The sequence below is a fragment of the Myodes glareolus genome, chromosome X (assembly GCF_982192425.1).
Source record: "Myodes glareolus chromosome X, mMyoGla1.1, whole genome shotgun sequence".
Lineage (NCBI taxonomy): Eukaryota > Metazoa > Chordata > Mammalia > Rodentia > Cricetidae > Myodes > Myodes glareolus.
Window position 1 is genome coordinate 76,506,891 of NC_142053.1, and position 65,656 is coordinate 76,572,546.

Consider the following 65,656-nt stretch of genomic DNA (forward strand, 5'->3'; position numbering starts at 1 on the left):
CAATGTAACACATATGCAGTAAAAACAATGACTTAAATTTTGAATTTAGGCTACCGATATGTAGTATGATAACATCTTGTGATGTTCAGCAGTAACAGTGAGCTCAATAATAGCCCTGCAACAATTGCAATAATAAGCAATCTATACTCTACAGTGCTCTGTGCTGTAAAGTTATTAAATTAGTGGGCATTAAATGCATATTTGGCCTATGATATTTTTACATTGCCATGAGTTTAATAGGCTGTAATCTCATCATAAGTGAAGGAGTGCTAAATGCTGCTGAAGAGTACATTTTAGCATGATTACTTCTATATTATAAAATGTTTTACATCAGTTTGAAAAATAATTTGTCCTTGAAACATGTAAACCAAATGAATTAATTAGGACCCTCTTTTAGTCAGGATTCTCTAGAGGAAGAGAACAAATAATGAATGTACACTAAAAAGCGGGAGGGGGGTGTTTACTAGGTTGGCTTACAAAATGTAAGCTAGGCATTCTAACAGTGGCTATTAGCATTATAGGCAGACTGAGACCCGAGTAATTGCTATAATAGTGTACAAAGCTGGATGTCTCAGTGGTCACACATGTACAAAAGATTCCTGGAAAGTCCTTGGACTTTGATGTGTATTATAAGGCTGGAGAAACTGTGTTCTAATGGTTGTGAAGATGGCAGCAGTAAAAGAGTAGATAAAGTGAACTAACCAACAAGGAACAAAGTTGTGTGTGTGTGTGTGTGTGTGTGTGTGTGTGTGTGTGTGTGTAAAAACAGCACTTCTTTCCTCTAAGGTTTCTTTATATGTGGACTGCCACGAGAGTGTTCTATCTGTTCCAAAAGTAGTTTCTTCCTTTAGTTAATCTTTCTAGAAAACATCTTTATAGAGCTCCTAGAGCTTTGTGCCTTAGTTGTCCCCAGATCCAATCAAAATGACAATCAATATTAACTATCACAGGCCTCCAAATTAAATTCTTATAGATGTTTATCACATGACTCTAAATGTTGTGGTAAAGTTAAGTACCACAACAACTGACAGAAGTAAGGAAATAGTGGATGCTTACATGACATGCATACGTGATTGTAAAGCAGACTTACAACTAATCACTTACCGTGTTCACACCATTACTTTCTTAACACTTTAGGGAAAACATTGTAGTGAGGGAAGTTAAAAACAAAATAAAACTTAAAAATGTGTTTGTTGCTATTGCTGAATTCACAATTCAATTCAAATAATATAGATATGAAATTTCAATACTAATGAACAAATGGGCCAATCTGAAAAATATAAACAGAGCTTCTGTATTTGCTTTGCATGAAAGATGGCCAGAGAATATAATTCCATAGTTGCTTAACAACAAAATCAGTAATAATATGTTCACAAAAGAAGAAATTCATTATGAAGAAATGGCTCATATATTTAAGTTGACTAAGAAGATTCATAGTCTGCCATCTGCAATCTGGAGACACAGAACAGCCAGTGACACAAAAGTGTAGATGGAAATTTCTGTCCTTCCCAGTCCCCAGCCATTCAGTCCCAAATAAACACACAGAGGATTATATTAATTATAAACTGTTTGGCCTATTGCCAGGCTTATAACTAACTAGCCCTTACAAATTAAATTAACCCATAATTTTTTTCTATGTTTAACCATGTGTCTTGCTACCTTTTCTGAGTAAGGCCTTCTAATCTTGCTTCCGCTGCACCTGGGTGATAACTGCATTTCTGCCTTCCTCTTTCCAGAATTTTCCTCATTTGGTCACCCAACACATACTTCCTGTCTAGTTACTGTTCAATCAACATTTTATTAAACAAATTTGAGTGACAAAACTTTACAGAGTACAAGAGCATTATGAGCATTATCCCACAGCAATAAGTCCAAGGAATAGAGTTGATAGACTGAATTTCCAATGTCAATAGAAAGCTGCTGTGATACCTCAAGCAGAGATGAAGGAAGTAAAGGAACTGATTCCCTGCTGTTTGAGGAGGAGCCACTTGTTCATCCCAGCTGCCCAGAACCAAAAAAAAAAAAAACCACTCAGGAACTATATTAATTAAACCACTTCTTCCTTCTCCCAGCATTCAGTCCAATTTTACCCACCTATCTATGTTCTGCCCTATCAACAGGCCAAAGCAGTTTCTTTATTCATTAACCAACAAAAGCAGCACGTAGACTGAAGGACCTCCCACACCACTCTGCTTCTTCTATCTTTACTCGGTTGAGGTCTTCAGTTGACTACAGGTTGACCGAATACATTGGAAAGAGTAAATTTTCTTACTTAGTCAGATTTTCCATGTACTAGTCACATCTTGAAATACCCTTATAGATATGTTCAGGCCTTGTCAAGCTGTTATGGAACATAGAATTAATGATCTCTGGAAGTGACAGAAATGCTGTAATCAGAATTCTGCAATGAACCAATTTGCCAAGTATACTGACATTAAGAATACAACATTTCAACTTACTATTTTTCTGTTGATGGCAGAAGATTTTCCATACAAAGTCCTTTTTCACAGGAAGGATAACACAGCAGTGAAAGTCTCACCAGACTTATGACATTGCTTTTTCATCTTTTTAAATCAAAAGTAATATATATCAAGGAAGAAAATTATTCATCCAGTTATTCATCCAATGGTCATTGAGCTTTCCATACATTCTATGCATAGTGCTAGACACTAGAAATGGAGGAGTGAATAAGAGAGACAAGTGAAGACGGAAACAAAAGAATCTTACAAATTAGCAGAAGATAGAAGAAAGAATAAATTTGTATTCAATTAAAATTGTAATTTTTTAAATATATAGGAAAATTAAGAGATTTTTGAGATATTAATGTAAGCTAGAAGATAGATGAATACCTCTATGAAACTAAGAACAAAAATATACTGGATAGTTTTAATTGTTAAGGTAACACAATTTAGAAACACCTGGAAAGAGAATCTTAATGAGGGAGGAGGCCTCTTGTTCATTTCCCAGTCGCCCAGACCCAAAATAATCACATAGAAACTGTATTATTGCGGCGCGCTTCCTGACCAGCAGGAATGAACGCCACGAAAACGAGATTCCTTCCCTATCACGTCTTTATTCGGAGCACTCGATTGAGGAAAATTGGGGGAAGGGAAGAGAGAGGGACGAGAGAAAGATTAGCCAGAGAGCTTAGAGAGAGAAAGATGAGAGAGCACAGGGACAAGAGAAAGATTAGCCAGAGAGGAAGCAGAGCCCAAAGGCAGCTGCTTTTCTAGGGTGAAAGGCTCGAATGCTGATTGGTTGATGCCATTCTGCTAGGGCCCAAGGCCACAGGACAGGTCAGGGAACCACATCTCTGAAATGCAAAACAAGGCTCCAAGCACACTGGCCTGGACGGCAGCATCAAAGGATTTGTATACCTCCAGACTGTAGGACTGCTGGCACTATCTCGCCAAGGCGACATCCTGGCGGCTCCCTACATATTATCACAACACTGCTTGGCCTATTAGCTCATGCTTCTAATTGAATAGAACTTATATCTTCAATTAACCCATTTCTAGTCATCTGTGTGTTGCCATGCAGTTGTGGCCTACTGGTAAGTTTCCATCCAGTATTGGTGTCTGTCTCCTGCAGAGCTTCTCTCTGACTCTGCCTACTCTGTCTCTACATCTCTGTTTGGGTTTTCCTCCTTGCCCTATTCTGCACTGGCATAGGCCCAAAGCAGTTTCTTTATTAACCAATGGTAATAAAACTATTTATAGCATACAGAGGGGGAATCCCATATCAATGAGTGATTATTTACATTGGGCTGGCATATGGGCATGTTTGTGTGGAACTGACATAATTAAATTATTTGTTGTGATGACACAATCTCCTCTGGGTGTAAAATTCACTTGGTTTGAATCTTTAACAATGTATGAGTAGAAGTGAGCAGATTATTAAGCTTGTATTCATTTGTTTCTCTCTGTTCTCGAGTATAGCTATGAAGTGGCTAGTTGTTTTAAATTCTTGTTGTCTTGCCTTGACTCTACTCCTACAATGGGATGTAACAGAATTGTGAGCTAAAACAAACTCTTTCTTCCTCAAATTACTTTTTGATGGGGTAATTTATTACCATGACAGTAATGAAACTAATGGGAGCTCACCAACACCAGCCATACTGGGAAGGAACAAGAATAGGACTGAACCAGTCCCTCTGAATGTGGTTGACAGTTGCATGACTGGGGCAGACTGCGGGGCCACTGGCAGTGGCACCAGAATTTATCCCTAATGCTTGTACTGGCTTTTTTGAAACCTATTCTATTTGGGTAGATACCTTGCTCAGCCTAGATATAGTAGGGAGGGGCTTGAACCTTCCACAAAGCAATGTGCCTTACAATCTCTGAGGAGTGGATGAGGGTAAGGTGGGAGGGGATGTGAAGGGAATGGGAGAAGAGGAGGGAGTGGGAACTTGGATTGGTATGCATAGTGGAAAAAGATAGTTTGTTTTCTTTTTTAAAAAAAATGAAACTAGGGCAAAAAGTGATAACAAATTATGGTAAGCATGTGAAAGTTTTCAATACAGAGCAAAATGAAGATAAAGAATAAGGTCTTAAAAGTAGGAATGAACCTTGGGGAATCAGTGGAGAACTTAAAGTTGATCAAAACAGATGTTCTTAGGGCTGGAGAGATGGCTCAGAGGGTAAGAGCATTGCCTGCTCTTCCAGAGGTCCCGAGTTCAATTCCCAGCAACCACATGGTGGCTTACAACCATCTGTAATGAGGTTTGATGCTCTCTTCTGGCCTTCAGGCATACACTCAGACAGAATATTGTATACATAATAAATAAATAAATATTTTTTAAAAAAAGATGTTCTTAGACACAGTCCGATAGCCAATCATGAATCTCTAACTATAATAATATAAGTTTTTTGAATAACTCAAACTCAACAAATAATACAAGAATTTCAACTCTATGTGGAATCTAAAAATATTAAACTCATAGAGGTTGGGAATAGAATAGTGATTCAAAGAGACTAAGTGGAACAGAAGGGAGAAAGGTTGGGAAGAATCATGGGATAAGCCCTTTGGCAACAGGCATAACGATACAGAATTTGGAGTTTGCCCTGCTTGGGTTTTGTTCTTGCTTTGGTCCAATATTTCCACAATGAGTCTAGTCTTCCCTCCTTTTTGGAATAGTAACTTATATTCTGTGCCATTGTTTATTGTGTTGGGGATATCCAATGACACCGTGTACCCTGAGTTTGCAGTTGAATTGATTAAATATAATTAACCTTGGATCAGGAGGCTAGGTTAGCAACCAACTGACAGAAAGTAATCATAGAGCATCAGAGGGGAGCCAGGAGAGACAGCGAGACAAGAAAAGTAGTAGGGTGGGGTTTGGAGTGCTGGAGCCTTTTCTGGTTTGGCGAAGTAGAAGCATGGGTCTTGAACAGATGCCAACAAGAAGGGAAGGGTAGCTATTTGTGATTCAGTCTCTTTGAGCAAGCAGGATTTTGCCCCAGCATTTGAATTTTGAATCTTATTGATAAATAGAACAACAGAAATTTAGTTAAACCTACTTTTAGTAACAGCAACAGAGCTAGTGCCCTCGGGAACAGGATTCCCACAAATCTGCAACCTGAACAGTCAGGTCACTGCTAGAGATGTAGGCCGGTAACCGTGGAGTTGCAATTGCTGGCTGAGACAGCAGTAGATTAAGGCACAGCCTCTGTGCCGAAGTTAAAGCAACAATATTGGAGTTGTGTAATTTACTTTCATATTTTACAGGGGTTGTAGTTAAGTGATTTCTTTGAATCTTAGAAGAGACTTTGGACTTTGAAGTTTGAAACATTGTTGAAACTGTGAAAGATTATGGGGATTTTTTAAGTTATCAATGCAATTTGCATTATGATATGGCCACAAGTCTATGGGGGCCAGGGAGTGAAATGTGGTGAATGGCCTCCATCAGTTCATAATCCCAGTTCTTGGAACTGTTTAGGAAGGATTAGGAGGTATCATTTTGTTGGGGGTTGTTGTGACCTTTTTGGAAGAGATGTATCACTGGGGGGGTGGACTTTAGGGTTTCAAAAGTCAATACCCCAGGCCCCTTCTCCCTCCCCCTGCTTCTCTACCCGTCTCTCTTTGCCTCTCTGCCTCTCTGCCTCTCTACCTCTCTGCCTGTGGATTAAAATGGAAGTTCTTAGATACTAGTCTAGCACCATTCTTGTTTTCCTGATGCCATACTCTCTGCCTTTGAAGCTATAAGCAAGCCCCCAGTTAAATTCTTCCTTTTATAAGCTGCCTTGGTTAAGGTGTCTCTTCATAGCAATAGAATAGTAACTAAGACAACAGACAACCAACATACTTGGTAAAGGATAATTAGCCTCTCCCAAAGATAAACCCTCTTTTGATTGTCCAATAAAAAGTGGTCAGCCTTAAGACCATATGTAAACCAAGAATTATTTTTTCCTCTTTTTTTTATTGAGACAGTGCCTCCCTATACAGCTCAGGCCAGTCTTAAACTTTGGATTCTCTTGTCTCAGCCTCACTAGTGCTGAGAATAATGGTGTGTGCCACCATGCTTGGCTAAAAGTTGTATTTTTAAAAACTTGGAAAATTAAATAACACAAACAATTATTTTTGTTATGTGGAAATGAATATTTTAACTCTGGTACATTTTCTTGTCATTATTTAAATAAACAAAAATGAAATTGTAAAGTATATATTCATTTCAATCTATATCTTTCACTAATGATTTGGAGAGATTTGTAATAGAAACTTCTCATAAAAAAAGCAGGCATTTATGGGCATTTTCTATTCTCAAGTTTAATTGGAGTTGAATCTGTTCCCACTTTGCTCCTGTCTGGTCAAAGTACTGTTCCTTGTTGTCTACAATAGTCCACACAAACAGCAAAGATAAGGTGGCCTGCCTGGGGAGTTATCAGACATAAGACCTCCCAAATCAGCATAGAAAACCTAGTCTTTCGTAGCTTTCTTTCTTCTACCTCCAGAGGCTTTGGACTTTATGAAATGTTCTCCCCTCCCCCAAGTCTCACTTGCATCATTATGCCTGGTGTGTGTTGAGAAAACGCAATATTCATTTCAGAACAACTGACTGGCAGAAATAAAACAGGAAACCAGTCACCATAAATTTAAACACCTCGTTTGGCAAAGAGGAAATTGAGGCCCAGAAAGACTTAGTGTTTTCTATCAGGTCTTTGCAAATGAGCAGGAAAACATGCACTTGATTTTGAGAAGCCAGGTCAGTGTTCTTTTTTTTTTCCTATAGCAACAATGCTTCCTCTCCTAATTATCAGCCAAATTTTAGTTACCCATTTTATGCCCATTAGCATTTAGAAATACTGAGGAGAAAGACACAGGTCAGAGGTCAGTCTTGGAGAATTGGAAACAATTTGAGTTCTCATCAGAGTAGCTATTGTTAGATCAAGATTTGTTGTTGGTCCTACACAAGACTGGGCTTTGATTTCCAGTATCTTCATTGCGGTTCACAACCATGCTTTATTCCAGTTCCAGAGTATCTGCTGCTTTCTTCTAATGTCCACGAGCACTAGGCATGCAAGCAGTACATATACATTCAGTCGAAATACTCATTCATTCATAAATTAGTCCGAAAGAAAATTTAAAATGTAATTGTTTCACTTTTAGGAGAAAAGATATCAAGGAGAAAAATTATTTGCACATTTTCAGACTGCAAACTTACAGACTACAAGCTTATTCACAGATGCAACAGATTCAATATTAAAAACATATAGAGGATATAATGACAAAATATCATCTGCAGTAATCCAAACTTCATATAACATAGATTGCCATTACTAAGATATATTTCACATCTAATAAGTAGCACGTGTGGTGGAAAGAGTTTTTAATATATATTTTCTCTCCATTCCCATGCCAGAGCTATAAGGTAAGAAATTATAGTTTCAATTACCACTTAGGAAATAAAATCTTTGAGAAACCAAATAACTCACCGAAAGCCAAATAATTAATGACTAAGTTGACATTTAACCCCACAGTTGCCAAGACTTGAAATTCCACAACCTCCTTCAGAATTGCATTGCTAAGAATAGGGTAAAAATAAACTGTTCCTCAGAGTCAGAACACAAATCAAATGTGACACAGATAATGTGAAAATGGTTTCTTTGACAGAGCAAAGTTTGATTCACCATTTTCATATAAAGAAAACTTTGAGATCTGCATCTTATGATATTAATTATTATGTCACGATTTGCCCGCATGAAATGCTCCTGCATTAATGTGTTTTTAAGAAAACAATATAAATCTAAGAAGTCATTGCTAATTGGAATGTCGGAATAAAAAAGCTAAAAGTATGTGTTACACATACATGGAAAAAATTCCATGGGACCCCACCTTTAGATATAAAGCTAGGAGCAATTAATGGCTGCTAAGAAAATCAGAATAGTCCTTCCCAGGGTTGAGCCTCCTAATTGGATATCCAATAACAGGGGTCAGCAATGGAATACAAATGGACTCAGCAAGTTTTATTTATATATTTATTTGAATATGTCTTTCTTATACACACAGAAAAAGAGGCCATTATAAAGAAAGTGGTGGAAGGGAGAGGAGGGAGGAGAAAAAACTGCATAATACTATACCAAAAAGTCAGCCCTAAAAGCCTACACACAGATAACATAGTGCATATGGTGTAGGTTGTACTTGTATATTTGTGAATATACATGTACATATGCATACATATGTATGTAAAACAGCTAATAAAAAGAGTAAGACTATGTGGGAGAGTTTTGGAAGAAGAAAAGAAAGAGAAAATTATATAATCTCAACAAATACAATAAAAAGTAAAAACAAAACTTGTAAAAAGAAGAAAGTAAGGCCCAGAGAGAAATCGTGACACATTGAAGCTCGCAAAGGGCATATTTGTCACCCTCTACTTGAAAATGTTGGCATATGAATGTTGGTTATCACTGTATTTTGATATATAGATCATTATTCTTATTTAAATTGTTAAATTATTAAGAGATGAATAATTATAAATCAATTATGTAAGATAATTAAGGTCATATGAAATCTACCAATTATCAAATTGACAGAATGTTATGTGATATAAAAGTAGAAAAAGACAAGATCTCCTGAGTAAATTGGGAGCATGGAAACCTTGGGGGAGGGTTGAAGGGGAGGGGAGAGACAGGGAGGGGAGCAGAAAAAAATGTAGAGCTCAGTTAAAAAAAAGAAAAAGAAAAAAGTTCTGCTAAGCTATATTATAAAATTAGAGCTAACAATCCCTGTTTCTAGGGATTAGAAATCCCTAGATTTCTAATTTTAGATTGTAATCTAAACGTTTGATAATAAAAATAAAAGTAATACACATGTGAGGATAAACAGTTCAAGCTCATACTAACCAGGAAGATTTCTCCCTGCTGGCTGGCTATAATATTACTATATGCTGCTTATTTAGACTGCTGGGGACAATATAATCCACAGTCTTAGCCACCTGTGAACCCTGTGACCTACAGTGATGAACTGTGTGACAAGATATGCCCACCAGCGCAATAGTGGTATGAACATTATGGGGTTCTGAGGAGTCATCACACTGATTTTCACAGTAGTTGCATAAGTGTGCATTACCATCAACAGCGCATGAGGGTTTCCCATCTCCCACATCCTCCCCAATGTTTGCTGTCATCGGTTATCTTGATCTTAGCCAAGTTAACACACTGGGGTAAGATGAAATCTCAAAGTACTTTTAATTTTTATATCCTATGGTTAAGAGAGTGAACACTTTTTTCCATTTTTTAATTTTTTAGCTTAAAATTGGCTTTTATGCTTGCTTTAACTTAAAAATAAGGGACATGATAAGCTATACTTCTGAGACGTCGTTTGTCTTAATTATTGTTTTATCATAGTGAAAAGAGACCATGTTCAAGACAACTTACAAAAAGAAAAGCATTTAGTGGGAGCTTGCTTACAATTTTAGTGGGTAAGTTCATGGTCATCATGGTGGGAAGCATTGTGGCAGGGAGGTAGGCTTGGAGAGTTAACTGAGGACTTACATATTATTGCCAAGACAGAGGGAGAGAGAGAGAGAGAGAGAGAGAGAGAGAGAGAGAGACTGGGTGGGCTGGGTGGGCTTGGACTTGGTGTGGACTTTTGAAAGCTCAAAGCCAAAGTGACACACCTCCTCCAACAAGGCCACACTTCCTAATCATTCCTAAACAGTTGGAAACCAAATATTCAAATATATGAGCTTATAGGAACCATTCTTTTTATAATTTATTTTTTATTTCCTTTTACATTCTAACTACAGTTTCTCCCCCAGCTCTCTTTCCCCCACCTTGCCTCCCACCAGCCCACCCTCCATCCACTCCTTTCAGTGGGTAAGGGCTATCATGGGGATTCAATGAAGTCTGGCACATTAAATTGGAGCAGTACCAAGTCTTCCCCCGAATAAAGGCAGAGCATAGAATCAGGGGCCTCTCAGATAGTCCAAACTTCATCATTGTCTCCTACATATGAGGGCCTACTTCAATCCCATGGAGGTTCCACAGCATTGTGTCTGGAGCTCATGAGTTTCCAGGAGCTAGGTTCAGCTGTCTCTATAGATTTTTCCATCGTGAGCTTGACCTCCTTTGCTCATATATTGCCTCCTCCCTCTCTTTGGATTCCTGGAGCCCAGCCTGGTGCTTGGTTGTGGATCTCTGCATCTGGTTCCATCAGTTACTAGAAAAGGGCTCTTTGATGATATTTGGGGTATTCACCAATTTGATTACAGGGGAAGGACAGTTTGAGTATCTTCTCCATTATTGCTAGGAGTCTTAACTGGGGTCATCCTTATGTATTCTTGGAAATTTTCCTAGCACCAGGTTTCTCTCTAACTCCATAGTGACTCTCTCTATTAAGATCCCTCTTTCATTACTCTCCCTCTCCATCACATCCCCCCCTCGACCACCCCATTCCCTCATGTTCTCTTCTCCCATCCCCTACACTTTATGACCCCCCCACACACAGTTTACCCAGAAGATGTCATCTAATTCCCCTTCCCAGGGTGATCTATGTGTCCCTCTTAGGGTCTTCGTTGTTACCTAGATTCTTTGATTCTACAATTCTGTAGATTGTAACCTAGTTATCCTTTGTTTTACGTCTAATATCCACTTATGAGTGAGAATATACCATGTTTGTCTTTCTGAGTCTGGGTTACCTCACTCAGAATGTTTTTTCCTAGGTCTATTCATTTTCCTGAAAATTTCATGATGCTGTTGTTTTTCACAGCTAAGTAACCCTCCATTGTGTAAATGTACCACATTTTCTTCATTCATTCTTCAGTTGAGAGACATCTAGATTGTTTCCAGGTTCTGGTTATTATGAATAATGCATCTATGAATATTATTGAGCAAGTGTCCTTGTGTTATGATTGAGCATCCTTTGGATATATGTCTAAGAGTGGTATTGTTGGAACTTGAGATAGATTGATATCAAATTTTCTGAAAAGTCATCATACTGATTTCCAAAGTGACTGTACAAGTTTGCACTCCTACCAGCAGTGGAGGAGTGCTGTGGTGACCATTCTTAATCTACCATGTCTGAAATATATGAGTAACTCAAAAAATTTAACATCAAGAAAATCCAAACTGCTGTTCAATATATTGGTCAATGAATTAAACAGACATTTCTCAAAAGAAGATATACAAATGGTCAGTTAGTGTTTTTGCTTGAAATTTAATCACAGGGCCTACACTTGTCTGCACCAGATCCTCTGTGTATATATTATAGTGTTCAGTTTAGTATTTTTTTTAATGAACTGCTGAGTTTGTGAATGACTGGGTCTCTGCTTTTTGTGCTTTCTCTCGGAGATATTTGCTTTATCTTATTGTAGTTTTTTATATTTTTGAAAGTCCATAGATGCAGAAGTCCCCCTGCTCTTCCAGAGGCCACACAGGCACCCAAAACCCCTAGGTAGGACCTCACCTTCAGACTGCTAACACTTCCTCAGAGCCCATGCAGTTTTGCCCAACAGCCCTGTTCCCCTTGTCACCCACACGTGTCCCGCCATGCTTGCAGTGGCCTCCTGTTATACCAGCGGTAGCAAGGTACCCAGAACCCCAAGTAAGAGCCTAGACCAAAGACTGCCAACACTCCTTAGAGCCCAAGCAGCTTTCTCCTACAGCTTCCTCACCATCATCAACATATCCCGGCCCACAACTCTGCCAGAAGGCCCCTGCTCTACCAGAGGCCACAGTAGTTTCCAGAACCCCAGAATCCCAGATTCAATGCTAGCACCCAGAAGGAGGTCAAACAGGCTATTAAAACCCCTGCTGAGACACCCTACTGGAGCAGAAGAGTCTCTGGTCATGAGAACCATAAGCCACTCTGGCCAGAAGACCAGAAAGGGAACAGAAACCAAAGGAAAAAGCACCCATCCATTAAAGACAAACTCTAAAATCAGCACCTAAACCTATAATTATCTCAAGCCCAGATGCATAGAGGCCAGTATAAAAACAAAATCAACAACAGCCACAGCATTATGTTCCCTAGAGACACCTGTCCTACTATAGGAAGCCCTGAATATTCCAATGTAGCTGAAGCACAAGAAAATAACCTTAAAACCAACTTTATGAAGATGGTAGAGTTCCATAAGGAAGAAATGAAGAAATCCCTTAAAGAAATTCAGGAAAACACAAACAATTGGAGGAAATGAATAAATCCTTTAAAGAAAGCCAAGGAGGAAAAAGCTAAAGGAAAAAGAATAAAACTGCTCTTGACCTGAAAATGGAAAGAAAAGCAAAAAAGAAAACACAAACCGAGGGAATCCTAGAATTGGAAAATCTTTAGATGCAAGCATTATCAACAGAATAGAAGAGATGGAAGAGAGAATTTCAGACATAGAAGATACTATAGAAGAAATTTATACATTTAACATCAAAGAAAATGTTAAGTTTCAAAATTCCTGACACAAAACACCCAGGAAATCTGTGACGCTGTGAAAAGTAGAAACACATAACTAATAGGAATACAAGAAGGAGAAGAATCCCAGCACAAAGGCCCAGAAAAAAATTATTCCTTTTTTGTAACACTTTTGTTGATTATTTGAGAATTTCACATCATGAAACCCAATCACACTCACTTCCCAGTCCTCCCAGGTCTAACCCCTACTCCTGTGACTTTCCATCCCCCCCCCCACAAAAAAAGAAGAAGTAGTAGAAGAAGAGAAAGCTGAAGCAGAAGATGAAAAGAATAAGAGGAAGAGGAAGAAGAAGAAGAGGAGGAAGAGGAAGAGGGGGAGGAGGAGAAAATAAGAAGCACAATTTGTGTTGCCCATATACTTGCCAGAACATGGTCAAACTCCCAGTTGCAAGTTCAAAAAAAAAACCCTGAAAATCCAACAGAAGTCATCAATTGTAGGGAGCTAAACTTCATCATCTTTATCACAATTTCCAGAAAATATTTTTTAAAAAATCATAGAATAAAAATTTCCTTACTGTGGTAGTTTTAGCGTAATTGCCCCTATATGCTTATTGGGATGAGTACTTTTAGGAGGTGTGATGTCATTGGAGTAGGTATGGCCTTGATGGAGAATGTGTGTCACTTAAAGCTGCAGAGGACAGCTTTAAGGTCTCATATATGCTCAAGTTACTCACAGTATCTCAGATCACTTTCTGTTGCCTGTAGGTCAAGATGTAGGACTCTCAGCTCCTTATCTACAACCATGTCTGCCTTCATGCCACCATGTCACACCATGATGGTAATGGACTAAGCCTCTGAAAATGTAAGCTACCCCAGTGAAATGTTTCTCCTCTATAAGAGTTCTTGTGATGATGGTTTATCTTCACAGCAATAAAAACCCTGACTAAGACATTAATGTCAAGGACATGCTTATAAAAGTACAAGAATATTACAGAACACCAATAGATTGAACCAGAAAAGGAAGTTCCCTTGCCACAAAATGATCAAAGCACTAAAAATGCAGAAGAAAGAAAGAATATTAAAAGCCTCAAAGAAAAGAAGCCGAGTAACCTATAAAGGCAGACTTATTAAAATTATACCTGACTTCTCAATGGAGACTCTGAAAGCCAGAAGGGCCTGGACAAGTGTCTTGCAGACTCTGAGAGATCATGGATGTCAACCCATAAAAATTTTCAATCACCATAGATGGAGAAAACTAAATATTCCATGAATAAGTCGAAGATAAATCACATCTACCCACAAATCCATCCCTGCAGAAGGTACTAGAGAAAAAACTCGAACCCAAGGAGGCTAGCTACACCCATGAAAACACAGGAAATGAATAATCTCATACCAACAAAACAAACAGAAGGGAAACACACACACACACACACATCACATATTACTACTACCACCAACAACAAAATAACAGGAGTTAACAATAATTGGTTATTAATATCTCTCAATATTAATAGACTCAAAAAGAAAGTTATAAGCTAACAGAATGGATGCAAAACCAGGGTCCATTCTTCTACTGCATACAAGAAACACACTTCAACATCAAAGACATACATTATTTCAAAATAAAGGGTTGAAAAAAAGCTTTCCAAGCAAATGGATCCAAGAAGCAAGCTGGTATAGCTATTCTAATATCTAACAAAATAGACTTTTAATCAAAATTAATCAAAAGAGATGGGAAGGGACACTTCATACTCACCAAATGAAAAATGCACCAAGAAGACCTCTCCATTCTTAAAATCTATGCTCCAAATGCAAGAACAGTCACATTTGTAAAAGAAACATTACTAAAGCTTAAGTTGCACATCAAACCTCAAATGTTAATAGTGGAAATCTTCAATACCCCACTCTTACCAAAACTAAAACAGACAAAAACTAGACAGACAAAAACTAAAAAGAGAAATAATGGAGATAACAGATGTTATAAAACAAATAAATGAATATCACAGATATCTACAGAATATTTTACCCAAACACAAAAGAAAGTACCTTCTCAGAATCTCACAAAACTTTTTTTTTCAAAACTGACCACATACTCAGTCACAAAGCAAGACTCAGGAGATACAAGAAAACTGAAGTAACTCCCTGCACCCTATCAGACCATCAAGGATTAAAGCTGAATTTCAACAACAGCATAAAGCCTAGGAACTCATGGAAAACTGAACAATTCTCTACTGAATGACTACTGGGTCAAGGCAGAAATGAAATTAAAGACTTCCTAGAATTCAATAAAAATGAGTGCACAACATACCCAAACGTATGAGACTCAGTGAAAGTAGTGCTAAGAGAAAGTTTATAGCACTAAAAGTATCTTCATAAAGAAATTGCAGAGATGTCATACAAGCAACTTAACAGCACACATGAAAACTCCAGAACAAAAAAAAACAAACAAACACTCAAGAGGAATAGATGTCAGAAAATAATCAAATTGCAGGCTGAAATCAGCAGAATAGAAACAAAGGATCAATGATACAAAGAGATGGTTCTTTGAGAAAATCAACTAGATAGATAAACCCTTACCCAAACTAACCAAAAGTCAAAGAAAGAATATTCAAATTAACAAAATCAGAAACAAAGTGGGATGAAACTACAGAACCAAGGAAATCCAAAGAATCATTAGGTCATACTACTAAATCTTGTATTCTAAAAAAAATGGATAATCTAAAAGAAATGAACATTTCTCTTGATAGGTGCCACATAGTAAAATTAAATCAAGATCGAATAAACAATTTAAATAGGTTTATAACCCTTAAGGAAATAGAAGCAGTCATTAGAAGTCTCCCAACCCCCAAAAGCCCAGAACCAGACGGTTCTTTTGCAGAATTCTACGAGATTTTCAGAGATGAGTTAATACCAATACTCCTCAAATTATTCCACAAAATAGAAGCATAAGGAACATTACCCAATTAATTTTATGAGGCCACAGACATTGTGATACCCAAACCACACAAATATTCAACAAAAAGAGAATTACAGAACAATTATGCCCATGAATATTGATGCAAAAATACTCAATAAAATAGTTGCAAACAAAACCCGAGAAGACATCAATATGTCATCTACAATGATCAAGTAGAGTTCATCCCAGAAATGCAGGGATGGTTCAACATTTGAATCTCTGTCATTGCAATATACCATATAAACAATCTGAATGAAAAAAAAACCCACATAAACATCTCATTAGATGTTGAAAAGGCCTTTGACAAAATTCAATACCCCTTCATGATAAAGGTCTTAAAAAGATCAGGGATACAAGGAACATATCTAAATATAATAAAGGCAATTTATGGCAAGACTATACCCAAGGTCAAATTAGATGGGAAGAAACTCAAAGCTATTCTACTAAAATCGGGAACGAGACAAGGCTGTCCACTTTCTCCATATATATTCAATATAGCACTCGAAGTTCTAACTAGAGCGGTAAGACAACTGAAGGAAATGAAAGGAAGAAGTTAAAGTAATAGTATTTGCAGATGATGTTAGTTTACATAAATGACCTAAAATTTTCTATCAGGGAACTCCTCCTGCTGAGAAACACCTTCAGTGAAATGCCTGGACACAAAATTAACTAAATAAAATATTAGCCCTCATATATACAAAACACAAATAGCCTGAGAATGGAGTCAGTGTAACAACACCATTCACAATTGTCAAAAATAATATTAAATGTTTTTGGGTAACTGTAACAAAGCAAGTGAAAGACCTGTATATGACAATAGCTTCAAGCCTATAAAGGAAGAAATTGGAGAAGATATTAGAATATGGAAAGACCTTTCATGTTGATGGATTAGCATAGTAAAAATGGCCATCTCACCAAATCAACCCCCTAATTCAATGAAATCCCCATCAAAATTCCAACATAATTTTTCACAAAACTTAAAAGAACAATACTAAACTTCGTATGGAAAAACAAAAATAATCCTGTACAATAAAAGAACTTCTGAAGGTATCACCTTTCCTAACTTCAAACTTTACTATGGAGCTATAGTAATAAAAAGGAGCTTGGTATTGGCATAAAACAGACACATGTATCAATGGAATAGAATCGAAGACATAAATCCACAAACCTGATTTTTGATAAAGAAACCATAAATATGTAATGGAACAAAGAAAGCATCTTCAACACATGGTGCTGGCATAATTGGAGATTGGCATGTACAAGAATTCAAATAGATCTATATCTATCACTATGCAAAAAAAAATCCAAGTGTGTCAAGGACCTCAGCACAAATCCTGATACACTGGTCACGATAGAAGAAAAAGTGGGGAATAGCCTTGAATGCATTGGCACAGAAGACAACTTCCTGAACACCAATGACAAAGATAAAAAAATAATAAATGTGAAGAGAGCTTCACCAACACCATATCTGACAGAGGGCTAATTTCTCTGAGAATAGGAAATAGAATAGGTTTCGAGGGTGGACTCGGGCAGATGTGATGAAAACAGGATAGATTAGGTGAGGAAGGACTGGAGAGAGTATTGGGAAAGATGATTGGATTTGGAGTGTATTAAATTTCATTCCATTGTTTACACTCCTTTGTAAGGATTTATTTTTGTGTGTGTGTGTGTGTATCTGTGTGTGTGTGTGTGTGTGTGTGTGTGTGTGTACACGTGTGCATGGAAAAGCACCCCAGCTACATGAATGTGAAACAACTTTCAGGAATTGGTTATCTCCTGTTTTGGGAGGCTGCTTGTGTGTTTCCCAGATGCCCAGATTCCTGAAATAATCACATGGAAATCTGTATTAATTGCAATATTGTTTGGCCAATAGCTTAAGCACATTTCTGCCTATCTCTTATATCTTTGATTAGCCCATTTCTATTATTTTATATTTTATCATGAGGTTCATTGCCTACCAGCAAGGTTCCAGCTGGCAGCTAGAGTCTTTCCCCTCTGGTGGCTCCATGGTGGCTCACTGACTCTGCCTTCTCTCTCTCTCTCTCTCTCTCTCTCTCTCTCTCTCTCTCTCTCTCTCTCTCTCTCTCGAATATATATATATATATATATATATATATTCCAGTCTGACTACATTTTGTTAAGCCATAGGCCAAAACCAGCTTCTTTATTAACCAATAAAAGCAACACATATACAGAAGGACTTCCCACAGGGCAAGGAACTGCCTGGGCCTCGACTACTGACAAAGTACACGGTTTCTGAACTTGATAAGCAGGACACAAGGGAAAAAAAACTGTCAAACCTTCCCAAGACAGGGTAAGACCATTCTGAAATATTTCCTGCCTCTGAAAATGGTCTGTCAGTTACTCTAGTCCTTAGCCAACAACATTGCAAATGAGACTTTGGGTGACTGTTTAGGTAGCCAGTTGTCTCTGTCATATATTGTACATTTTGGAAGCTGCTTGACTGCATTTCCTGCCTTCTCAAGTACTATTATCTCCATGACTCCACCTTCTTTTTCCTCTATCTCTGCTTGGAATTCCTGCCTTACTCTACTCTGCTAAGCCACTGACCGAAACAGCTTTGTTCACTAACCAATAAAAGCAACACATACAGACAGACTTCCCGTTTAAACTATCCTTCCATTGTGGTGTGGGTTCCAGAGATACAACTCAGATTGTCAGGCCTGGAAACAATCATTACTCTCTGTTGAGCCATCTTATCGAGCTTTTGAATTTGTTAATACTATGCCTTCCCTGTGTTCTTATGTTTTAACATCCATTATAATACAAAAAGCTTTCTTATCTACATTTCTTACTGAAGTTTCATGAGTTTCATGAAGTTCAAATGTTATCATCACATCACAGCAGAGAAAAGAACCTCAGGGCGATAAAAACATCTTGTTCTAGATTATACAGTTAAGAAGGGGCAGAAATGGTGACGGGCTCCAGTTCTAAGTACTATCAATTAGCTACATCATAGTTCCAATCAATAGAAAAAATTTCTCTCACTTGTATTTTGGAACAAGAAATTAAAAGACAGAATTGATTAGTTGTAAGGCCCTAGAATACTGGATACCAATACCTAGGTACTGGATCAAGGTATCTGTGCATAACATTTCCTCTAATCTAAGAGTGATAGTAGATTTATGGAGAGTTCTTATTACTTCAAAAATGTTCAAAAGTTAGACTGTTTTATTTTTTCTCTCTGTTCCTGTTTCTCCCCTCTCCCCACTGTGTGTGTGTATGTGTGTGTGTGTGTGTGTGTGTGTGCACTTGCACACTTCTCCAAATTTGGTGAATAATGTTCATTATTCATGCTAGTAACAGGCAAGTTTCCAAAACTGGATTAATGTCTCTTAAATAAAACCTGAAGTGCATATGGGAATTTCTACAAAGTGTTCCTAAAGAGGAAGGAAGCAGTTCCCACGTGAGTGATGTTTTCTTAAGAACATTATGGCACAGAGAAAACAACCTCACTAAGAGAAATGGAGTAGTTCCAAATATACTAGCTCTTGATGAAGCAAGTAATGACTTTGGAAAAGTCAATTATAGACATATATAGCGATAGTTATATTCAAAGACATTCTAGGTGTCAAAAACAACTAATCATGCCTTAAGTATTCAGACCTCATATGTCTGACAATTTTACCTATCTAAACACAGTTGATAGAGTCAGTCAGGAAACAAAATAATCTTGAATTCCAAAATTAGACTACATAAAGTCCATAAATTGAAACTCATCTACTTTGTTCGATAGGAGAGTTTCTCATTTTAGCAGACAAACTAGACAAATAAAATAAAAATAAACAGTGTTTTTCTTCTTTTTTTAAAAAATTGCTCTGGATACATTGACTGTGCTTTCTAAGCCAGGGATAAAATTAGGCTTATTAGCAGGAGAAAACTTTGAGAGATTATATTTTGAAAAGTTAGAGATAAAAGCACTATAAATATAATAAAACTAAAGAACTGCATTTCATAAGTACATTTTTCAGAAACAAAGAGGTTCAATAGACATGAGAGAAGCAATGAATCACAATGCAATAGCTGATGTTTATAATAATAATGACCTTGCGTGATCCTGAAAACAGATTTCTTGATTCTTCTCTAATGCATAATATTCCAAGCACAGTTTCCCCTTCCTCCACTCTTCCCAGTGCCCCCCACCACTTCTCTCCCCAAGATCCACCTATCTTCTGTTTATCTTCAAAAAAGAGCAGGACTCCCAAAGATACCAAGGATATCAATCAAACACAGCACAACAAGATGCACTATGACTTGGCATATACCGTCATATCAAGGCTGGACAAGGCAACCCAGTAGGAGAAAAAGCATCCCAAAGCAGAGAAAAAAGTTAGAGCTAGCCTCCTCTTCCATGGTTTGTAGTCCTACAAGAACACCAAGCTACACAACGATAATGGATATGAAGAGGACCTAGCAGGCCCTGTGATTTCTGCTTCAGTCTTTGTGAGCCCCTGTGAACACTGCTTAGTTATTTGTTTCTGCGGGCAGTGTTCCCATGGTGTCCTTGACCTCTCTGGATCTTACACTCCTATCCTTTTAAATAACTTTTTAAATGCATTTCATTTCGTGTATGTGTGGAGGGGAGTGAGAGTGTACCCTGAAATAGCATGTATATTGAGGCTAGAGCAATGAGTCAAGTCTTTCTTTCTACCATGTGAGTCAAAGGAATGAAACTCAGGTTCTTAGGTTTGAAGTAACTGTTTTTCCCAACCAGGTAATGTTACCAGTCCCATTGTTAGCAGTCCATAAGTAATAAAATAATGGTAGTAGCAACAAAAACTTGTAAAGTGTTTAATGTTTAAAACGTTCTTTTAAAAAATATGTTGCACATTGATTTCATCTAATGCAGCCTACTTTCATAGCGATGACAAAACTAAAACCCAAGGACAGAAAATTAATCGCAGTCTGTGTCAGCACTTCTTTCTTATTATACATGCTACATTGATTAGTATAGATTGGATAAGTGGTAAGAACATATGTGTATGTGTGTGCTGTTTTCTCTTAATATGAGGCTTTAAATGTTCATGTATTTACACTTCTGGGCATATACCCAAAAGATGCACAGTCATACCACAAAGATATTTGTTCAACTATGATTATAGCAGCACTACTTGTAATAATGAGGACCTGGAAACAACCTAGATGCTCCTCAACCAAAGATTGGATAAAGAAAATGTCATGCCTTTCAGCCATTCTAGATTCCTCTGTTGAGAGTTCTCTGTTTAGGTCTGTACTCCATTTTTCATTGGATTATTTGTTCTTTTGATGGCCAATTTCTTGAGTTCTTTGTATATTTTGGAGATCAGACCTCTGTCTGAAGTAGGGTTTGCGAAGATCTTTTCCTGTTCTGTAGACACTTAAGGAAATGTTCAACATCCTTAGTCATCAGAGAAACGCAAATCAAAACAACTCTGAGATTCCATCTTACACCTGTCAGAATGGCCAAGATCAAAAACACTGGTGACAACTTATGCTGGAGAGGTTGTGGGGAAAAGGGAACACTTCTGCATTGCTGGTGGGAATACAAGCTGGTACAGCCCCTTTTGGATGTCAGTGTAGTGATTTCTCAGAAAATTAGGAAACAACCTTCTTCAAGACCCAGTAATACCACTCTTGGGTATATATCCAAAGGATGCTCAATCATGCCACACAGACATGTGCTCGACTGAGTTCATAGCAGCATTGTTTGTCATAGCCAGAACCCGGAAACAACCTAAATGACTCTCGACCAAAGAATGGATAAGGAAAATGTGGGTACATTTACACAATGGAGTACTATGCAATAGAAAAAAAATAACGGCATCTTGAATTTTGCAAGAAAATGGATGGATCTAGAAAACAACATTTTGAATGAGGTAATCCAGGCACAGGAAGACAACTACCTCGTGTACTCACTTATAAGTGGTTTTTAAATATAAAGCAAAGAAAATGAGCCTACAAATCACAATCCCAGAGAACTTAGAAAACAATGAGGACACTAAGAGAGACATACGTAGATCTAATCTACATGGGAAGTAGAAAAAGACAAGATCTCCTGAGTAAATTGGGAGCATGGGGACCTTGGGGGAAGGTTGAAAGGAAGGGGATAGGCAGGGAAAGGAGGGGGACAGAGAAAAATGTAGAGCTCAATAAAAATCAATTTAAAAAGCCATTGAAAAAGAAAATGTCATGCACTTACACAATGAAGTACTACTCCACAGGCAGAAAAACAATGGCATCTTGAAAATTGCAGGCAAATGGATAAAACTAGGAAAAAAACCATCCTGAGTGAGGTAACCCAGACCAAGAAAAAGATACCCAGTATGTTTTCACTCATAAGTGGATTTTAGATGTAAAACACTGGTAAGCAGGCTATAATTCACAAGTCCAGAGAAGCTAGAGAAAAAAGGACCCTGAGAAAGACTCACATGGAGGGCCCCAGGAAAGGGAAGTAGTAAAAATCTCCTGGGTCAACTAGGAAGGGTAGTAGAAGAGAGGGGATAGGGGAAGGAAACATGAGGGCTTGATATGGCTGTGTTGGGGGAATGGCAGATAGGGAGAGCAATGAAAGAGATATCTTAATGAAGGGAGCTATTGTGGGGTCAGGGAAAAACCAGGTGCTAAGAAAATTTCAAAAAATTCACAAGGATGACCCCAGCTAAGACTCCTAGTAATAGTGGAGAAGGTGCCTGAACTAACCTTTCCCTATAATGAGATTAGTGATAACCCAAATTGTCATCCTAGAAATTTCATCCAGTTACTGATTGAAGCAAATGCAGTGGTTCACAATTAAACACTGTTCTGAGCTCCTTGAGATTAGTTGAAGAGAGAAAGAATCATATGAGCAATGGGGATGAAGATCATGATTGGGAAAACCACAGAGACAGTTGACATGAGTTAGTGAAAGCTCAGGGACTCTGGACTGACAGCTGAGGATCCTGCATAGGACTGAACTGAACTAAGCCCTCTGAAAGTGGGCTTAGAGCACATATGTCACTTCATCTGTTGTGGGGGCCTGGCAGTGGGACCATGACTTATCCTGGATGCATGAGCAGGCTCTTTGGAGCCCATTTCCTGTGGAGGGATATCTTTCTCAGCCTTGATACAGGGGGGAGGGGTTTGGTCAAGACTCAATTTGGTATACCAAATTCTGTTGACTCCCCAAAGGGGTCCTTACCTCACCTGAGGAGTGGATGGGGGTTGGACAGTGGGGGGAGGTGACAGGGCTGGAGAGGAGAAGGGAGGGGGAGATGGGGCTAGTATGTAAAATTAAAAATATTTTAAGTAAAAAAGAAGAAAACTTTTAGGCATTTAAAAAGCCACACTTGCATTTCTACAGAATACAGCTCTAAAATATAGATCCCTGGAATGTTTTAGAAAAATCTAGAATTCGCCTTATTTTCTTCCCCCCATAGAAAATGTTTTTTTTAATTATCAGAAATTACTAAAGAAATTCAAACAAAATTTTGTTGCCTGTAAAGGCCAAGAAAATACTTCCTCATGATATGATGGACTGGAACCTTCTTCAAGATTGATCAGTGAAGGACAGCAACACACAGACTATTTCAAATAGAGTCTATGAAATCCATCAAAGGAGTAAGCAGACAGCCGGGAATGCAGAGCACAGAGGAAGATTCAGCTGCATGGATGACCCGGGGTAGTGGAGTCCTTATCAGAAATTTTGATCTTAGGTTTATTCTTCTTATTACATTATCTAATTTTGATTACATGTTTTCTCATTATTGTAATGTCTTTTTCATTTTTGCTTATTATCTTTGTCTTTTTTCCCTAATCCTATGGCCCCTTTCTCTTCATCTTCATCATAATCCTCTTTGGTGCTTTTTCTTTGTTTTCAATTATTAAATAATGCTTCTTTTGCCATTTCTTTCATCTCCTGCCCTCCTTCTTTCATCTTATCCACGGACTGATTCCACAATTACTCTAAGTACGTTTTAATTTCAAAGCACACTCTGTATTACTTTTTGTATTTACTGCCTTGTGGTAACTGGTGATGTATTAGTGCGTTTGAATTAATTTTGAGCATACATTTCTACATCTGGTAGAGTTAAGCTTGGTGCTGCTACAGCAGTTGGTTTAATCCTTATTGAGTACTACTGCAGACTTCAAGATCAGGCTGTTGACCGGGATGGGGGGAAGGGAGGAAGGATGAATATGGGATCAGGGAAGAATATATTTCAACTAAGGGAGTCATTTTAGGGTTTATAGGAAACTTGATTATATATGGGATCCCAGGTCCAAGGAGAGATTCCCAGATTGTTCTCTGGACAGAGGAGAGGGTGCCTGAACCGGCCTTGGCCCATAACCATACTGATGAATATTTTGCTTTTATCACCATAGATCCTTCATCTGGCGATGGATGGAGATGGAGGCGGAGAACCACATTGGAGCACCGGACTGAGCCCCCCAAGGTCCAAAGGAGAAGCAGAAGGACGAAGAAAATGACGAAGGACTGCGAGGGATGCTATCACCCACTGATACAAGGGGTCGGATCTAATGAGAGTTTACCAAGGCCAGTTGGACTGCGACTGAACGAGCACGTGATCCAACCAGATTCTCTGAATGTCGCCGGTTTTTCTGAATGTGGCTGGCCCGGAGTCTTTCTGAGAAGCCATTGACAATGTCACTGGGACTGGTTTCCTCTGCATATACTGGATTTTTGGGATCCAGTCTGTTTGGATACTCACCTTCCTGGACCTGGAGGGAGGGGGGACGATCTTGAACTTCCCACAGGGCTTGAAACCCTGACTGACCTTAGGGACAAGGAGGGAGGAGGAGAGGGAGGGGGGAGTGGGAGGGTGTTGGGAAGAGGGGCGTAAATGGAAACTTTGATAATTTAATAAAATTACTTAAAAAAAATAAAAATGCCATAATGAAATCCAAAAAAAAGCCATAATGAAATCAAAAAAAAAAAGATTTCCAAATAAAACAACAAAAATATTAAAATCAAAGCATATACAAACTTCAACACAGAAACAAACAAAAAACAATGCAACATGACTTTTCCAAATGATCATAGCTCCTCAGTAACAAAATAAAAATACTTATATTGGTAAAATTATATTAGATGTCAAAAAGTTATTAACAAAAATTAGCAACAACCCGAAAGAAAGTATAAACAAGTATATGAGTGAGACATGAAAACTAACCCAGGACCTAGACAAGGAAGCTAGTAACATACAGAGGAAAGTCAACAACATGTATGGAACTCAAAGACAGGATGGAAAAGACATAAGCATGGAAGAGAAGTTCATCAGGAAAATTCAGAATTTCAAAACAAATAGGACTATTAGAAATAAAGATTTCAGTAACTCTTAAACTGCAATAGAAACTATCACAAAAAAACAAACAAATAAATAAACAAACAAAAGATAGACTATCAGATAGAGGTCAAGGTCAAGGGATTACATTAAAACACTAGTAATGGAAAAAAATAAATGAGCATCCTAAAACTCTGGATTACTATCAAGATATCAAACACAAATCTCATGGGATAGATGAAGCTGCAGTAAAATCAAAAGGCACAAGATTCTAGTCAACAAATTTGCAGCAGAAAATTTATCAAATCTGTATAGACATCCAAACAAAAGAAGCCTTTAGAACCCTAAAGAATCGTCACTGGAGAGGAACAGCATCAAAGGATATTATAAGCAAATGGTAAAATATAATGCTGAAGGCTGACAGGGGAAAACACAACCCAAAATGTAAGCATGTCTGAATAATATCAGATCCCTCACTAGCAGTCTTAAAGACATGAAACCACAGAATGATACATTTTATCGCCCCAAAGTAAACGAGTGTCAACAAATATTTCTATATCCAGCCAAACTATCAATTTGCAGCCACCAAACAAGCACTGCAGAAAATGCTTAAAATAATGCCACAGACTGATGGAGATGGGAAGATTCATTATGTGCCAAGTTGCACAAGCATGAGTCCCCAAGTTTCTTTCCCCAGCACCAATGTAAAAGCCAGGCACAACAGCAAACATCTGCAACTCCAATGCTGGTGGAGGCAGAGACAGGCAGATTCTTCTTATTGGGTACCAGTCTAACCAAGTGATTAACTCAGGGGCAGTACTAGATATTCTGTCTCTAAAAGTAAGATGAAGAGAGATCAAGAAAGACATACAAAGTCAAAACTCTGGCTTCTATCTGTACACACTGTGCACACACTCAGAGACATGCATAACACACACACACACACACACACACACACACACACAGAGAGAGAGAGAGAGAGAGAGAGAGAGAGAGAGAGAGAGAGAGAGAGAGTCCTATATGCAGAAAAGAAAAACAAGTCTTTTCATGGGAGTACAACAAATAATATATATTTTATGAGAAAAATAAATGACCAAGGAGAATGAGGAAAGAAACTATCATGCCCAAAACAGAAAACCTCTAATTCTCTTAGAGAAAACAAAAGAACCAAAAATAAAATTCAAGCAGCACAAAACACATCCAATTGAATTAAATGAATTAGGAGGCCTCTGTTAATAACAAGGTTAAACATAAATGACTTTAACACATCAATAAGAAGAGATTAGCTGGTGTTCCTGGCGGGCGGCGTCTTGTCTCCTTGTTGCCGCTTTGGTTCTTATTCCCGGGACCTCTGGGCCCAGCATCATGACGTCTGCCTTGGAGAACTACATCAACCCAACTGTTGCTGTTATCACTTCTGATGGGAGAATGATTGTGGGAACATTAAAAGGTTTTGACCAGACCATTAATTTGATTTTGGACGAAAGCCACGAGAGGGTGTTCAGTTCTTCGCAAGGAGTCGAACAAGTCGTATTAGGATTATACATTGTGAGAGGTGACAACGTAGCGGTCATTGGAGAAATTGATGAGGAGACGGACTGTGCGCTTGACTTGGGGAACATCCGAGCAGAACCTCTGAACTCCGTCGCACACTGAAGACTCAGAGTGCTTAGATGTCTGTAAATCCTGTATAGAAACTGCTTGTCCTGAAGATGATGTTGAGATTTTTTTATGAATGTGTAATTGCGGATTTTGACCTTGTGTTGGTTCACTGTAATATGTAAATTTAAATATTCCTAAATTTTTATTGGGAAACATTGCCTAAATTAATAAATGTGGTTGCCTGGTTTATTTTTCTACTAAATGATATAAAACTCTAAGGATCATTTTGAAAACTTAGCAAATACCGTTGCTTTTGGTAATTTAATATTTATGGAAAATTGGCTGTAAAGAGTACTTGGGCTATTATTATAACTTATACATGCAAATAATAGTAATAAAAGAGTCACATTTCCTACCTTTTTTTAAGAAAATAACTAGACAGTAAATTGTCTTCTACAAGTACCTGAGTCATACCTGAGATGTTTATCCCACTGCTCTATAGATCTACGGTGGTTGAAAAACTCGATCCTAAGGTCTAAGCGACGTGAATATACAGTTTGGTTGAGTAATGAAAAACTTGTAAGCTTAAGTTGCAACGAAAATGAATAGGAGTGACCAGGAGGATGTCGATAAATCTTTAGATGCCCAGTAAGGTCCCAGAATTCAGTATCTGAAAACAGATCCTGCGAATCTTAAATACTGTTGTGCTGCTAAATCTTTTTAAAAAAAAGCATGGGGAATATCTGCCATTAAAGGAGTTTTGTTCAGTGTGGGTATTGACTTCAGTCCAGGGCAGCACTCTGCTGTCTCTCCATTCACTCGTTCCATTGAGCTCCTTTCATAAAGTTGTCTGAAGGAATTCATGGAAGCAGTGGTGCTGGTCATGATTTCATGCTGTACGTATTTACAGTTTTATGTGTGGGCTGAAATGGGTATCTTTGGATAGAATAGAAAATGTGTATTTTCTTGTAATTCAAATAAAATCAGTCTTTTTTTAAAAAAAAGAAGAGATTAGCTTACTCAATTTAAAAACAAGATCCAATGATCTACTGTATTTTGAGGTTGTGAGAAATCATGTTAGAAAGATATTTTAACATGTGTGTTTATTGCTGAACTATTTACAATAGCAAAGACATAGATCCTGTCTATATCTTTGATATCCATCAATAAATGAATGGACCAACAAAATGTACTATTATAAACAATGGAATTTTATTAAACTATAAAGAAATAACCGGACAAATAACAAAATTTTGATCACATTATATATATGTATATACATATATAATATCTATGTGAAACATGAAAGTAGAGAGGGAAATGAAAGATATAAAGGGACACATGCAACATACAATAAGGGAGTAATCAAATACAAGAGATAACAGAACATTTGGATCAAGAATGCAGAAAGGAGAATGCAGGAGAAAGAAAGGTCACCAACAAGAATTGGAGGGCAATCAAGAGAAGGCTGGGGGAGTAAATAAGAAAGTACGGTGATGTATACATATGAAAATATCACAAGAAATCCACTCCCTTATATGCTAACTCAAAAATGTAATAAAAAGGTTAAAGGCTATTCAAAACATAGAGACAAGACAAAAATAGAAATTTTCTGAGACTAACCATTGCTTTATAAAATTTCACTTTAATGATACCCAATATTTGAAAATGGTTGGCTTCAAAATTTCCAGTGGGAAAGATTTATATTAGTAACAATGCAACAACAGGGATTTTTAAAAATGGCAATGCTTGTTCTGCATTAATGATATGAATCAATTCAGCTCATTGGAGTATTTTGCTTATAAAAACTTAGGCACAACTTAACCTTAGCAGAATGAAACTGTATGTATTTTGTGATTCTTCTTTAATCTGTTGATTTAAATGTATCAAATGAAGTTGTGTCTGAAGTTACACGTGAAGCAATCAATCTAACTGGAGAATGACACAGCTGATTTTAATAAACAAATAAATGAGAATATTTCCCAATTAGTGCCAGTAAACAAAAACTATGCAAAACATTACAAACCCACAGACATTTAGGCAAAAAGGTTTCATTTTAAGTTTTTAATCTCCAGTTTGTTAAATATGCAGAGCACAATTCTATTTAAGGTGTTTGCATTTTGGTTTCCATGGTAATTTTGAGAGACTCATCTGAAATAATTTTTTAAGGTGAGAAAAAAATCTTACAGACATTTTAAGTTATAATGTTGTTAATTTCCATAATTCATATCAATATAAAAAGTCATCCAATTAGCACAAGTAGTGTATGCTTTCTAAAGTTAGGGTCATATTCTGATGTAGACTTGCTAATGTTTAGATAACTTGTACATGCCCAGTACTTTTTAATATATTTTTATTAAGATGAAGATGAGAAGATTGGTCCCATTACTGAGGAATAGGTGTGAGACTCTTTCTGTTGAGCAGCACGTTGTGGGAAGAGAAAGATTTTTTTCTCAGAAGGGCCACGGATGATATTGGCATAGAGAACTCCTGTAGACAGATTATTTGAGTGAAGTGGATGTTTCTTCCCAACACTCAGTATCACTGTGAATGGCATGACTAACCTGACAGAGTAGAAAGGGTATTCTAGATAATTATTTCATCACATTGTGTTGGAACATCCAAACATTCAAGAGAGATGGTCTGAAGATTCTCCTTCCTCTGATGAATTTCCAAAGTACTGTCCTTACATCTCACACATGACTGGATGAACAAACTACCATGCTCTGAAAATTGATCACGAAATTCTGAAGTCATAAAATAATACACAACTGGATCAAGACAACAATTCAGATTTGCAAGACACAGGGAAATTATGTGGAAACACAGAGTACTTTTAATAAAAGAACAGTTGGAGAAGACGTGTTGCTTCACCATCATAAAAAACGGGAAGTTGAGATGGTACGGCGTGAAGCACACTATGAATACCACTGCACACATTAGGACCATCCTCAAAGCCTTTTTTCTCTCTTTAATATTCTGGGGTGGATCATGGAATTCCTGTAGAGATTTTCTTGTTTTCCATGTGCAATATGTAATAATTACAACAGGCAATACAAACCCTCCAAGTTCAGCAGCCGTTACCATGCCTATGGAGGAAGCCATACTAATGTCATGAAGCCCTAAATCAGCAAAGCAGGATTCGCTGTTGTTGGCTAGACCCGCACTTCTCAGGATGGGGAGTGGCAAACAGGCAGTCCCCACGACGACCCAGATGGCAACACTGATGCCCACGTCATACCTACGCTTCCAGTTTCTGGCTCTGAATGGCTTGAGGAGAAAGAGGCATCTCTGAAGGCTGATGCATGTCAAGAAAAAAATGCTGGCATACATGTTGAGATATTTCAGATAGAAGCAGAGCAGGCAAAGAGCCCTCTGGAATGGCCAGTGACGGTTGATATAATAGTAAATCCGGAGAGGTAAGGACAGGACATGAGCAAGATCTGCCACTGAGAGGTTGATCATGAAAATGATGGCCTTATTCTTCTTGCTGATGAAGCGGCACAGAACCCACAGGGCTGCACTGTTAGCCAGGAGACCAGGGATGAATATGAAGATATAGGTGGTTGCATACAGAGAGTACTGAAATGTCAGATGTGTGACATTGCAATTACTCTCAGCAGTGCTGGTACTATTGCTGCCCATCTTGAACATCTCAGTATGTTCATCAAGTTGACCTATAGAGTTATGGCTCCTGTCCAAATATATAGGTGGTTGCCAAGAGGGTGTGCTGAAACGGCATTTGCAGATCAGTGCACTTAACTGTCATACTGTTTGTGCAGTTACTTCCCAACTTGTGCCATTATGTTCCTTCCTTAGGAAAAGCCTTTGCATGGTGGTTTCTGTGGAAAATAGAATAAAGATAGGGTCAGAGGCAGGTCAGCACATGTGAATATGCATATTAGTTGTATTCCTACCAGAGGTGGTTAAATGTCATCTTTCATAAATTTGAAAGCTCTCATCTATGTCGAATTAAAATAGTGGAGCAATTTACTAAGAGATAAATAGTAGCTAGGGAGATATTTTCAACAATGTAAAAGATAGTTATTTTGACAGTAACTTTAATTTAGTTTTTACTCTGACTGATAATCATCAAAATTTCACAGGTACCCAACAGCCAAGATCTTATGACCCATCAGCCCCCAGACAAATATCCCATCACCCTTGTGAAATTCCATATTTCATTTGTATACCTGTTTCTGTCCAAAAAGTTTGAGATTTAACAAAGTTATTGTCATCAACCCAAGCATAATGAAATTTTAATCCGTTTTCAGTAGCTACCTTATAAATCATTAGATGGTTGCTAAGGTGAGCTATAAACTCTTATTAATGGCACGTGTATTAGGGGTCTAAGCAGGGGCTGGCAGAGCACCAGGCTTTAGGAAGAATAAGGTCTCAAGAAAAACAGGGCTCCTTTCTTCAAAATTTGACTGAAGGCAAGGTTTGTTCTACTAACATCTTGTTAACACCTTTTATAAGTTCATGCCACAAAAGTTCTGTGTTCATTAACAATACCATGGCAGCATCAGACACTCATGTATATTGAAACTATCCTTTCAGTATGTCAGTCAACTTCCAAAATGCATGAAGCCCTAGAGGGTATCCTTTCATAAATGAAGCAAAAGGGGGCTGTTTCCCTTTAGCTCTGAAATCCAGTGAAAATTATTCATGTAAATTGTTGTATTTCCAGTGGTCATAAATTTTGAAAATGTCTTTCATTCACTTAGTGACTTCAAATCTGTTTCTGTGTTGTCTCAGCTTAGCTATTCCTGCCAAAGACAAAATAGTCTACGCCTTGCTAGACAGAAAAGCTCTTCAAATATCTGAAAATAACAATCATGCCTTCCCGAAAATCTTCCTTATCCAGGTTAAACATTCATTTCCTAATATGACATTGTCCTTGTTCTTGGTTTTGTTTTATGTTATAACTTTACTGCTTTTGGCCAAAAGCCACCGTGGTACAACTTATTTCATCCTTAGAATGAACATTTAACTAATAATCATTTGATGGTTTTTAGGAAATATGTTTTATATATCTGATTTCAAACACAAAAGAATAAACAACATTTTAATGCTTCGTTGTACTTTTGAGTACTTGAAAATGCAGTTAGTTTGCTACACATTTATAAAGTTAAAGAAAACATGAGACAACATTGATGGCAATAAGAATTCAAGTGGAAAAGCGAAATACATATGTTGCAATGCCTCTTGAATTAGGCTGCAAAGTAATATAGGGTCCTAGAACCATGGGTACAAACCTAGCCACAGTCAATCAAAAGCTGTAAAGATGTAATCAATTCAGACAAAGCCCATACTGTTTCAGAGCCTACCTGATGTCTCTGCAGTGAGTACATGTAACTCTTGGATAAACTGTATTTACTTAGCTGAAAGATCAGTGCAGTCAAACAACCAGGTCATTCAGGCAAACAGCTACTCTAATTTTTTTTTTGAGTTGACTATGCTGTTGAATCAGGCAATTGGCCCAGTAAAGTGTAAATAGAGAAACACTATCACCTTTTTATGATTTTCTTGCACTATCTGAAATAATTGATATTGTGTATTTTTATATTCAAGCTAAATTTTAAAAATACTTGCAAACACAAACCAGGTGGAGTGTTCAAATACAATCACTTAATGCTTATGATAATCTTTGGTTTAATTATAAAATGAATAACAATTACTAAATACCTATTTTGTACACATTCTATAATAAATACTCTGCGTATACTCTATCAATCTCTGACACCAGTGTTATGAAACAATAAGCTACAATGGCTGATTTGCCAGATGAACAACCTGAGACTTCTAAAAGGCAAGGCTCACTTCCACAAATCACAAAAGTAATTTTTCTGGCTTCCCACTATCCATAATTCTGATTATTCTCTTTAGTGAGCATCATATAATATTTTCGGCATGTTGAGGTCACTCTCCTTTCCAGGTGGTTTTCCTGCGGTAGATAGGAATCTCCTACATGCCTAATACTCATCCTCTTGTTGCATATTATCCTTTCAAATAAAAGTCTAGTAAATGGTTTTGACTGTTGGAAAGGTTTGCTGACTGTTTGTTGGGTGAATGATTTTTTGAAGGACAAGTGAATCTGAGAGACAGAAAGTCTCTGTTGAGAGGAAGTGAGTGAGTGGGAATGACGGAGTGTCTGGGGATTAGGATTTAGCTGTGATGTTTGACTTGACCACCAGGTGTCAGAAGTACACCAATGTTCAAATACGTTAACACATGAAAGGAATTTGAAACTCCATTAATAGAAAAATTAAAGGTGATCAATTGGCATCCTGTGAATTTCAAAAACAGAATCCTTTCAACAGTATTTTAGAATGCTTGGTTTACTATTGTTATCAGCTTTCACACTTCATAATCATTTTCTAAAGGTTGCTTGGCTTCTAGATGTATTATAGATTCCTAAATTATAGAGCTATTAGGAGTCATCTAGATAAGAATCAGTTACTTTTCAGAAGAGAAAAAAAAACAACTTTAGAAAAAGAAACCTAAAAGTTACAAACTCACACAGAAAGTTAGTGGTAATGGCTGAACTGGGGTCTCTGGCCTCTCACCACAGAATAATAGCGACTTTTCCAGGAACTCAGAAGATGGAAAGCACATTTTTGTAATTACATGATAACACAAATGTTCAGACATGAACCAATGCCAGGATTTAGACCACTAACCTTGACAGTTAACTGTTCTAAAAAGAGGAATTGCTTCCTTCCAAAATTTCCAGAGCAAATATACTATCTTTAAAGGAATAACTCTAGTCCCTGAAGGATTAGATTGTGTAAGAAGCCTACTTAAAAATACTTAATTATGTTGTTGTCAATCTTTCATTATTTCTACACATAAAGAAATGAGTTCCATTAGAAAACAGAGATAAGCAAAGACAAAACAAATTTTTATTAATATAAAATGCTCAGTCTTAGAGTCTCAATACAGTCTGGTTTTATACATATACAGAGACATTTATATAAACAAAAGTTTCCAGACATAACACTTTCATTCATAAACTTTGCAGGCTGTTTTTCTATGTATACTGATTTATAAATGAATTCATAAGTAGCTGTTTTAATTAAATTTTACTTGTATACACACACACATCTATATCTATATCTATCTATCTCTCTCTATATATATATCTGTAAACATAGTTTTAACCACTTAACCACAGTTAGGATAAAATTCCATGTCAATAACAACTAAAAGATAATTTTTATGGATATTTACATTTTAATTAAAATTATCTAGTATAATTTATTTAATTAATGGACATTGTAATCAATTACCATTTTTCTTACTATTAGAAACAATGGGAAAGCCCGGAATGGTGATACCTGTTTACAGTCCCAACGTTGGGAGGTTCAGGCAGGAGAATCAGGAGTTAAAGTTCATCATCCTTTACATAGCTATGACAAGGTTAGCCTGGGCCATGTGAGATCTTTTCTGAAAAAAATTACAAGTTATGATAAACATTATTACACAGTCATCTTTATATAGTTGAACAACTTGTTTCTTAAATTTTAAGTTGAATTGCTAGGAATTAAGTAGGAAATTCAAATTATCCAAGAAGGCTTCCCATATGAAATTCCAAAGTTCATGTTCTTTTCTGTAACATCACAGTGTCAAGCATGTTAGTGTTCCAAATAGATGAAATCCTGTCTATCTGGTGGAATATGTAGCTAATAAAGACTCAATCGAATAACATGTGACAAATTGTGCAAATGTAAGTTAAACATAGCTGTATACATTGTCAGATAGTAAATCAAGCTGAATAATATATCCTTCACCCCGTATAGCTATGATTTTCAACAGAGCATTTAAATTTTCCTGCTGGTAGTTCTCCAGTATTCTAAGTATCATTTATTATTTTGTGATGGTCCATGGCAGATCTCCAGAATGGATGGTGACTCATTTCTTAACACCCAGCTAAAGGATCAGCTGTAGTTAGACAACTATAACAGTTATCTTACTATCAAGATGGAAAAGACTCTTGAAAGTTCCAATTTAATAGGCTTATAACCACAAATCCAAATACTGTAGCACATGACTCTCAAAGTTAAACATGCTTCAGAATGATTTAGAGTAAAGTCCTATCCAGAATTTTTCATTCACTATATCTGAAATGGGGACCAATAATAAACACTTCTAATAATTATCCCACGTGATCACTGTTTGAAATTACTGCCCACACACACTGCTAATACAAGCAAAAGTACTTTTTCCTCACTAATACTGAGAATCGTTTTACTCACCATTTTTTCTTTTCCACATTGGATATAAGGATTTTTTTTGACAAGTTCATGGTCTAATTTCCATCAATTTGTAGTATAATCTGGCATGTTTATCTATACTTAATTATCTTTCTCTTCTCAACACTCTGGAAAAAATACTACTGAAAAACATTTAAGGGAGATTTTTTTTCAGTGTTTAAGAGCACTTGTTGTTCATAGGACCTTAGTTCCATTCCCAGCACACATTTGGAGGGCTCACTGTATCCTTGTGCATCAGGCACAAATGTGGTGCACAGACATACATTCAGGCAAAATACTCATACACATAAAATGATAAAAGAAAATATAAAAAAATTCGAGACCAAAATACTACACCATGTTTCTGTTTTTAAAAAATACAGTCGGGCTCTCTGTTTAAAAAACGAATCTTCCATAATTGGAAAACAATGTCAGTTATCTGAATTAGTTATTCATTACCTTATGCATCTTTGAGAAAAGCTTAATGAACTTATTTCTAAAGTGTCTTGTACAATCAGTTCCATACAAAAGCTATTTTTAATGTTCAGAGTTACCACCATGCTGCGGCTTAAGCACTTGTATAAACAATGTTTCCCAAAATTCTTACCGAGCTAAGACAAAACATGCATTATAGGAAAACAAATTACGTTGTCTTAAACTTCCTAGTCCTCCTCCAGTGTCAGGAACTTCAAAACAGGAGGTTCAATAAAAGTCAAAGGATACAGTGATCTTAAAAAGACTTTCTTTGGCTTCAGAATGTAACTGAGAAAAACACTTTGCTCATTTGTGGCTGATTTTTGTTTTAACAGTAAAATCTATTTCTGATTTTACCACCGCCCCCTCCCCCAGAATTTGGAAAAACTCATAAATTTTGTCCCCAAACCACCTATTTCAAATTCTTTTTTATCTGGTGCCAGTGTAACTTAAATTCAGTTTTCTGGTTCTGTTTATTTTTCTTCCTGACAGTCAATATACTATAGTAGTACAACCGGAGACTATTTTCAGACAGACCTGAGTTTGAAAGCAAGTATCTGTGCTTATGAGTTGTTTTTCTTGATTTATCTTATCTACAGTCTCGTAAATTATACAATGTGCACTAGTGTTTATATGTTCAAAGAAGGAAGGTAATTTTCACAATGTTTGCATCTGGTAAATAGTAATGTCACAATGCATGCTGCTTTTATTCCCATTTATTTTGTGAAATTCTTCTGAGTCATGAAAGAAGACAAAACATAAATACATTTCAAAGCCTAGCTTAAGTTTCTTGTAGCTCAGGAAAATACTCCTGACTTCTTAAGCCCTTGTTGACCTCAATTTTCTTTGGATTTTTGATGTATCTGCCAACTTACAACTTCATGGATACCATATTCCACAAAAAATTTACTAAGAATTTCTAATGTACCTTATGCACCTGATAACTTTTAATTCTCAAGATAGCTCAATATTTGATCACTGGAAGGTACATAATTTTATATTGTTTGGGTAATTGATTTTGAGTTCTAACCTCCTTACCAAGCATATTATCTTACTATTTTTGAAACATAGTTCCTAGTCTCTTAAAAGTGTGAATTTACATGATGTTATATGATCGTTCTGACATATACTCAATTGATACAACACATGATATCTTGAACATGTTTACCAACTAGCTTTGCCTCATGCATAACCACCAAATTACAATATTTCTGGTTTTTTGATTTTAAAATATATAGGTGGCTATAATCTGCATCTCTTACTTAACTTCTAAGTAGTCTCTTTACTTCCAATGAAACTCTTGGAAAATAAGCTGGCATTGATCTGCAGTGGAGTTCTTCAAAGTAAAATATCACTTGCAATCCAAGTGTAAACAACTAAACAAACCACTCAAAGGTGAAAGCAAAAGAAAAAAATAAATGAATTCATAAAGAAATGTTTATTAACACAAGTGAAAAGAAAATGGATATTAAATTAAAATTTCACACCATAAAACATTGAGAAAAAGAATATTTGAAATGCCTCTTAACACCTAACCTTATTTTAAATTAAATATAGGCAAATCAGACATATAGGTGGATAAGTATCTATTACTAAAATGGAATAAGATAAATAACTATATTCAAATATATGTTACCTACAAAGAACAACTAAAAAGTATCTTCAGTATATTGATTCAATCTCAGGGCCAAAATGTTGAAACAAATCCACTAATTTGGTAGGTGTGGCATATGCCTTAATTGATGGGTAAACTAAGACAAAATGGTTTCTTGAACTCAATAATTCAAAGACAGGCTGGGAAAAAATAGTAATAAGGGAGATTAATTAATAGATAGAAATTTTGGAATTTAACAAATAGAAACAAATTTACAAATTCTAAAGTAACAGATGCATCAAAATATCACAAGAAAAATACAAAAATGTTTTAATTTACCCATAGAGAGAAAACTTTTTATTAAAGGATATATTAAAACTGATAGTATTTTGAAATCTCTGATCTAATCTTCGACATTATAGAAGCATCAATGGAAAAAAATCACTTAACCAAAATCTGGCAATATAAAATGAATAAAATAAAGCATGAAAAAGCAAAAAAGATTAAAAATAATAGAAAAAAACAACAGAACCAAAATTGGTTCTTTGAAGATATAAACAAAATTTGCAAGCCTTTAACTTGTCCAGGAAAAAATTTATGAAAGAAAAACCACAACTTAATAATAACAAGTTGAAAGAGAATACATTATTACAGACAGAATAGAATTAAGGTATATAATAAAACAATATTTACAAAAGTATGCCAAAGTTTATATGATTTACATATTTACACAAACCAATCAAAATATATATTTATTGTTACATTTTAAGAAATGAATGGACTTAAGAAGAAAGTAAACAAAATTAATAATCAATAACCATATCACAATGAAAAGTGTAAGCTCCAATGGCTTATATATGACTCTTAAAGCTTTTTAGAAGAAATAACACTGAAGACTTAACATTGCTTAAACAACAATGGAGCCAAAGTGTTGTGTAAATTAATTGTAATACCTGTCCAAATCATAGCTTCCTTAATTACAGATATTGGCAAAATTATTTTAAAAATCCGAAAATACAAAGAGCTTTTGCCCAACAAGAGGAAAAAAACTAGAAAATGCATACTTTCATATTTCAAAACTCATTTTAAAATGACAACACTCAAAACAAAGTGCCTGGAATATAAGGATATATATATATATATATATATATATATATATATATATATATATATATATGGATTAATAGAATATATTTTAAAGTTTAGAAATAGAGCTTTTAAGTATGTGGTCAAGAGATTTTTCTAGAAGAGTGCCAACAAGGAATGGTAGTGTCAGTGATCGTGGAGCAACTGGATTGCTAGACAGAAAAACATGAACTTGATAGACATGATCATCTTGATCTTTTCGTATTTCAACTCAGTGAAGCTATGATCCATTGGATGAAGCCACTTGTTATTCCCAGCAACAGCTAGCATATACTTGAAATAATCACACAGAAACTGTATTATTTAAATCACTGCTTAGCCCATTAGTTCTAGCTTCTTACTGGCTAACTCTTACATTTAATTTAATCCATTTCTAGTAATCTGTGTATAGCCAAGTGGCATTGGCTTCCCAACAAAGTTTTGGCATGTCTGACTCTGGCCGCATCCCCTGATTCTTTCTCCCAGCATTTAGTCCAGTCCTCTCTGCCTGTCTAAGTTCTGCACTATTAGCTGGCCAAGGCAGTTTTTTTATTTATTAATGATAATCACAGCACACAGAAGGGACTCCCATATCACCTCCCCTTTTCTGTTTAAATGAAAAGGAAGGCTTTAACTTTAAAATAGTAAAATTACATATAACAAAACAGGTATCAAACAAGAATTACAGCTATAATATTTATATGTACTTTATCTTTTATCATAACCAAGGAAAACTATAACTATAAATACTTCAACTTCATCAAAGACTCCAGAAGGACATATTACCTATGGAAACAGTAAGTGCATTATAAACAACTTCCAAGACTCTAGAATTGACAGAGACATCTCCCTGCCTGGACAGTCACCCAAAGTACTTTTGTACCACTGGTGCATCCATCTTCAGCCTATAGGCCCATAATATCCAGCAGACTTTTCCATGAAACAGGACATTTTAATGACAGTTCTGTCCATATTGGCAGTTTGCCAGTCACTTTTTTCTGTATCCTGTCTTGCAGACTCTTTCATGAAGCAGGAACCCTGAAGGATTGTCTCACCTTTAGGCAAGCTCATCAGTCATTTCTCTGCAGGTCCTGCATGTCCAGTTAAGTAGTCCAGGAAATAGCAGTTTCTTTCCCAAATGGCTAACAAACTCCATTAGGAGCCTCTTTGATGTCCATCTTCCTCTTGAAATAATTGGTGCTGCCAAGAGCAGAAGTGCCTCATTGTCATGAAAAGTCCTAATTTTTTAAAACATTTAAATGCCATATTCTGAAGGTCTTTGAAAGATTTGAAGAATACCTACCAAATTGAAATATATGCCTATACATCTAGAAAATATAACTAACATGACTACAAACTTGACTATTGTAGATGAGCATTTATTAACTTATATTTCTTAATTATACACTATATTTTAAAATGAGCTACACAAACACAATACCTTAATCAAGATCAGAAATATATATGTGTGTGTGTGTGTGTGTGTGTGTGTGTATAACAGAATTGACCTTAGATTTGTATCCATAAACCAATTTCATACCAATGCAAATTATTCATCTCTATATCTTATCCCCCTTTAAATGTAAACAAACAATATTTGGGAATAGGGTCCAGGGTTCAAGTCCTTGTTTGGGTGTAAGATGATGAATGGAAGTTACAAAATAATGCCACACCAGTTCAAAATTATGAATAATAAAAGGGTTAAATTATTTAAGGGGAAAACTTACAGATCATTTTCCTAGATATCAGTCCTCTATGAGAACAAGACCAGAGTCTAGCAGCTGGAACTGGGAGGCGGAAGCAAGAGAGAGTAGCCACACATTTACAGATACTTTTACAATATATGAGACCATGCCCAAGTGGGCTGGTATCTTAAAGACTATTGGTTGAAAGAGCAGAATGTGCTCCTACAGCAATGGTCCTAGTTATTAAATCTATCTCTGTCTCTCTCTCTCACACACACACTCACAAACACACACACACATTCCTACTATATAAGCTTTTAAGATGATCCTATCTTTTTGATTGTACATAGTACTATAAAATAAGAAGCTGCAATTATCTCTTCTAGAACATAGACATTATAAAAAGATTAGTTTTCGTTATTGATATTTTAATGCATGAACATTGTTTATTTGCTTATTATCCCCATTCTCTCTTCCTTCACTTCTCTTTCCTCTTTATCACCGGTCAGCACAACCCCCAAATAATCTGCTTTTTTCCTTCAGATATATATATACTTTCACATGTATATATATATATATATATATATATATATATATATATATATAATGCTAAATGTTTTATTCCTCAGGAAAAAAATGTGATAGTCAATAGTCATGTTTCTTAGCCTGGCTTATTTTGTCTAAAAGAATATCCTTTTTTTAATTTTCTTCTTCATGAATGACAAATATTCCCTAATATATATATCATACTTTGTTTACCTATTCATCTGTTGATGGACACCTCGCTGATTCCATGTATAGCTTATTGTGAATAGTGACTAAATAAATATGGATATCTTGGTATCTTTAAATTCCTCAGAAACATACTGATGTGGGATTCCACTCTCTATACTATGATTAATTAAGAAGCTGTTTTGGGCCTATAGCAGGGCAGAACAGAGGTAGTTGGAGAAAACTAAAATGAATGCTGGAAGAAAGAATGCGAAGTCAGTGAGATACTATGTAGCCCTGCCAAAGACAGATGCAGGGAGTGGAACTTTACCCAGTAAGCCACAGCCATGTGGCAGTATACAGATTAATGAAGATGGGTTAGTTGAGGATATAAGAGTTAGCCAGAAATATGCTTAATCTGCTGACCAAACAGTGTTACGAATAATATAGTTTCGGTGTGATTATTTTAGAGCTGAGCAGCCTGGAACAAATAAGCAACTTCCTACTACAAATTAGCACACCTATGTGGTCAACTATATCAATGCAAAACCTGAGAAAGCTTAAAAAGTAATTCTAGACACAAAAGAACAGAGTTAAACACAACTTCTTGGTAGCCAGCATTTTGCTGATGGCATGCTGCAGTTCCTTTAAGAAAAGTCTTCCTGATTTAGAGGTAGAAAAAACAAACAAACAAAATAAGTGTGAGTTCAAAACAGTGGCTTCCTTGTTCACCATCACAAACAACTCTGACTCTTTCAGGATGTCTGGCTACAGAGCATTAAAATAGGGTCTGTTAGCAAAGTACCAAAACTTGCTTAATGGCAACATTGACCCGCTGTGTGACAAAAAATGAGGTAATGTACATGACTCTCAGAGGCAGCAAACATACTTCCTCCATGTTGAACTAGGTGAAGCAAACAGGCAGGGCCATGTTGGCCCTAGCCACGTCCACTTAGCATTTTTTTAAAAAGCACTTCTGAGCAGAAAATTATTACAGATACACAATAAAGGCAAATTCATATTTTAAAAAAGTACTTTAAATAGGTCATAGTGTTGGATAAATGTATGTAGGCTTAAGAGAGAGAAAAAAAGAGTATAGAGAGTTATAAAAAGAAGTAAATTGCTTTTTAAAAAATAAATCATAGTCTTTAAAGAGACAGAGTATAGACAGTCATAGATTAAAGAAATAAAGAAAACTAAGCCACATAGAGATGGAAAATGCACAAAGAGTCTGGATTATGTATATTATTGTGTTTCCTTTGAATTTTTGACTATTAAAGTGCTATGTAATGAGAGACATTTCATTGTATGGACTGCTAAGTTAAACCAACATGAAGGCATCTTGGCTTCAGAACTTCCCATGGTGCAGGGAATCCCGACTGCTCTTAAGACTAGAGAGGGAGGGGGAGGTGGGGAGGGGGAGAGAAAAGGGAGGAGGGAAGGAGGTGGAAATTTTTACTAAATAAATAAATAAATTTAAAAAAAAGAATTTGAGTCTAAGGATTTGTTGCTTTAGAAAAGAGGTTCTTCTTTTGCTTCCACAGAAGATGAGAAACTAAGAATTCCTTCCAGACTAATGTGGTTTGATGGACCAAGAACACCCAAAAGATCTTCATGAACACCCCAAAAATTACTTTGCCCAATAAACAGCAGGAAGTAGTTTGGAAAACATTTCACCCAAATTCCCAAATATTGTTTATGAATGTTTGTTTGCATTTAAAGGTAGATATGCTACAGAGATAAAAACTTTGCAGTGGTATGGATCTTGGTTTATTGATACAAATATAAGGTCAATGTTGTTACATGTATATTTCTGCCCTTAATTAAGGTATTGTATTTGTGCTGCTTATTTAAAATGTAATGTATAATTAGAAAATATAAGTTAAAAAGTCATTTATCATAGTCAAAATTATAGTCATGTTAGTTAGGTTTCCTAGATATATAGAGATAAATTTCAGATGGATAGGGATTCTTCAGATCTTTCAAAGACTGCTAGAATATGGCATTTAAAATTCTTAAGAATGTAGGACTTTTCATAAAAATGAGCCACATCTGTTTCAGGCAGCAACAATCTACTTTGAGGGGATGATGGGCATCGAAGAGGCTCCTCATGGAGATTGTTAGCTATTTGCACAAGAAAATGTTCTTGCCTGGAATGCTTGACTGGACTTACAGGACCTGCATCAAAATGACTGCTGAAGTTGCTTAAAGAAGGTGAGGTGGTCCTTCAGGGTTCCTGCTTCATGAAAGACTCTGCAAGATTTTCTGTGCAGAACACAGAAAAAAAGTAACTGACAAACTGCCAATATAGGTGGAACTGCCTTCGAAATTTCCTGCTTCATTGAAAGTATGCTGGATACTATGGGCCTATAGGCTGAAGACTGGGTATCCCAACATTACAGAAGAACCTTGGGTGACTGTCTAGGCAGTGAGATGTCTCTGTCAATTCTAGAGTTTTAGAATTTGCTTACAAAGTACTTACTGTTTGGTGTGGGAGAATTGTCTATATTCTGTCAATCATGTATTTTAATAAAACGCTGATTGGCCAGGCAGAAAGTATAGGCGGGTCAACCAGACAGGAAATGGAGGCAAGGCAATGAGAAAAGGAGAAGGCTAGGGAGGAGGAAACTTCCTCAGTCACTCCTGCGCAGACCACCGAAGAGGCAGCATGTAACTTGCCCAGCTGAGCAAGATACGGAGCCATGTGCAAACATAGATAATGATAATGGATTAATGTAAGTTACAAGGACTAATAAGGAGCCTGACCTAATGGGCCAATCAATTTATAACCTTATGCAATTCTGTGTGTGATTTTCTTTGGGCTTGCCAGTTGTGGGGTACTGGGTGGGACAGAAACCCCAACAAGCCAGCCCTCATGTTACAACTGTTTACATAGGTAATATTATATCCTTATAGGGTCTTTGATGGAGTTGAAGAATAAATAAGTATAATTACAGTTTTCTTTAGTTATGATAAAAGATAAAGTAGATATAAATATTGTAACTGCAATTCTTGCTTGATAACTGTTTTGTTTTATGTAATTTTATCATGTTAAAGTAAAAGCCTTCCTTTTTATTTAAACAGAAAAAAGGAGGTGATGTAGAATTCTCCTCTGTATGTTGTGTTTACCATTGATTAACAAAGAAGCTGCTTTGGCCCTATAGCAGGGCACAGCAGAGATAGGTGGGAGAACACTAAACTGAATGCTAAGAGGAAGAAGGTGAAATCAGGGAGACACCATGTAGTCCCACCAGAGACAGACACAGGGGATGGAAGTTTACCCAGTCAGCCACAGCCTTGTGGCAATACACAGATTAATAGAGATTGGTTAGTTTAGGATATAAGAGTAAGTCAACTCCATCCATTTGTCTGCAAACTATCATATTGAGTGAGGGAACACAGGCCCAGAAAGACAATTATCATGTGTATTCACTCATGAGTGGATTTTAAATATAAAGCAAAGAAAATCAACCTACAAATCACAATCCCAGAAAACCTAGACAACATTGAGGACCCTAAAAGAGACATGCAAAGGAATTTACATGGGAAGCAGCAAAACACAAGATCTCCTGAGTAAACTGGGAGCATGGGGACCATGGTAGAGAGTTGAAGGGGAGGAGAAAGGAAGGGAAGGGAGCAGAGAAAAATGTATAGTTCAATAAAGTCAATAAAAAACAGAATTAGTCATAAATACGTTTAAGTTACTAACTAAATAGCATTGCAAATAATATAGTTTCTGTGCGATTATTTCAGGGTGGAGCAGTCTGGAACAAACAAGCAGCCTCCTACTACAACACACCTAAGTGGTATTTCAAGATCACATACAAGTTTCATTTTTAGGTTATTGAAGACCCTTCATATTGATTTTCATAACAGCTAGACTAATTTACTAATTGACATTGTAATCATGAGTACATAGGGTTCCTTTCTCTCATGCTGTATTTGTTACTTTCCTGTTTCTGAGATAAAGTGCCATGATCAAGAACAACTCATAGAAGAAAAAATGCTTTATCTTACAGTTTTAGAATGAGAGCAATGATAGCAAGGGGAGGCATGACAGTAGGCAGTTGGAGCAGGAAGCTGAAAGATCGTATCTTAAACCTCCAAAATGAACTCTGAACCAGAGAGTTCACAGAAAGTGCAGTAAGGCTATAAACATCAAATCTCATCTTCAATGACATATTTCCTCCAACAAGGTCATACATTCTAAAGATTTCAATAAATTGGATAAACAGTGTCACCAAATGGTGACCACATCTACAAATATCTGAGCCTACAGGTGCAAAATTCTCCTTCAAACCACTATATTCATAATAACAATATTTTTACTTGCTGGTAGTTATTCTAAGTGTTTAAAAACAGAATGGCAATGTAGTTTTGATTTATATTTCTTTGCTGGCTAAAAGAATCTTGAATAATGTTCATGTATTTATTGCTTCCACCACTAGGTGGTGATTAGATGGTATTGTTTGGGGGAAGTAGGCAGAAGGGGAGTGGGCAGTGGCTCTACCTTCATGGGGGCCATTAACACCAATATCCTTTTCTTGTCCTCATGATTTCTTCTCATCTTTTCTCCTTACAAGAATGGAGCCCTACCTTAGACAAAACTGTATGTATAACAACTATTTGGAAAATGCTTATGCTAAAAAATCACTGACACTTTGCTTGTACCTAAAAACAAGATGAATCTGAAACCTGTGCTATAATTTATATCTTTCTGCTTTGCATTAGATGATGGCAAGGGACTAGGCCATTGACTTTATATCTATAAGGGCTGCGTAATTATACTTCATCCCCCTGATTATTGTTCTGTTTAAGCCTAAAGCTCACAACAGTTCTGCAAACATAGACTTGGAGCTCTTGGTCTCCTTTACTTATTTTTCTTCAGACTGTGTCCATGTTGGATAATAACTTCTCTCTTTCACTTTTTGCCATCACTTATCATTTTAATCGAACTTTGCAACCAATCGAGGAAGCTTGTTAGGGCTGCCAGAGCTCTGACTTTTATCCTAAAATCTCAGTACATGAGAGTGATTCTAGATATCAGTCATGTCACGGGATTTTAATATTTGAAGACATTTCCATGATCTGACTAAATTTCATATTCACTTGACTCTAAGCGTAAACATTTAGATGATCTGAGTAGACACCACTCGACTAGTTGGAAACTGTAGTAGAGACTTCCACAAAGAAACCTGCAGATAGTAGCGTGAGCCTATGCATTTCATCTTTCTTCTTCTGAGAGAATAATATGACTTAAGAATTTCTGCCTTGCCTAGTCAGCATCTATGATTGTATAAGCAATTCCTTGCAACCTATCTCTTAATTTTTACCCACTACTAATTCTGTTCCACTAATTGGACGTTGACTGATTCTAATATGAGTCATGTAAGTACTTTTTAAAAAGTACCATCTGAAGGATGAATTTTGGAAATTATCCTGGACTTTTATGAATTTAATGTACACTAATCTGTTTAGAACTAAATGTATCAATGACTATTGTGTATGGTGAAGAGGCCATGATAGCTGAAGACATGATTTGGCAATAGAGGTACTCAAAATATTGCCACTGAAATTTTCTAACCAATCTGAAAGAAGATAAAGTTGTAGAATACCACCTATTTTATCATTTTATAAATAAAATGTTCAAATATATAAAATTGTAAAATAGAGTGAGATTGACTGCTTACTCTTCAATATGCAAGAGGAAGTGACAAAAGAAATTATCAAGCCCAAGATTTTAAATTTAAGTCTGAAGCTTCATGTTGATAACCTACAAGCATTTTTATTTTCTATTTAAAAAACACTTATCTATAGTTACAGGGTCAATTTAGTCCAACCAAAACAAATGTCATCTTTTAACTTACTGAATTATAACACACATTAAGTTTCCAATTGCATAAATACTTTTCTCAAAGAGTAACATTGACTAGAAACACATAGATAATAAAAACTGGAATGAAAATATATCAGCAAATCCAAGTGAATCTGGCAATACTAAACATCTCAATTGCTCTGTGTTCTCTCTAGTCAAAAAAGACCTCTGAACTCTGCCTAGAGATTTTACTGTCCCTTTGTCTAGTAATTAGTAACAGCATCCTTTATGATATTTGCCTCTGATTCTCTTCAAGACTCGCTGCCAAAAGCCCTCATGCTTCTAAACCAAGAACACCATTACAATCTTAGTAGGTGTCAACAAATAAGACACATGTATAAATCACAAATCTTCTATGTCTGTGAAATTTTTGTCAGTTCATACAGTATAGGCTGAAATAACCCTATAAAGATGGTAGATAGGGTGCTCTTTAGAAGGCAGTATATACACATCGGGGTGAACTACTCTGGTTTTGCTATTTTTTAAATGTTGTTGGTCCCCTAACACCAACATGTTAGAACCTACTCACCAATAAATATGAGTTATTTGGTGGGGGGAAGTGGTTAAGAGAAATCTTTATAAATGGAACTAGTGACTTTGTAAAATGGATCTCAGAGAGTTGCTTTGCTCCTTTCACCAAGTAAAGATGTATGAAGAATCTACCAAGTATATGCTAGAATAGAAGGCAGTGAACACTATATGCCAAAGTACCTTGATATTTTACTTCTTAGTTTATAACTACAAGCTGTTCAGCTTATAGTGTTTTTATTTGGTTTATAGAACCTCAAACAAACTAAGAAAGTATATGTATTAAATAATCCATAAACACTAATTTTCTATTGGCATTCAGGTCACAGCCTCTGCAGCAAGTCAAGGTTGCAATGCAGCAGAAATATTTGTGGTGTTGACAGGTGACAATACTATATATAAGGAGATTCTTTTTGAGGCCCCTTACAGGCAAATCACAGTGCAAATTATAATTTTGGGGGATATACTGTCAACATCTTCAGGTAAATGCTGTTATTTGAGATATACTTTTGGAGTTATCCATAGGCCTTTGTAGACACTCAACACTACAGTTTTGCTGGTCATCTTAAACTAGGTATCCTGGATGTTTGAAGCCATAAATTTGTAAATCAAAGACCACAACTATGACTATTTTTCATTGGGAGTGCCTGTTGACCAAATAAATAAATTCTGGTATATTTGGAAATGGTTCTGTGTGATATGGAAACACAAAGAAAGGTGGACAACAGCACCATTATAGCATCTTCCTGAGACCTCCTGGAAGATGATAACAAACCTAATCCTCTCAGTGGGAAGAACATTTAGAAGTGACCTTGACTATCCTTTTGGCTCAAAAGGTAAAGTCCAAGGATGCATGATAATATACCAGTTCATGTGCCACAGTTGATGAAAGTTTAGACGGATGTTAAGTGATTCAGAACGTGTAGTGTGCTGAAGAGGTTTGAGGAACAAATATCTGTCTAGAATACACTAGATAATGTAAATATAATTGTAAAATGGCTACATAAGCCAATGAAACCTGTCCTTCTTGATTAAGAAATGAAAGTTAAAGTCTTGGGCTGACAATTCATATCCATTAGAATGATTAAGATTAAAAATCAGAAATGAAATATTAGAGGACTTAAACAGCAGTTAGAGTCTTCATGTGTTTCTGGTTAGATCATGAATGTAGTGTTGCTTTGTAAAACAGATTGAAAATGCCTCAAGGTTTTACATCTAAAATTACCATATGACCCAAGCATTCTGTCTTTATGCATTATAACTGAGGGAAATTAAAACATCAGAAATGATAAAAAAATCACACAATAATGTTAATATCAAGATCACTCACAGGAGTAAAAAGATGAATATATGAGAAACCCATCAATAAAACTGGGTGAATAAGGTATGATGTCAGGATGGGGAAAAAAGTGCCATATAAAAAAACTATACAAAAGGATCAGTTAAACATACTGTATGCGCAAAAGACTGGCTTGATGTTTTAATACAAAACATTGTAACCAATATTATTAATATGTTGAGCAAGGAAAACCACAGGAACATACAAACTAATGAAGAAAAACTAAAACCTCTCAAAAACTAGAAATATTCAGAAACCATCTCAACAAAATCAATAACAAATAGTGTTATCATTCAAAATGATACTGGAAGTTCTAGCACCATAATAAGACAAAGAAAAGAAGAAATAAAGGGCAAATTGAAAGGCCAAAAGACACGTTATCTATTTTAAAACAATTATCATCATGTATAAAAATGAATGAATCCACAAAAAAGTCTCATAGATACAATAATAATACATTTAAAACAGCTGAAAAATATATTTATAGTTGTCTATAAATCTAAAAAAACATATACAGGAACTATATATTGAGAGTTACAAAATGTTGATAAGGATTCCAGGCTTATATTAAAAATGTAATGTGTTATTGACTGGGAGATTATAAAGACTATAGGTTATCCAATCTCAAGTGGTCATACCTAAACACTTGTGTTTACAAACAATATAATATATATTTATATCTATATATGTTATGAAAATGATATACATGTATGTACCATATATAGTAAAAATATACATACTACATATAACAATAACAATTATAGAGGAGGTTTTGTTCTGAGAGTTTAGAGTGGTGAATTTGAAGATGGGAAAGGGAGAGGAGGCTGATGCAAACATAGTGTACTCATCTATGAAATTCTCAAAAACATTAAAAATTATATTTAAACATTTAGATGTGTTCTCATTAGATTTTGTCAACTTGACACAAATTACACTCATCCAGGAAGAGGGAACCTCAATTGAGAAAGTATTTTCATTAGATTGTCATATAGGCAAGTCTGTGAGGCATTTTCTTGATTAATGATTGCTGAGAGAAAGTCCAGTCACTTTAGGTGGTACCACCCTTGTGCAGGTGGTCCTGGGTTATTTAGCAAAGCAAACTGAGTAAGCCATGAGTGGAAGGCAGTAAGCAACATTCCTCCATGGCCTTTGCTTCAATTTCCGACTCCAGATTTTTTACCCAAGTCCCTGTCCTTACTTCCTTCAGTTCAGAGGTTTGACCTGAGAGTTCTAAGACAAAATTAACATTTTTCTTCCCAAATTGTACTGATTAGTGTTTTTTATCAGAACAGAGAATTAATCTACAACTCTTCCCCAGACTGGTATATAGTTTAACAGTATTCCCAAATTCCAGAAGGTATTTTTGTAGGATATGAAGTTCTTTATTTGAAAAGTTGCATCATAAAGCAAAGAATCTAAAACAACTGGGTAATTATGAAAGGCAAAAGTGAGAACAGTCGCTGTATATGACTTTGTGGCTTCCTTTTCATTTAAAATTTGAGAAAGATTTTCACTAAGTAAATCAGACTGGCTTTGAACTTGTTCTATAATCCAAGCAGATCTTGAACTCATAACCTTTTGCCTCAACATGCCAAATAGCTGTGATTATAAGCTTGCTCCACTATACCAAATTGTGATTTCCACTGGAATCAAGACAACATGGTATAGTTGGAAAACTTTTTAAGATGGATTAAGTAAACTAAAATGAAAAGAATAGGCCAACATCAATATTCACAATTCCCTATTTTTTACAGAAAAGAAAAATTTAATGAGTAAAATATAGTTCTTCAATCAATGATATTTTAACAACTACATATCCGTAGAAGAATAAAGGTACTTAATCTATTGTTAAAGACTAAGTTAAAATAAACACAAAATGCCCCATACTTCCACTTCTAAATATAATGGTATAAAGTACGGCGACTGTACTTCAAAATATGTTGATAAATTGCTCAAAGATATGACATAAAAAGGATGATATTGGAAGAAACAAATGAAATAACTAAATTTGATTTCATGAAACTTGAAAACTCTGTTCCATTAAAGAGTAAGTTAAGAAGATGTAACGGCACAAGTTTGAAGAAAATGCTTCAAAGTTTCAAATGTAAGTGATTTGTATTTGTTGTACATATTAAAGAAAGCTCTTAAAACAAACAATGAGAAAACAATGTAACTAGAAAATGATGAAAGTAAATGAACAGGAATTTTTTCAAAATGGAGCTGTGAAATACACATATATTTACACACATGAAGGACAGACAAACATACATACAGACAGACAGAAAGATTGCTACTATTAGAGAAATACAACTTAAACTATAATGAATTAGAATATTATACTTAATAGTATGTATAAAACAAAAAGTATTTGTAACAGCAAATGCTAACAGAATCAGACCAAGTGTATCTCTCATACATTATTTTTCTTTAGGAAAAAAGTACAACTGCCTTGTAAAGATGTTTAACAGATTTTAGCAAAACTAACAATACACGTACTATAAAGCCTAGAAATTCTACTTATAAGTAGGCCAAAGAAAAATGAAACCATATTCATAAGAAATTTGTAAATAAATTGTCACTGCCATTTAGCTGCAATATTCTCCCCCTGAAACAGAATGGAAACAACGCAAATCCTTTAGTGAATTAATAGGTAATTAGATAAACAAGACTTATTTTATTCCCATGCTGGCACCATGTTTAGCAATAAAAACTGAACCAAGTATTGATACAGGGAACAAAATATATGTGCCAGAGAAACTAGATAAGTTAAAATGGTCCATATATAAAGACTATATATTACTGCATTCTATTTATATGGTGTACTCAAAACAAAGCACAGACGGGGAAAGCATATGAAAAGTTATTAAAGTGCTATAGACTAGGGTGGGTTCTGATTTAATGGTATAGCACAAGAGAACTTATGTGATGAAGCAGGATTTCAAATTGATGGTGGGTGATGTTGTTTGAACAAATGTGACTATGTGATAAAATACACACACATGAATACTTGCCAAAACTGATGAAATATAAATAAGTTTTGCAGTCTAGTTCATTGTATTATATCACTTTTAACTTCCTGCTTTTGATAATGTACCATAGTTCCTTAAGATCTTATCACTGGGGAAGTTTGATAAAGTGTACACAAGGAATCTGTACTATTTTTTCAGTTTCTTGTAAAACAAAAATATATTTACTAATAAAAACGTTGTTTTTAAATTTCTTACTGAAATGCTTTAAGGCTCAACTGGCTGGAAACTAATAAAAGAGGGTTTATCTCAGACATTTCCTTTATAATGTATTTGTTGGAAATCATTGCATCTCCACCCATGCTGCTGATTTTAATGAGTGTCATACAAAATTAAGAAATGGCTTTCTGATTTGGTTTTGTTTGTTGTAAATATCACTGTAGCTGGAAAAGCTCAATTGCAAAAACTTCAGATGCATCTCAGGGAAATCACTGGTAATCTGACAGCCATTGAGCTGAGTCTTTCATCAGAGCCAGTGACAACTTCTGGACATTTTAGGTTAAGTCAAGCCCAACCCTGGGTTCTCAGACCTGCCCACAGAAATGCCTTAGCATCCCTCAGTGCAAAGTCAGCACACAGAAGTCATCCAGAAAAGGAATATGTGTACACTGCTGGAATGTAAATCAGTAAGTCACTTTTGAAAACAGAATTCAGTTTCCTCAAATAGCTCAAAGTAGAAGTGACTTCAATCTTGAGTATATATCCAAATGACTGAGATCAATATGACACAAAAAGATATCAACAATTTTATGCTAATTCATGATTATTCACAAATAGTCAAGATATGAAAGCAGGCAGGCTATAAATAGATCAGTGAATAAAATGTGGCATATATACACAAGAAAATAACATTGAAAAGTATGTTACATGCAACAAAATGGGTATAACTGAAAGACAATATGATAAGAGAAATACAGTAGGTTAAGAAAATGCTTTATAATCTCACTTAAATATGAAATTTAAGAATGGATTTCATAGAAAAAGAAAATATAAATATGTCTGTAAGAGATTAGAGGGAGGATAGAAAAAGGAAAAATGGTAATTAAAGTATACCAAGTTACCTAGGCATGGTTATTCACACTTTTGAACCTAGTACTCAGGAGATAGAGGAGACAGATCTCAGAGTCCGAAGCCAGCCTGGTCTACAGAGCAAGTTCCAAGACAACAAAAGCTACACAGAGAAATCCTGTCTTGAAATGTAAAACATAGGTATAAAGTTAAATAAGAAGGGATGCCATGATAATGCATTCGCTACATGACAATCATAGTTAAACAACAAATGTATATGACAAACTTTCTAGAAGAACACATCTTTGACATTTTACAACAGAAAGTTGTCTGTGATTGAAAGATTATACTGTAGCTCATAAACATACTCTACTATATGCTGATTAAAAAGTTTTATAAGGAAAAATTATTGAAAAGAAAAAAGGAAATTATCAAAGTAAATATCTGTAATAAAGTTTAAAATGCAAAATTAAAATTTCCAAACACAAAAAAACAGAATTTGACTTGAGAATTGACTCTTCACTTTCATGGCTACATTCCGAGGTTATCTACGTATAGTCCATATGTATTTTAACTACACTCTTGGTTAATGAGTAGGCAGGATGTATAAATCAGAAACCTTCTCTTTATACTATGCTATAATCTCTCCCCTTTCGTCTCCCTCACCTCCTTTATGATTACATGGTATGTTTCGAAGTGTTGATCTTCCTGGTTTGTGAAAATCTACCAACTGACTAAAAAATTCAACCTATAAACTCATTAGCTAGTTTTTCACAAGCTTAACCCTTCACCATGATTTCAGTCACTGGTGTTTCAAGAAAGGAGAACTTTGAGAGACCATAAATAACCCCTGGATTAGATTATTCATAGTGACATTTCTGGTTAGAAGCAGAGAAAAACACTTGCTGGACAAAGAGAAATATCCAGTCAGAGGGTTGGTTTTCTTTTTTTTCTCTTTTCCAGCCTCAGAATAATGTGCCTAGGCAGCTGCCAATTTGTAAGCCTAACTCTAATGGTATATTATAATTTTATACCACTAGAACTTTCAGACAAGTATTATTTTTCCAGTGTTGAGCAATAAGTTTGACCAAGTGGAAATGTCTCATGCTCTAGTGAATAATTTCATTCTCAGCCTTCTAGGACACACACATTCACAGCTGCAAAAAGTAAGCCATCAGCACAGAGTCAGCCAACAGAAACCTCTCCCTTCCCCTAGGGTTCTACAATTCAGTAAACGTCTAGTCCCTACTAAGCTCCAATTTTCTGTTAAACTCTGCTGCTAGGGACACATAGAAGATTAATTTCCTTCTTCCCCCTCTAGTCTCAGAAGCTGGTTGAATAACTAATCTTTCTTCCCATTAAACTTTGTGGGTGGAGTGGGGGAAGGGGAAACTGGCTGGTAGGGAAAACTCCACCCAGAAGCTTTTAAGTCTACTGAGAACATCTTTTGTCATAATCCCACCAAAACTTTTCTAAGGAGGGTCTGTCCAGGGAGTACTGCTGATTTCAGCCCTTCTGGACGTTCCCAGAGCACTGCAGCTGCTTGGCCTGCCTGAATTTCATATACTGGCCCGAGTATCAGTCACTTTGGAACAACTTTGCTATAGGAAAAAAGCCCCACCCATACTTGTGGTTAGAGAGATTAGGCAGAGCTCTCTCAATAGCAGACAGTATGGTGCCACTTGGCAACCATAATATACACATAGAGCTATCCTGTGAGTCATGCTCATGCAGCCCACAGCTGTTAGTTTCATTTTGTTACTGGAAAAAAAGTTAGAAGTACAATAAAGAATTTATCCTAAATTTTTACCCAGAAAAAAAAAACATTCATTTAGGGATTTTTTTAAAGGCATAACTTACTGTTTTCAACATTTCATTCTGGGGAAATGAAATATGTACAAAATAAATATACTGATTTCCTCACCTCAGGAAAAGGAAGATATTGCTGTAAATAAGTTTCATTTATATTGTCCCAATAAACAGGTTTCACTTATATTTTACAGCAGCTTACAGTCTCATCTAGAGTCATATGTAATTTTACATATTGTGGATAATTTTACCTATCAAAGAATCAAATTTCAAGTGTGAAATTAGCAGACTTTAAAAAGAACATGTTTTTTAAAAAGTCTCAGAAGGAATTCTTTCTAAAAAAGACAGCAAAATTCTTGGAACGTCTTCTGAAAATGCTTCCCATGTTCTCAAATTAAAAATACATCCAAAGAAATGTTCATCGTAAGCTGAGAATCAGCCCCATTGAGATTCGACAGCTGTGCTAGTTTCTAAGGCTTGATGAAAATCCTTTTGTGCTATTTGAAGCCATCACATCCCACCGGAAAATGCATGCATGGAAAATGTCCCAATCTGAGAAAACATGTCAAGTCTCATCTTATGAAAAGATTAAGGCACTTAGATTCATTTACTATTTGAATGCTGCTTTAATTTGGTTGACACAAACCATGAGTTTAAAATTGTAAGTTTATTTTCTCCCCTTGGCTCACACTAACAAAAACGCATTTAATGAACCGCAATCTCAATTTTAACATAGAATTGTTAGGAGCAATGTTTAACACAAGTCTGGACCCCTGGTTTTTGTCAGTGGCATGTTAAATTGTAGAGAAAGGCGCTTTCTATCCAGACAGCCACATTTCCTCTCAGAAAGCATGCAGCAGTTTCAGCGAACATTTTAACCACTTAAACTTATAAATAGATATTACCTCACTGAAGTCTCCATTCTTCATAAAAATATATCCCCCCAAAGGTAAGATATTAGCAGACTCAGAATTAAGTTCTCAATGGAAGCAGCAGAAATTCACACTGTCGTTTTCAATTCACAGAGGCTTTTTAGTTCTATTTTTGAATGTATGAAGAGAAAGCCAAGAACCTTACCCTTTCTACCCAGATATCCTGTAGTGAACTGCAGGCTTGTACAGCTAGAAGAGGAAGTAACGTAGTATATTCAGCAAAACAGGAAAAAAAACAAAATCGTTTACCTCTAATAGGAGGTAGAACTGTTCGTCAGCATCACTCAGTTGTTTGGGGAAGCATTCGCCTCAGAGAATATTGTGGGCAAAATAAATTCAAATTTTGGCTTTGATAAATTCAGAGTTTCCATGATTTGTAAACTCCTTCAATCAGGAACAGAGTATCTGACTTTCCTTTGCCACGTATTACCATAGTTTTCTGAGTCTATTCCGAACATTTAAATGTGTGCTGTGCAAAAACCCAGCTTAACTGTTAGAATTTTATTTTACCATTGAAAAATCAATGGCTATGTAACTAAAATCCTAATCACCTTTTTACAGAAATCAGCAAGTATCAACTTATATATTGATCCCCCCATTCTCTTAACATTATATTTTATTGCTTACCATAGTTTCTTTCTGCAGCAATCTTCTGGCATCTACTACTTAGGGAAATCCATTTCCAATACTCGGAAGGCTACTAGGTAGCTAGCTACTCCACAGTCTGCTAAAACTATAGAAGATACTATGTTTCCAGATAGCATTACATCCCATGACTACAATGGCTAATGTTTCCATCTAAAGACATAAAAGGTCATGTGCCTTTGCTATGGTACTTTGACAGAGAATGTGTCAAGAATGCACTGAGCTTCCTGCTTTGCACACGCCCATCTTATTCTATCATCATCTTTCTCCTTCTTTTTTTCTCCTTTTTCTGTGTGTATGCATGCGTATGTCTGAGTCACATATGACTCTCAGGCTGGCTATATGAGCTCAATAGTTCCAAATTAGATTGTAGCTATGTTTTGCCATATTGTCTGTTTTAGAAATTAAAGAATGGTAATAGTAAGAACTTTTTTGAAAGTTTTATTGGGTCACCCAAATGAAATAATTTGAGATCATCAAAAAGACTGTGTTCAGATAAAAAAAAATGTGTCATTTGTGATCTTCTTTTGGGTTAAGAATTGCATCTTCATATACTTATCTTTAACAATACTATCTTTAACATATTAAGTTCTTAAAATCATATCGTAAAAGCAAAGTTAGGGTAGTTTTAAGCATGACTAGAGAAAGACTGAAATGCCTAAAAAGCATCACAATGTCTCAGAATGGAGTTATAAGGATCTCAAATACAAACTTCCAGAATTTCTAGGCTCCACTGGAAGGGTTAACTAGTAGGCTTGTACAAACTTTCATCTAAAAACATAAAGTAAAGCAAAGGCAAAGCTTTGAAGCTGAAAGTTCTTCTCCTGTGATTTTAATTTTACTATTTTTTTTATTTTCAGTATCTAAGACGCTTATGGAGCTCTCTGAAAACCTCTTTTATTCTAGACCTTTTCTTGTTTACATATAGGAATTTCCTATCTTCTTATAGCAGAAAAAACAAGTGAGCATGATATTTCTATGAGGCATGTGGCCTCAAAAAAAAGAGAAGAGAAAGAAAAATAAAAGAAGAAATTACCCAGAAAAGTAATGCTAATGCTAACAAAACCAGGATTAGTGCCTGGATGTCCTGGATTCTTTCTCATTGCTGCAATAAAATGTCGCCAACCAAAGCAACTTATGGGTGAAAGGTTTTGTGTTGTTTTTCTTTTTCCTTGCTTACAGTTCAATGTCCAATGCCTATGGGAAGGAAATCAAAGGCGCATAAGTTAGAAGTAACTTTATTTTTATATCCATAATCAGCAACAGAGAACAATGGATGTGTGTCTGCTCTACACCTTTTCACCACCCTAAGCAAATTAGACCATATTCTTTAATTCAAATGTACCCAAGGTCTCATGAGATGGGCAAAATGTGTCCAGATTCCTGACAAAAGTACCAATCAAATGACACTTAACCCAGTTCTTAATGAGTCCTTGTTCCCCCTCAAAACCTTGGATCTAGGCCTACACGTATGCATCTCTTAGCATGAATTTTTTCCAACTCCAAGAGAGTGGTCCATTAAGCACTATCTACAACATTCAATGGTTTTACCAACCAAAAATTCTGATTTCTTCCATGTCCCAGTCACAAACCAATTTCAAATACTCAAGAACTACGTAGTCATTGCTGTGGTCCATAGACTTTAAGAGCTCAGTAGAATTATTGATTGCTTTTCTCCACAGGCAGTGTACATAGCACCCTTGGATACTGCGAGAGATGAGAGACAGTAATTGGAGAGGAAGTTCCCAAGTCAGTTTGAACTCAAAAACTTTAAATTTTGGTATCCAAAGTTTGTGGTGTCTTCATCAGCATGGTCTTACCTTCAAGTTCTTGAAGACAACTAAGAGCAATCAACGGTAATGCCTTATGTTCTTTGTGGTTGTCTTTTGGACTTCATTGGACCTCCCAACAATTTCCAATGCCTGACACTGTGGTTTCTATTAGGCTGTTTATGGCTGTTCCTTGGGGTGAAAATTATCACCCCAAGTGTTGTAACTTCATTTAAACAATGTATGTGTTGTAGGAATTTTAAGTAAATAAAAAATGCTTACCTATGGTTCTTTCAAACATCCTTACTTAGTATTATTCATTCCTTCTTCTCTCTCCCACTGTATTATCTATCACCTTTTCTCAACTAATGCTTTTCCATTTTGATGTTATCCTTCATAACACCTACTATCATCTTTTCTAGGTATCCTCTCCCGACTCCATCATGATCCTTTTTTACATTCTTGGTTCCTAGGATTACTCAAGGTAATATATTCACACCTAAAATGTTGGAACTAGGGTCCATAAATAGGAGAGACCATATATTGTCTTTTGAGTATGGTTACCTCACTCAGTATATTTGTTCCTTGTTTCATTAATTTATCTATAAATTTCATGATTTCAATTTTCTTTGAGCCAAATAGAATCTCTTTATGCAGGAAAAAGGGACACCCTTATTTGTGGGATTGAAAATTCTGTAGCCAGATAGCAAATGAAAGCAAACTAAATGTTCTTCAAACTGATGAGCAGTTAATATAAATTTTATTGGAATATATAATTCCACATACTGACAGATTTCATAAATGTATTTTCACATAAGTATATTGTGTACTTTATCCTTATCATTATCACCCTCTTCCCTCCCAACCTGCTATTCATTTTTTCTTCCAGTCTTTGTTCTATCTATATACATATCAATATATCTCTATATGTACACACATACACACACACATCCAAGAGGAAATTGGAAAATAATTCCATTAACAGTATCTTAAAATAAATAAAACTCAGAGTATGTTTAACTGTGAAAATACTAAACACCTACAATGAAAAATTTTATTAGTTCTTTGCAAAATTCAATGTTTTGATTATATTTACCCCCCCCCAACTCCAGACTGATTATCTTCCCTATCTATGTAACTTTCTTTACTCTTCTTTTTAAAAAACCCACAAAGTGCAATTTGTGCTGTTCATATATCCTTAGATGTGTGGCCTTCTATTGGAGCATAGTCCATCTACCAAGAGTTACACTTATTTTGGAGACCGGATCACACTATGTGACTGGTAACTCACCATGTAGATCACCTGGCCTTGAACTCACAGAGATCTGCCTGAATCTTCCTCTCAAGTGCTAAGATTAAGGGTGTGCATCAGCATACCTAGCTAGGAGACACACTCTTGAAGGAAACTGTCCCACCCTTTCCTGGTAACTGTCAATTACTAATAGTTCCTCAACTAGGGAAGAGAGTCTATGCCTAATATCCCTCTCCTCACTGTTTTATTTGGCTTGAAATTGCATAAGTCTTGTATGTGCTGTCACAGCTTATGTTCATATGTGTAACTGCCCTTGTTATGCACAAAATACTATTTCTTTGTAGTTCTCTATCATCTCTGGGTATTACAGTCTTCTTTCTCTCTCTTCCACAAGGAGCCCTGAGCCTTTGGAGGAAAGGGTGTGATATAGATGTTCAATTTAAGACTGAGCATCCATAGTCTCTAATTCTATTCACCTTGATCATTTGTGGGTCTCTATGTTTACTTCCAACTCCTGCAAAGAAAAACTTCTCTGATGAAGGTTGAAAGATATAACAATAAATCATTAAGAGTTTATTTAGAAGAATAGTTGTAGACGTTTTCTCCTAGGGTCTGTAATCTGTCTAGTCATAGTTTTCTGGCTACAATATACTTACTAGACATAGGCTTTATATTTTAGAATAGATCTTTTATACAATCAGAAAGTGTTTGGATACTCCCAGGATATTCATAGCACTAATGCACCAGTGGGCATGTCTTGTCAGGCCTATCATTATTGTAGCGTTCCAAGTTCACAGCTAGGTGGGTTAATAATTACATTTGTCCTCTGGTAGCCTACATAGCACCTACCAACACTACAAATGTTCTCCAGTATCCAGGTCAGTATCAGATCTATTTATTCATATTTTATTATTCAAGTATGTGGTATCTGGATCAATAGAACTTTACCATCAAGGTCTAGAGGGTAACCAACAGCATTGGCAGTAGTCTGTAGTGTTTGTAATTCTGTAAGATGTCAGTGGCCAGTACTCCAAAGGGGGGTTCCTCATTCCTGACACTAGCCTTTTCATTTTTTAGATTGTAGGGTCTAGTTGGGACATTGCTGCCCTATTATAGGGTAACTGCATTTAAATGAGTGTATTATATAATTTAGGAAGATTCTACAGTAGTAAGTTTCTACATGACTCTTTCAAAAAGTCATTAGTATTATTCATTCCTCCCAGTATTCCTTCCTCTATCCTGCTCTCCAATCCTCAACACATATTTAATTGCTCATATTTTCCTGTTCCATTATTCTCCTTAACCCTTTAATTCACTGAATTCTATCACTCCATTCTTGAAAAGTTATTCTTATGGCTCTTGAATAATTTTTGATCTCTAGGCAGATTCCAAATTAATTACACATATCAGGAAACTCAAAGCTAATTTTCACAAAGGAAAAATGTTGCATTTTCTTTTGCGGTCTGGATTACGGCACTCAAAGTAATTGTCTCCTGTTTCATCTAGTTACCTGAGAATTCGATGATTTTTTTTTTCTTAACAACTGAGTACTATTCCATTGGGTACCATATTTTCATTATTCATATATCAGCTGAGAGACAGCTAGGCTGCTTTCATCTCCTAGCTATCACGAATAGAATAGCAATGATCTATTCACAAGCATTTCTACAGTAGAATATAGAGAATCCTTTGGGTGTATGTATAAGAGTGGTATAGCTAGATTGGGTAGCAGATCTAATTTTAGCTCAATTGGGTAGCAGATCTATTTTTAGCTTTTTGAGGAACCTCCACACTGATTTTCATAGTGGCTGCAACAGTTTTTACTCCCACAAGTAGGAAATAAGTGTTCCTCTTGAACCACACCCTTGCCAGTATTTGTCATCTTTTTTTTTTAATCTCAGCTACTATTTATGGGTTAAGATGAAATCAAAAAGTAGTTTCAATTTGCATTTCACTAATGGTGAAAGATGTTGAACATTTTTTTGAAATGTGTCTTAGTGATATGTGTTTCATCTTTTTGAGAATTCTCTTCATTTTTATGCAATATTATCGTTTAGTAATTTTTTAACCTCTGTGTGTATTCCAAATTAAACAGACATATCGGAAATCCACATATTCACAGCTAATTTCCACAAATAAGAAGAAAAAAATGTAGTATTTGTCTTATGGGGTCTGGATTACTTCACTTAGAACCTTTTTTGTATTTAGGTTTTTGAGTTCTTTGTATATTCTAATAACTAAACTTCTGTTGAATGTGTAGCTGATAAACACTTTTCCTCAATCTGTAAGTTGCCTCTTCACTTACATAATGATGTCTTTTGCTGTACAGAAAGCTTTAGCTTCCAGAGTCACTGTTTTTTTTAATTATTAAGCTTAATAACTGTGATATCGTGGTCCTGTTAAGAACTTACTTTCCTAATCTGTTAACTAGCCACATTGCAGCTTTACATTGGAGGTTGGTCCTATTCCTTATATACTGGTTTTCAGACTTCTGGGAAGGGGTTAAATTCAGCAGGACCTGGAAGGAGGCAACCATTATGACAAGTCTCAGCATCAGGAAGAGACAAAGTTCGGACTCAAGCTGCTTCACACCCATGTTTCCTGTGAGAACAGAAGAGAAGTTACTCCTCCCTATTTTGTTTCAGTTTTTCCTATCTCCTCCTGAAGGCCTCCTGCTGGCACTGTGGGCTCACAGTTCCATTTCTCCTGGACACTGCCTTATCCCTTGCCCCTCCAGTCCAGACTAAGAGCTCAGTGTCTTTCCCGGTCTATGTTGTAGCTCCCATGAGAATGTAATGCTGGTTGTCCTGGAAATTAGGGATAAAGGGTGAGCTCCACACACATAGATCAGGCACTGTGGGTGAAGCTTGAAGAGTCAGGGGACCCACAGCTTTCAGCATGCAGAACCCACAGATTGGCACATTGCCTTGTTGTGCAACCAGCCTTCTGTTTCTTCATTTGGTCAAGCAACCAACGCCCCAAAGAGCAGTGCAGTGCTGTTAGCTCCATTGTAAGGAGTTTGAATCCAAGTCATCCTGCACAGGAAGAGTTTGAAGTCTGAATCTGAACTCTTAAATAAAAGAAAAAAAATCTCTGTATCATCTGCTGCTTGACGGCAGATTTTGTGACTGTGTTCGTGTTCTAGGTAGACCAAGGTTTCTAGTACTCTGGCTAGTTAATTAAAGGAAACAGTCCTGGAAATTCAGATTCATGCAGGGCGTTAACAGAATAGAAAGACAATGCAAGGAAAAAATGCTTTTCTTCATACACATTTTGCTGATATTGTTCATATGAGTGACAGTGTAAATGTTATCTGCAGCAACGGGGCATGTACAAATTGTTGTAATAGTTCAACTCCAGTATCTTTAACTTTTTGTAACCTCATAAAATCATCAAGCCATTAAACAGAATGTAATTACCAAACAACACGAGCAATGAAGTTCTACAAAGTTGCTTGTAGCAATAGAACTCCACAAGGCAATCCTATCAGTCCAGTGGTTCTGGTTCACTTGGATGGGATAGTTTGGCTCCAATAGCAACACTTTGTGGCTTCACTCATCTGCTAATTCTATGATCACACTGAAGAGTCGATTCCTCAATCTGCACTGTGTTCAGCACCTGTCCTTGTGAAACCTGTACAGACTCCCTTCGAATTTTACTGAACAGATCTTTTCTACTCAATAAATACCTGTGAATACTCAAAACAAAAACAAAAAAAAAACTTTCTGTGCTAATGAATTTGACTGTTCTCTACTTTCTCCTTTATCAAATTCAGTGTATCAAATCTTATATTGAGATCTTTGATTCATTTAGAGTTGAGTTTTAAGGAGGGTCAGACGAAGGTTGAATTTCATTCTTCTACATGCAAATACCCAGTTTGACTAGTACCATATGATGAAGATGCTTTCTTTTCTCCAGTGTGTATTGTTGGTCTCTTTGTCAAAAATAAGGGGACTGCAAGAGTGGAGGATTGTATGTACATTTTATTTTATTAGTCAGTGTCAGATTTTATGCCAGTACCATGCTGTTTTCATTGTTATAGCTCTGTAATATGACTTGAAATCTGAAAAAAGACATTAATGAAGACACTAGAAGATAGAAAAAAACGTCTGTGTTCATGGAATAGAATTAACATTGTGAAAATAACTGTATTACTGAAAGTAATTGATACATTCCATATAGTACCCATCAAAATGTCAATGGTACTTTCCACAGAAATTAAATAAAACAATCCTAAAATTGAAATAAAGGTGTGTATATATTATAAAAAGCAACAAGACACCACTAATCTATTCAAGAAGTATTTATTAATCAAGTACTTATACACACTCTGTTTATTTGTACAATGATGACAAAAACCAGAGTCTCTAGTCTCAAGAATGTTTTTAATACATTGTTGTTTTTGTTCCTTAGATTAGACAAAGAACAAAACCAATTTTAAAGATGATTTATTCAATAAACTAAAGCTACTTTGTCTGAGATAATGCACTTGGAGCTAGGAAGAGAACTCAGTCTGTAAAGTAGTTACTTGCCTTACACACAGGAGGACGTGAATTGAGACCTCAGAACTCAGATAAAACACTGGCATGGTAAATCAGGCAGTGGTGGCACACACCTTTAATCCCAGCACTCAGAAGGTAGAGGCAGGCAGATTTCTGAGTTTGAGACCAGCCTGGTCTACAAGAGCTAGTTCCAGGACAGGCTCCAAAGCTACAGAGAAACCTGTCTCAAAAAACCAAAACACAAACAACCTCCCCCCCCCCCAAAAAAAAAAACACTGCAATGGTGGCATACATTTGTCAACCAGTTCCAGGGAGACAAAGACAGAATCAGTGAGTTTGTCTTAATAGGAGAGTACTTAGCTAGTTAAGAGATGCTGTCACTTTTCTTCTGATTGATAGGAATTATACCATGGTACACCTTTACACAAGCCTGCTCTGTCCTTATGTTCACAGATTTTTTTCTGATTGAAAAGTAGTTTGTAAGCAACCGAAGAAGCTTTTAGTTATTCTTTAAACAACATTGATTCCTTCTTGGCATCATTAATACAAAGAAGTCCAAAATCCATGACATTATATTGCATTCATGAAAATAGTAGACTAAAAAAAAATGGCCTATATTTCCTGATTTTTTTTTAAGCCGGGCTAAAACAAATTAATCTGCTTCAATTCCTGTCAAGCATTTCTCTGAAACCGAATTGTGGGATTCAGTTGTCTTGTCTGAATATTCCTTACACTTTATGACGGTTGTGTTTCAAGACACTTGTAGATGTTTTTCAAACTGACACAATAATTAGCCCAGGGACAAGGTTTTATATTTATACGATTTTGATTTTATTTTAAAAATTATAGTATGCTTTACATGGGATTTTCATAGTGTGCTTCTCATATATGTCTATGAAACAATTAATTTAGGACTTTATAAATTTATTTTAGAATGATTTATCTAATATTCATATTAAAATGAATAGCTACAAACTGTGTTGCCTTTGTTTCTTGGAAAACTGACTAAAAGAAATTTGTTTCTACTAAAGTATGTAATAAGCTAACTAATTGCATACTTGTAGAGCACCTATGATGTGTTAGAGAATTTTAAGCAGCTGATAAATTGAAGAAACACAAAGTCCCACTAAATATATGAATTTTATTTCAGGTCCCGTTCCTACATAAGGAGCTATAGGCAATCAGTGACTGCTGAAAGAGAGATAATCAGTCTTCTTCAGGAATGAGACGTTGTTTAGTTATCTAGTCTCGCATGGGTCAGACCTGAAGGCATACACAAAACATGTTAAATGGGCTGAATTTGTCCACATACACACACACATACACAAAAGCACACACACACATTTGTATATGAAGAGGTCTTGAAATTAAGAGGGAGTAGTTATGGTATGGGAGAAGTTGGAGGAGGAAGAGACAAATCAACAATTTAAGTACAATATTCATGTATGAAAATGTCAAAAATATTTTAATTTAAAATATAATTTTATAAACATATATTATTATTATTAATGTTTTTGTTGTTTTTCTCTGTTCCCTTCCCTTTCTTCTCCATTGCATTCTACCCTCTCCAATGATCCCCACACTCCTAACTTACTCAGGAGGTCTTGTCTTTTTCTACTTTCCATGTAGATTAGATTCATGTATAACTCTCTAAGGGTCCTCTTTGTTGTCTAGGTTTTCTGGGATTGTGAATTGTAGGCTGGCTTTTTGTTGCTTTATGTCCAAAAGCCACTTGAGTGAGTACATATTATATTTGTCTTTATGGATCTGGGTTACCTCACTCAATATGATGTTTTCTAGATTCGTTCATTTGACTGCAAATTTCAAGATTTCATTATTTTTCTCTGCTGTGTAGTTTTCCATTATGTAAATGTAGCACATCTTCTTTATCTATTCTTCTGTCAAGAGGCATTTAAGTTGTTTCCAGGTTTTGTCTATGAGAAATAATGCTGCTATGAACATAGTTGAGCACATGTCCTTATGGTATGATTGAACAGCCTTTGGGTATACACCCAATAGCAGTATTGATGGATCTTGAGGTAGATTGATTCATAGTTTTCTGAGAAATCGCCATACTGATTTCCCACCAGCAATAAGGGAGTGTTCGCTTTTCCCCACATCCTCTCCAGCATTAGCTGTCATCAGTGTTTTTTATCTTAGCCATTCTGACAGGTATAAGCTGGAATCTCCGAGTTGTTCTGATTTGCATTTCTCTGATGGCTAAGAATGTTGAGCATTTCCTTAAGTATCTTTCAGCCCTTTGAGACTAGTCTGTTACAAGTTCTCTGTTTAGGTCTGTACCTTATTTTTTATTGCATTATTTGTTTTTTCGATGGCCAGTTTATTGAGTACTTTGTATATTTTAGAGATAAGTCCTTTGTGGGGTTGATGAAGATCTTTTTCCATTCTATAGGCTGTTGTTTTGTCTTGTTGACCATGTTCTTTGCTTTACAG

At 36.0% G+C, this 65,656-nt stretch overlaps 2 protein-coding genes across 8 annotated transcripts; one reads left to right on the top strand and one right to left on the bottom strand.

Moving 5' to 3' along the window:
- The first annotated feature begins 26,411 nt into the window (after positions 1–26,411).
- Positions 26,412–27,085, top strand: LOC125389338 (U6 snRNA-associated Sm-like protein LSm8). Its single transcript, XM_048417861.3, has one exon. It carries the CDS (start codon positions 26,437–26,439, stop codon positions 26,725–26,727), a length of 291 nt encoding a protein of 96 aa, XP_048273818.1. The 5' UTR covers positions 26,412–26,436; the 3' UTR covers positions 26,728–27,085.
- A 778-nt stretch (positions 27,086–27,863) lies between these two features.
- LOC125389337 (putative P2Y purinoceptor 10) lies at positions 27,864–55,841 on the bottom strand. 7 transcript variants are annotated; one of them, XM_085685142.2, is made up of 3 exons: positions 55,662–55,841; positions 34,014–34,122; positions 27,864–30,515 (listed from the first exon to the last, which is right to left on the bottom strand). In XM_085685142.2, the coding sequence occupies exon 3, from the start codon at positions 30,325–30,327 to the stop codon at positions 29,260–29,262; it is 1,068 nt and encodes a 355-aa protein (XP_085541268.1). In that variant the 5' UTR covers positions 30,328–30,515; positions 34,014–34,122; positions 55,662–55,841; the 3' UTR covers positions 27,864–29,259. The 7 variants fall into 7 exon arrangements, with proteins under 7 accessions (XP_085541268.1, XP_087758818.1, XP_048273808.1 ...); XM_087902692.1 differs by lacking the exon at positions 55,662–55,841 and adding an exon at positions 55,180–55,311; XM_048417851.3 differs by lacking the exon at positions 55,662–55,841 and adding an exon at positions 55,008–55,173.
- Between the last annotated feature and the right edge of the window lie 9,815 nt (positions 55,842–65,656).

Coding starts and splice junctions, on each gene's coding strand:
- LOC125389338 (XM_048417861.3), top strand. CDS start 26,437: ATGACGTCTGCCTTGGAGAACTACATCAACCCAACTGTTGCTGTTATC.
- LOC125389337 (XM_085685143.2), bottom strand. CDS start 30,327: ATGTTCAAGATGGGCAGCAATAGTACCAGCACTGCTGAGAGTAATTGC.